Source organism: Ranitomeya imitator, chromosome 4, assembly GCF_032444005.1.
Source record: "Ranitomeya imitator isolate aRanImi1 chromosome 4, aRanImi1.pri, whole genome shotgun sequence".
NCBI lineage: Eukaryota > Metazoa > Chordata > Amphibia > Anura > Dendrobatidae > Ranitomeya > Ranitomeya imitator.
Window position 1 is genome coordinate 657,954,975 of NC_091285.1, and position 72,089 is coordinate 658,027,063.

The 72,089-nt window shown below is 45.1% G+C and overlaps 1 long non-coding RNA gene and 1 other non-coding gene across 2 annotated transcripts; one reads left to right on the forward strand and one right to left on the reverse strand.

Annotated features, from left to right (window-relative positions):
- Nucleotides 1–5,140: 5,140 nt before the first annotated feature.
- TRNAE-CUC (transfer RNA glutamic acid (anticodon CUC)) lies at nucleotides 5,141–5,212 on the reverse strand. Its single transcript has one exon. It is a non-coding gene; the product is annotated as a tRNA-Glu (tRNA).
- A 29,001-nt stretch (nucleotides 5,213–34,213) lies between these two features.
- LOC138674333 (uncharacterized) lies at nucleotides 34,214–34,619 on the forward strand. Its single transcript, XR_011320596.1, has 3 exons — nucleotides 34,214–34,344; nucleotides 34,416–34,474; nucleotides 34,557–34,619. It is a non-coding gene; the product is annotated as an uncharacterized lncRNA (long non-coding RNA).
- Nucleotides 34,620–72,089: the final 37,470 nt, after the last annotated feature.

The following is a 72,089-nucleotide window of genomic DNA, read 5'->3' on the forward strand; positions in this document are numbered from 1 at the left end:
CTTATATGCTCTGCACCTTTATGGCCCCATAGGTGCTCCTTATAATACTGTGCCCCATATATGCTCTGCACCTTTATGGCCCCATAGGTGCTCCTTATAATGCTGTGCCCCATATATGCTCTGCACCTTTATGGCCCCATAGGTGCTCCTTATAATGCTGTGCCCCATATATGCGCTGCACCTTTATGGCCCCATAGATGCTCCTTATAATGCTGTGCCCCATATATGCGCTGCACCTTTATGGCCCCATAGGTGCTCCTTATAATGCTGTGCCCCATATATGCTCTGCACCTTTATGGCCCCATATATGCTCCTTATAATGCTGTGCCCCATATATGCGCTGCACCTTTATGGCCCCATAGATGCTCCTTATAATGCTGTGCCCCATATATGCTCTGCACCTTTATGGCCCCATAGGTGCTCCTTATACTGCTGTGCCCCATATATGCTCTGCACCTTTATGGCCCCATAGATGCTCCTTATAATGCTGTGCCCCATATATGCGCTGCACCTTTATGGCCCCATAGATGCTCCTTATAATGCTGTGCCCCTTATATGCTCTGCACCTTTATGGCCCCATAGATGCTCCTTATAATGCTGTGCCCCATATATGCTCTGCACCTTTGATTATGGCCCCATAGGTGCTCCTTATAATGCTGTGCCCCATATATGCTCTGCACCTTTATGGCCCCATAGGTGCTCCTTATAATGCTGTGCCCCATATATGCTCTGCACCTTTATGGCCCCATAGGTGCTCCTTATAATGCTGTGCCCCATATATGCTCTGCACCTTTATGGCCCCATAGGTGCTCCTTATAATGCTGTGCCCCATATATGCTCTGCACCTTTATGGCCCCATAGGTGCTCCTTATAATGCTGTGCCCCATATATGCTCTGCACCTTTATGGCCCCATAGATGCTCCTTATAATGCTGTGCCCCATATATGCTCTGCACCTTTATGGCCCCATAGATGCTCCTTATAATGCTGTGCCCCATATATGCTCTGCACCTTTATGGCCCCATAGATGCTCCTTATAATGCTGTGCCCCTTATATGCTCTGCACCTTTATGGCCCCATAGGTGCTCCTTATCATGCTGTGCCCCATATATGCTCTGCACCTTTATGGCCCCATAGATGCTCCTTATAATGCTGTGCCCCATATATGCTCTGCACCTTTATGGCCCCATAGGTGCTCCTTATAATGCTGTGCCCCATATATGCTCTGCACCTTTATGGCCCCATAGATGCTCCTTATAATGCTGTGCCCCATATATGCGCTGCACCTTTATGGCCCCATAGATGCTCCTTATAATGCTGTGCCCCTTATATGCTCTGCACCTTTATGGCCCCATAGATGCTCCTTATAATGCTGTGCCCTATATATGCTCTGCACCTTTGATTATGGCCCCATAGGTGCTCCTTATAATGCTGTGCCCCATATATGCTCTGCACCTTTATGGCCCCATAGGTGCTCCTTATAATGCTGTGCCCCATATATGCTCTGCACCTTTATGGCCCCATAGGTGCTCCTTATAATGCTGTGCCCCATATATGCTCTGCACCTTTATGGCCCCATAGGTGCTCCTTATAATGCTGTGCCCCATATATGCTCTGCACCTTTATGGCCCCATAGGTGCTCCTTATAATGCTGTGCCCCATATATGCTCTGCACCTTTATGGCCCCATAGATGCTCCTTATAATGCTGTGCCCCATATATGCTCTGCACCTTTATGGCCCCATAGGTGCTCCTTATAATGCTGTGCCCCATATATGCTCTGCACCTTTATGGCCCCATAGGTGCTCCTTAGAATGCTGTGCCCCATATATGCTCTGCACCTTTATGGCCCCATAGGTGCTCCTTATAATGCTGTGCCCCTTATATGCTCTGCACCTTTATGGCCCCATAGATGCTCCTTATAATGCTGTGCCCCTTATATGCTCTGCACCTTTATGGCCCCATAGGTGCTCCTTATAATGCTGTGCCCCTTATATGCTCTGCACCTTTATGGCCCCATAGGTGCTCCTTATAATGCTGTGCCCCATATATGCTCTGCACCTTTAATTATGGCCCCATAGGTGCTCCTTATAATGCTGTGCCATATATGCTCTGCACCTTTATGACCCCATAGGTGCTCCTTATAATGCTGTGCCCCTTATATGCTCTGCACCTTTATGGCCCCATAGATGCTCCTTATAATGCTGTGCCCCATATATGCTCTGCACCTTTATGGCCCCATAGGTGCTCCTTATAATGCTGTGCCCCATATATGCTCTGCACCTTTATGGCCCCATAGGTGCTCCTTATAATGCTGTGCCCCTTATATGCTCTGCACCTTTATGGCCCCATAGATGCTCCTTATAATGCTGTGCCCCATATATGCTCTGCACCTTTATGGCCCCATAGGTGCTCCTTATAATGCTGTGCCCCATATATGCTCTGCACCTTTATGGCCCCATAGGTGCTCCTTATAATGCTGTGCCCCATATATGCTCTGCACCTTTATGGCCCCATAGGTGCTCCTTATAATGCTGTGCCCCTTATATGCTCTGCACCTTTATGGCCCCATAGGTGCTCCTTATAATGCTGTGCCCCATATATGCTCTGCACCTTTATGGCTCCATAAATGCTCCTTATAATGCTGTGCCCCTTATATGCTCTGCACCTTTATGGCCCCATAGGTGCTCCTTATAATGCTGTGCCCCATATATGCTCTGCACCTTTATGGCCCCATAGGTGCTCCTTATAATGCTGTGCCCCATATATGCTCTGCACCTTTATGGCCCCATAGGTGCTCCTTAGAATGCTGTGCCCCATATATGCTCTGCACCTTTATGGCCCCATAGGTGCTCCTTATAATGCTGTGCCCCTTATATGCTCTGCACCTTTATGGCCCCATAGGTGCTCCTTATAATGCTGTGCCCCATATATGCTCTGCACCTTTATGGCTCCATAAATGCTCCTTATAATGCTGTGCCCCTTATATGCTCTGCACCTTTATGGCCCCATAGGTGCTCCTTATAATGCTGTGCCCCATATATGCTCTGCACCTTTATGGCCCCATAGGTGCTCCTTATAATGCTGTGCCCCTTATATGCTCTGCACCTTTATGGCCCCATAGGTGCTCCTTATAATGCTGTGCCCCTTATATGCTCTGCACCTTTATGGCCCCATAGGTGCTCCTTATAATGCTGTGCCCCTTATATGCTCTGCACCTTTATGGCCCCATAGGTGCTCCTTATAATGCTGTGCCCCATATATGCTCTGCACCTTTATGGCCCCATAGGTGCTCCTTATAATGCTGTGCCCCATATATGCTCTGCACCTTTATGGCCCCATAGGTGCTCCTTATAATGCTGTGCCCCATATATGCTCTGCACCTTTATGGCCCCATAGGTGCTCCTTATAATGCTGTGCCCCTTATATGCTCTGCACCTTTATGGCCCCATAGATGCTCCTTATAATGCTGTGCCCCTTATATGCTCTGCACCTTTATGGCCCCATAGGTGCTCCTTATAATGCTGTGCCCCTTATATGCTCTGCACCTTTATGGCCCCATAGGTGCTCCTTATAATGCTGTGCCCCTTATATGCTCTGCACCTTTATGGCCCCATAGATGCTCCTTATAATGCTGTGCCCCTTATATGCTCTGCACCTTTATGGCCCCATAGGTGCTCCTTATAATGCTGTGCCCCTTATATGCTCTGCACCTTTATGGCCCCATAGATGCTCCTTATAATGCTGTGCCCCTTATATGCTCTGCACCTTTATGGCCCCATAGATGCTCCTTATAATGCTGTGCCCCTTATATGCTCTGCACCTTTATGGCCCCATAGATGCTCCTTATAATGCTGTGCCCCATTTATGCTCTGCACCTTTATGGCCCCATAGGTGCTCCTTATAATGCTGTGCCCCTTATATGCTCTGCACCTTTATGGCCCCATAGGTGCTCCTTATAATGCTGTGCCCCATATATGCTCTGCACCTTTATGGCCCCATAGGTGCTCCTTATAATGCTGTGCCCCATATATGCTCTGCACCTTTATGGCCCCATAGGTGCTCCTTATAATGCTGTGCCCCATATATGCTCTGCACCTTTATGGCCCCATAGGTGCTCCTTATAATGCTGTGCCCCATATATGCTCTGCACCTTTATGGCCCCATAGGTGCTCCTTATAATGCTGTGCCCCTTATATGCTCTGCACCTTTATGGCCCCATAGGTGCTCCTTAGAATGCTGCTGGTGCTGCCATAAAAAAAAAAATAAAATCACATACTCACCTCTCTTCTCAGGACGCCGGCGCTTTCAATAATTACCTGCTCCTCTGCGGCTCCGTCTCCAGCACTGACGCTCAGCAGAGGGAGCGCACTGACTACGTCACAGCGCCCTCTAACCTGAGCGTCACTGCTAGAGGACGCTGCAGACGGAGCCGGAGCGAGGAGCAGGTAAATATAGCGCTGCGCTCCCCTTACCTGCTCCCAGCGCGGTCCCTGCAGTCCCTGGCTTCTCCGGCGCTGCAGCTTCTTCCTGTAATTGAGCGGTCACAGTTACCGATCATTTACAGCAATGAATATGCGGCTCCTCCCCTATGGGGGTGGAGCCGCCTATTCATTTCTGTAATGAGCGGTGCCATGTGACCGCTCAGTACAGGAAGAATCTGCAGCGCCGGAGAAGCCAGGGACTGCAGGGACCGCGCTGGGAGCAGGTAAGTATGATTACACAGCCCCCGCTCCCCCTCCCCTGCTGACACCCGGGTATATGACTCGAGTATAAGCCGAGAGGGGGACTTTCAGCCCAAAAAAATGGGCTGAAAATCTCGGCTTATACTCGAGTATATACGGTAATAACATAAAATTATTCATTAGTGAACGTGCTCGGTTATTATTTGTGTGCCTGTGTATATATTTATATATATATATATATATATATATATATATATATAGCTATTTGTATGTATATATAATCCTGCATGATTAGCAATTGTTAGACACATGAGGGGATTGCGTAACAAACAGGCAAAACTCCCGCGTGTGTTGAGACTTTCTAACAACCGCAAATCATGCAGCCGCAGAGACTCGAACATAATATTCAGATTTAAACTTTGTTATAGATTATTACAGGGTGAAAAAAAAAACTAGTTTCCCTGACCGGGAATCGAACCCGGGCCGCGGCGGTGAGAGCGCCGAATCCTAACCACTAGACCACCAGGGAAGTTGAAATATTTGTCATGTATTTGTGTTATTACTCTGCTACTGACAGCACGAAAAAAAAAAAAAAGGTATAATTATCCATACAGATATGATGGTACACAAACTTTTTCATAATGTAGGCATCTGCTGCGATGTTCTACCGACTGAGCTGTCCGGGCTCTTTACTCCATTGTTTTCTGTTACATTGTTGCCATGTGTTATTGTCAATAGAAATGTTCTCTGGCTGCAGTTTGTTAAAAAAAAACAAATCATTCTTTGCTCACCTTCCCTGAGTCCGTGTACCAGTCTCGGACTGCCCACTTCAGAGACGCTGAGCTCACTGATTGGTTGCGGCGCTGTCAATGTCTGTGCTCTGAAAGCTGCAAATATAATTGTTCTGGTAAGCCAATACAGGTATCACTCCTAGGATACTTTTGGGTATAAAAGTATTTACATTTTTCCAACTAACACAATATCATTTTTTATTGCACATTATTGCTTTGTTCACTGCGACATTTGTGTTTTACTTCTCATTAGAGGTTAAATAGTCAATCAATAGGGTATAGTCTTCTGTTTCTCCCCCCTGCCCAGGAGCTGTGCTATGATCAGACCAAGTCCCTGTAGACACAGCCATTACACAGAACACAGCAGGAGCATATTTATAAGATTATCTCAGCACAGGGACATTTTATTTATCATATCCATCTGTGGAAATTATTATTATTCCAAGATCTATTGATTAAAATCAACTTTGTTCAGTGGAAAACTCATTTACCACCTTAAACATATATTTACATCTAAAGGTGGCGTCCTTCTGTTTGCTGCAGGCTTCGGCGCTGAGTCTGCAACCTTTCATCAGCTGACATGTTGCCCTGGAGAACATGATTCGTGTCAGTTTTACCATCCCCAGTCTTGGGGCAAAAAAGAAGAATAATAAAAAGTCCAGTGCCTCATTCATTTCTCTCTTCTCTGTTATGATCTAGCGTCCCCCAAGCCTCCCCCCCGGTACCTCCACAATCCCTGGACCCTCCAGCTCTCTCCCCGGCCCTCAGCATCTTCCTGGATAAAAATGGCGGGCACATGCTCAGTGCACTCGCCGAGATCTGCCGGCCGGGACCCGGCCACAATAGGAAATTTTTCCTATTGGTTCATTTTGATCACTGTGATAGGGTCTATCACAGTGAATAAAATAAAGCCAATAGTAAATTAAACCCCCCATTGTCACCCACTTAGTGTCACAACTCAGTTTTCGAATGCTACAGGGGCTCCTTTCCTGTTTCCTGGCCCTAACAATAGGTGGCGCCCTAGCTCACCCTGTTCCCCAGGATACTTCAGATGGTGACGCCAGGTCCTCCGCCCTTGCATTATCTCCTAAATTAGCCTTTTGTCTGTCCCTTTCCCCCACCCATGGAAGCAGGGGTGTTACTGTGCACCGCAGTATACTAACCTGACTAACAGGACAACACAGACAAGGGTAAACTGAAAACTCCACTCACAAAATATTCACTCACATATAACAGAGGAATCCACAAGGGTGTGCAGGAAGGAGAAGAAAGAAAAACAGGGAAGGATAAATAATTAACAAGCATACAAACCAAACAACTGTAAGTATTCGGACAGAGATCCGAGAGTGGACCCTCTGGGTCGTGACTCTAGAGCCCCCGGGGTCGAGCGGACCAGATGGAATCACCCCCTATACAGGGAGTGTTAGGAGCAGGACCTCGGGGGAATGGAGACACAACAGCTAGAGCCAAAGGGACGACCCAAAATAAAGAAGGAAACCACAGGCTATAAGGATGGCAGGGAATAATAGGAAAACAAGACTTAACTGAAAGAATGTCTGGAACACGGAACGGCAGGACTCAGCAGGAACACGGACCGGCAGGATACAACAGGAACACGGACTGGCGGGATACAGCAGGAACACGGACAGGCAGGATACAGCAGGAACACGGGCTGGCAGGATACAGCAGGAACACGGACTGGCAGAATACAGCAGGAACACGGACTGGGAGGATACAGCAGGAACACGGACTGGCAGGATACAGCAGGAACACGGACTGGCAGGATACAACAGGAACACGGACTGGCAGGATACAGAGACAAAGCAAGGACTGGGCTGAGAAAAGACACTGGTACAGGGGAGTCTAGGGCATAGGGACACTGACGGCAGACAGTGCACCTACAAAGCAAAGGCGTCTTACCTAGGAAGACGCCGGGAAGAAATACCCGATGGGCGCCGCCATGTTGGGGCGGAGCCACCGGGTCGCGACCTCCCAGAAGGCTCAGCGACGGGGGAGACGCGACCGCGCATGCGCGAAGAGACCAGACGCCGAGAGCCGGCGAAGGAGGAGGCAGAGCGGCGCGGGACAGGATCGTGAGCGCGCCGAGGGATGGGAGAAGCCAGGTAAGTATGTGCGGGCGTGACAGTACCCCCTTCCTTAGTCCCCCTCCTTTTAAGGCTAGAAAGGAAGGGGAGCGTTGATGTTCTCTCGGGGCTCCCAGGACCTCTCCTCAGGGCCAAATCCCTCCCAATCAATCAAAAAATAAGTTTTACCCCTAACTACTTTTTTTGGCAAGAATATCTTTAACATTAAAGATTCCATCAGAAGTACAGAGCTGAGGAGAGGAAGAGGTAGCGGAGTGAAAACAATTAAAGACTGCGGGTTTAAGAAGAGACACATGGAAGGCATTGGGGATGCGCAAAGAGGCAGGTAGCTTCAACTTATAAGAGACATCATTAATGCGACTCAAGATAGGAAAAGGACCAATGTAGCGAGGACCCAGTTTGTAAGAGGGAATTTTAAGCTTGATATAGCGAGAGGAGAGCCAAACTTTATCACCCGGAGAATATGGCGGAGCATCCAAACGCTTCTTGTCAGCAAACCTTTTCATATTAAGGCTAGCTTTCTCAAGAGCCACTTTGGTCTCATTCCAAATCGTAGAGAATTCCCGGGACAAGAAATCCGCTGCCGGTACCCCCGAGGAAAGAGAAACAGGAAGAGGAATGTTCGGATGTTGACCATAGACTACGAAAAAGGGAGATTTGGAGGAAGACTCGCTGGGAAGATTGTTGTAAGAGAATTCAGCCCAAGGGAGAAGAGAGACCCAGTCATCTTGGTGTGCATTGGTGAAGTGTCGCAGATATGTAGTCAGAACTTGATTAACTCGCTCCACTTGTCCGTTGGACTGAGGGTGATAGGCGGAAGAGAAGTCCAAGTTAACCTTTAATAGACTGCAGAGAGCTCTCCAAAAATGTGAGGTAAATTGTACTCCACGGTCTGAGACAATATGATGTGGAAAACCATGAAGACGGAAGACTTGGTGTAAAAAGATCTTTGCCAACTCAGGAGCGGAAGGCAGACCAGGCAAAGCGATGAAGTGAGCCATTTTAGAGAACCGATCTACAACAACCAAGATGACAGAGCAATTCAAGGAAGAAGGTAAGTCAGTGATGAAGTCCATAGCGATATGACTCCATGGAACGGAAGGCACAGGCAGAGGATGCAGGAGACCGGAGGGAAGCTGCCTAGGGACTTTATTTTTAGCACAAGAAGGACAAGAAGCGATGAATTTGGTGACGTCTTGACGGAGAGATGGCCACCAGTAGTGCCGAGAGATAAGAGACAGTGTCTTCTTGACTCCTACATGTCCTGCAATTTTGGAGGAGTGACCCCAACGTAAAACTCTCTCCTTGTCTTGATTAGCCACAAGAGTCTTGCCAGGAGGAGTAGGAATCACTCTTAGAGGAGCAAGAGTGACGATCCTCGCAGGATCAATGATGTGAGCCGGAGAATCCTCTATGTCCTGAGGTTGAAAGGATCTCGAAAGAGCATCTGCTTTGACATTCTTATTTCCAGGTCGGAAATGAAGTTCAAACTCAAATCGTCCGAAGAATAAAGACCATCTGGCTTGTCGTGGATTTAGTCTTTGGGCAGACAGAATATAGGCCAGATTCTTGTGGTCAGTGTAAATGATGAATGGATGAAGAGACCCTTCAAGAAGATAACGCCATTCTTCCAAGGCTAGCTTGATAGCCAATAGCTCCTTATCCCCTATAGAGTAGTTACGCTCAGGAGCGGAAAAAGTTTTAGAAAAGAAACCACAGGTCACCAAACGTCCGGACGAAAATCTTTGCAAAAGTACTGCTCCAGCTCCAATAGAAGATGCGTCGACCTCAAGGACAAACGGTCTATTAGCATCAGGACGATGAAGCACAGGGGCCGTAGCGAAACTTTGTTTAAGGGACAAAAAAGACTCTTCAGCCTCAGGGGTCCAAAGGCTGGAATTGACTCCCTTGCGAACTAGGGCAGAGATAGGCTTGGTCATGGAAGAAAAATGAGGAATAAATTGTCTATAGTAGTTGGCAAAGCCAAGAAAACGTTGGATTGCTTTTGTTCCAAGAGGACGAGGCCAATTCAGGACAGCAGAAACCTTCTCTGGATCCATCTCTAAGCCAGATCTTGAGACAATATACCCAAGGAAGGGAAGAGAGGACTGTTCAAAGACGCACTTTTCAATCTTAGCGAACAGATGATTCTCTCTTAGCCTTTGCAGGACTCGGCGGACATCTCGCCTGTGAGTGGAGAGATCCGGAGAGAAGATGAGGATGTCGTCAAGGTAAACCACGACTGAGGAGTAGAGAAGATCCCGAAATACATCGTTCACAAATTCCTGGAAAACCGCGGGGGCGTTGCAGAGACCAAACGGCATAACCAAGTATTCGTAGTGACCGTCACGAGTATTGAAGGCGGTCTTCCACTCATCGCCTGCACGAATACGAACCAGATTGTATGCGCCACGTAGATCTAATTTGGTAAAGATTTGCGCACCCCGAAGACGGTCGAAGAGTTCCGGAATGAGTGGCAGAGGATATTTGTTCTTCACCGTGATGTTGTTTAGGCCTTGATAATCAATGCAGGGACGGAGGGAACCGTCTTTCTTCTTCACGAAAAAAAACCCTGCTCCGGAGAAGAAGACTTGCGGATGAAACCTTTAGCAAGATTTTCTTGAATGTACTCAGACATAGCTTGAGTCTCAGCAGGAGAGAGAGGATAGATTCTGCCCCTGGGCGGGTTAGTTCCAGGCACGAGATCTATGGGACAATCATAGAGACGGTGAGGCGGAAGCTCCTCAGCCTCCTTCTTGTTGAAGACATCAGAAAAAGCGCTGTAGACAGAGGGTAGGGCGGGAAAGGAAGAAGAAGGAGAAGAATTAGAGGAATATCCCACAGGACGCACCGGCAGCAGACAACGTTCCCGACAAAGCTCACCCCAGCGCAAGATATTACCATTGCGCCAATCTAAAATGGGCTCGTGGCTCCGTAACCAAGGAAGACCTAAGAGCATAGGATGAGACAGACCCGCTAAAACATAAAATGCAATTCTCTCCTTGTGCAGAGCCCCAACCTGAAGTTCCACCTCAAGTGTCACTTGAGTAATGGTCTCCTGTAAAGGTTTACCATCCACAGATGCTAGAATCACAGGAGCCTCTAAGGTTCTGACTGGAACGGAGAATTTCAAAACCTCTTCCAACCTAATAAAATTCTCTGCAGCGCCCGAATCCACATACGCATCCAGAGAAACGCCCTTGCCCGCAATATGCAAAAGAACGGACAAAGTAAGGGGTTGAGAGGAATCACACACACCTAGGGAGGCCTCTCTTACCTGACCTAGGCGGAGGAGTTTTCCGGACGTTCAGGGCAAGAGCGCAATAAATGAGCAGCACTTCCGCAGTAAAAACATAACCCCTGAGTGCGCCTCTCTTTACGACGTTGTTCGGACATTTTAAGACGGTCCACTTGCATAGGTTCCGGTGCAGACGCCTAAGAGGAGGTTCTAGGCTGTGGACTGAGTGGCTTACGGGTGGCAGAAGAAGGACGAAGAGACCTCCGCTCGCGAGCGCGTTCTTGGAACCGAAGGTCAATACGGGTCGCTAAGGAAATTAATTCCTCCAAAACCGTAGGGGTGTCCCGACCAGCTAACTCATCCTTTATGCGCCCAGAGAGACCCCGCCAGAAAGCACCCACCAACGCCTCATTGTTCCAGCCCAAGTCAGAGGAGAGGGTGCTGAACTGAATAGCGTACTGGCCTACGGATAACGATCCCTGATGGAGAGAGAATAGGGCTTCAGTTGTAGAGGCCAGTCGTCCAGGTTCGTCAAAGACAAGACGGAAAGTCTCCAAAAATTCAGACAACCGGGAGACTAGGGGATCGTCTCGCTCCCAGAGTGGATTAACCCATGCCAAGGCGTCACCCTCTAGATGGGAAATCAAAAACGCAACTTTGGACCGATCCGTCAGGTAATGCTGGGGCAGAAGCTCAAAGTGAAGACGGCATTGGTTTAGAAATCCTCGGCAGGACTTAGGATCCCCATTGTACCGAGGCGGTTTAGCCAAGCGGGGTGGAGGGTGGGAAGCAGGAGCAGACGTAGAAGCGGCTGTCTGGATGGAAAGCAGCCGATCGTCAATAGAAGACATATAACTAAGTATATGGGTCTGGGTGTCACGCTGCTGAGCTAACTCTTGCTGTAAGCCAATGAGTAGAGCGGCGTTGCCAGGATCGGAGGACTGGAGCGTGGACAAACGAGAATCCATAGCCTTCATAAAGGACATCATACGGGACTGATTCTCCCGCAAAAAGAGTAGCTCTTTTTGCGTAGCAGAGGCCCCAGCGGGGTCCATGGCCTTTGCTTCCTATAAGTATTCGGACAGAGATCCGAGAGTGGACCCTCTGGGTCGTGACTCTAGAGCCCCCGGGGTCGAGCGGACCAGATGGAATCACCCCCTATACAGGGAGTGTTAGGAGCAGGACCTCGGGGGAATGGAGACACAACAGCTAGAGCCAAAGGGACGACCCAAAATAAAGAAGGAAACCACAGGCTATAAGGATGGCAGGGAATAATAGGAAAACAAGACTTAACTGAAAGAATGTCTGGAACACGGAACGGCAGGACTCAGCAGGAACACGGACCGGCAGGATACAACAGGAACACGGACTGGCGGGATACAGCAGGAACACGGACAGGCAGGATACAGCAGGAACACGGGCTGGCAGGATACAGCAGGAACACGGACTGGCAGAATACAGCAGGAACACGGACTGGGAGGATACAGCAGGAACACGGACTGGCAGGATACAGCAGGAACACGGACTGGCAGGATACAACAGGAACACGGACTGGCAGGATACAGAGACAAAGCAAGGACTGGGCTGAGAAAAGACACTGGTACAGGGGAGCCTAGGGCATAGGGACACTGACGGCAGACAGTGCACCTACAAAGCAAAGGCGTCTTACCTAGGAAGACGCCGGGAAGAAATACCCGATGGGCGCCGCCATGTTGGGGCGGAGCCACCGGGTCGTGACCTCCCAGAAGGCTCAGCGACGGGGGAGACGCGACCGCGCATGCGCGAAGAGACCAGACGCTGAGAGCCGGCGAAGGAGGAGGCAGAGCGGCGCGGGACAGGATCGTGAGCGCGCCGAGGGATGGGAGAAGCCGGGTAAGTATGTGCGGGCGTGACAACAACCGTCACTTATAACTCCTTCTGCACTCCTTCTCAAGCCAACTTCTCCCTTTTGTCATGCAGCAAGTGCTATCTCTGGCAAGGACTAGGTAATAGAACCCAGATTTTATAGAGAAAAGGAGTGGCTAACCAAGCACAGCTGAACATAGGAATCTCCAACATGGCTGAGTAACCCCTGTTCTGCTGGAAGAAATAAATGTTTAATAAACCGAAGAAGTGCTTCTCAGCGGCGGAGAAGGAGCAACAAAATGCTGCGGTTTTCTGGCTCCGCTCTGTTGCAATAACCCTGTGACACTTAGGTAAAAGTTGTAAAATAAAAAATATTTTTTTCCATTCTTTGCAGTTAGTGTTAGGTTTGGGGTTAGGGATAGGGTTGGGGCTAGGGTTGGGGTTAGAGCTAAAGTTAGGGTTGTGTTTGGGTTACGGTTGGGGTTACGGTTGTGTTGGGGTTATGGTTGGGGTTGGTGTTATGGTTGTGGTTAAGGTTGGGATTAGAGTTATGGCTAGGGCTCTGTTAGGGTTGGGTTAGAATTGGGGATTTCCACTGTTTAGGTACATCAGGGGGTCTTCAAACACGATCAAAAAGTCAAAGCGTGTTCAAAAAGTCAAACGGTGCTACAATCTGAGCCCTGCCATGCGCACAAACAGTGGCTTTCCCCCACATACGGGTTATCGGCGTACTCTGGTGAAATTGCACAACAAATGTTATTGTTTATTTTCTCTCATTACCCTTGTTAAAATTAAAAAGTTTGTGTCTAAAATACATTTTTTGTGAAAAAAATAAAATGTTCTTTTTTCCTTCCACATTGCTTTAGTTCTCGTGAAGCACCTGAAGGGTTACTAAACTTCTTGAATGTGGTTTTGAGCAGCTTAAGTGGTGCAGTTTTTAGAATAGTGTCACTTTGGGGAATTTTCTGTTATATTGACCTCGCAAACTCACATGTGAGGTGGTCCCTAAAAAAAATGGTTTTATCAATTTAATTGGACAAATTAGAAATCGCTGGTCAAATTTTAACCCTTATAAACATCTTAGCAAAATAAAACTATGTTTCCAAAATTGTGCTGATGTAAGGTTGAAATGTGGGAAATGTTATTTATTAACTATTTTGTGTGACCCGACGCTCTGATTTAAGGGCACAAAAATTACGTTTTAAAATAGCAAAATTTTCAAAAAATTTTGCCAAATTTGTTTTTTTTTTCATAAATAAAAGAAAGCCATATGTGAAGTACAATATGTCACGAAAATAGAGCCTCAGAATCAGTGGGATCCGTTGAAGCGTTCCAGAGAAATAACCTCTTAAAATGAAAGTGGTCAGAATTGTAAAAATTGGCCCGGTCATTAAGGTCAAAATTGGCTAGTCACTAAGGGGGTAAACCATGTTGGGCTTAAAAAGGCTGTTTTGTGTTGTCAAATTTATTTTAAAAAAATCATTAAAAAGCACTTCACAATATAATTCATTTAGAAAATTTCGTAAACTACAATTATATAAACAAAACTTCCGCCCGAACAGGGACTTGAACCCTGGACCCTCAGATTAAAAGTCTGATGCTCTACCGACTGAGCTATCCGGGCTTCTGTGATAAGGTGCATGTAACACCCTTGTGAGGCTGCAGGAAAACATCCGGGGATTATTTTCTGAGCACTCTTTGGGAAATCTTTCATCACTCAGCTTAGGTATTCTGACTTTTTTTTTTACACAAACCAAATAATCACATGAAAAAATTGCAGCATGCATTATTCTCCCAAATTTTGGATGTGGGGCATCACTCTCTATGTATTGGTGGTGTGAGATCAGTGGCCCAGATTAATTTAACGCTTTCAAAAACGTACTTTGGTGCCCATTTTTATAAATTGTATTAGCTGCTTTTCAGTGTATTTACATCAGGACCCCCAGGGCAGCTTCCTACGCCCTGCATGCCCATACAGTAGTGTAGCTGATGCTACAAGGGGTTACAATTATCTGCACAATATATTATGGTACAGTGTAGGAGCTAACGGTCACAAGCTCTTAGGGGGAGTTCACACACGTATAAAAATAACGGTCAGAGTTTCTTCCAGAAAAATGGGACAATTTTGTTTTCTCACTTGTCTGTGTGCTGTCCGTATAAGATCACATTTATTACAGCAGCAGCTATTAATAATTTACAGGACTATTTACACCGGCCCTATGTTACAGAAGTGCGATGTATCCATAAAAATCAAATTTCGTATTGCGTCTTTGGCATCCAATTTTTTTTTTTTTGCCCCCATAGACTTGGATTGTCCAGTCTTATTTGATTGATGGACACTAGACCATGCTGTAATTTCTTTCACACCCAGAGCCGGTCAATGAAAATAATCGCTCATCTGCACTGCCCCATTGAATACCATTGGTCTGAGTGCTGTCCGTTTCGTCCCAGTCTGAACAAGTCTTTGCCATCAGTAGATGTGAGCTTTGCTCTGCCGCTCCTTGGTTTTCTTTAAGAAGTTAATTCTGGTCTGCGCAGTAAACACTGGAGCGATTTGCCCGGTCACACAACTAGCAGAAGACGACTGGAGCGACACCGAGAACAGAAGTAGATGGAGACCGGTAAGTGTTTTACTACAGATAGGAAACGTACATTAGTGATACCACTCGGGGCAAGAAATACAAAAATGTTTTCTCAGAACTCACTTACCTAGCCAAATTAGTTCTCATGCTTCGCACTGACGAGGGCCAACAGCCCGAAACACCGTGTCTGCGAATTGAGATACTGATTTGGCTTTTATCCTAAGTCATATTGCACGACTCGTTAAAGTTGATTATGACTTGTAGGATCGCTACTTCCAACAGGTGGCGCTATAGAGTTTAAGTCCTCTTTTTCTCAGAAGAGGCAATTTGCATATTCTCAGAACTCAAAAACTTTTCCCTAGGAGATTGACGTGCTGTGTTGACTGTGCAGCCCGGCTAGCTCAGTCGGTAGAGCATGAGACTCTTAATCTCTTTGGGCGAGTTATTTTGACAATTTCTTGAAAACCTTTATCTCCTAAACCCTGGGTTCTGACATTGAATCACTCTCTTCACTTTTCTCATTCCAGAAACATCCACACTTGTGATACAGGAGATTGATCTAGTGACTTCCAGTTATAAAAAATATTTTTAATTTATCACGAATGTTGTCCATGATCATTTCCTATTGATGCTACAAATTACAATGTAAGTCTTTGTGTCCACGATGAGTTTTTGCTGCATCAAAAACTCAGTGTCTTACAGTTCCAGCAATGTGGATGGGATTTAGGGTATGTTCACACTTGGCGTTTTTGCTGGGTTTTTTAATGCCAATTTTTAGCTTCTTTTATAATAACAGCAAAGTCTATGAGATTCCAGAAATTACATGCACACGCATTGTTTTTTTGGCCTCGGTGTTTTGTGCTTTGCTTGGTTTTTGCAGAATACAGCATGTCACTTCTTTCAGTGTTTTTTAGGCTACGTTCACATTTGCGCTGTGCGCCGCTGCGTCGGCGACGCAACGCACAACGCAAATAAAAACGCACGTAAAAACGCTGCGTTTTGCGATGCATGCGTCGTTTCTTGCCGAAATTTGGACGCAAGAAAAATGCAACTTGTTGCGTTTTCTGCGCCCGACGCTTGCGGCAAAAAAAACGCATGCATCGCACAACGCAGCACAACGCATGTCCATGCGTCCCCCATGTTAAATATAGGGGCGCATGACGCATGCGTCGCCGCTGCGTCGCCCAACGCAAACACGCAAAACGCTAATGTGAACGTAGCTTAACTCATTGAAAATTGTCTCTTCAGAGAGGAAGAGGACTAGAACTCTAGTGCCACCTATTGGAAGTAGCGATCCTAACAGTCAATGTCGACCCTTTAACGAGCCTTTGTCACATGACTTAGGGTACCGTCACACAGTGGCATTTTGATCGTTACGACGGCACTATCCGTGACGCTCCAGCGTCGTAACAATATCGCTCCAGCGTCGTAGACTGCTGTCACACTTTGCAATGTACGACGCTGGAGCGATAATTTCATGACGTATGTGCGATGTAGAAGCCGTTGGTTACTATGCGCACATCGTATACGATATATGTTACACCATGCGATCATGCCGCCACAGCGGGACACTAGACGACGAAAGAAAGTTTCAAACGATCTGCTACGACGTACGATTCTCAGCGGGGTCCCTGATCGCAGGAGCGTGTCAGACACTGCGATCTCGTAACTATATCGCTCGAACGTCACAAATCGTGCCGTCGTAGCGATCAAAATTGCACTGTGTGACGGTACCCTTAGGATAAAAAGCCAAACCAGAATCTCAATTTTATCCTACGTCATGTGACAAGGCTCGTTAAAGGGTCGACATTGACTGTTAGGATTGCTATTTCCAATAGGTGGCGCTAAAGTTCTAATCCTCTTCCTCTTTGAAGAGACAATTAGCATATTTCCCAGAGGAGCATTGCGGCTTTAACTCTCCTCACCTCGACATGCTTAACCTGTCACTCTCCGCAAGGAGAAACGATATTTCTTGGATCCCTTACTCATTGAAAGTAATGGGTGATGAAAAAATGCAGCAAAAGGTTTTTCTGCTCAAAAAAGAGCCAAAACCTTGAATATGATTTTTTTTTCTTGTCATTAAACTTTATCAGAATGCACAAATGTAGCAAGACAAAATCGCAGCAAAAAAATGCAACAAAAACGCAAGAAAAACCAAGCAAAACCTGCAGTGAACACGACACGTGTGAACATAGTCTTACAGTTCCGGCACAGTGGATGGGATCTATAGATTTATCATCAGATAAAAAGACATTTTGGAAAATTTTCGCTTCAGGGTTTGTGGGAACAGTTTCTGGAAGGCCATTTTCTGTTCCCCATAACTTCGTCCAGTGCACAAGGTCTATAAAGGCATGGAGGAGGAGATTGGCGGGAAAGAACTTGAATGACAGGTTCCTAACCTCAACCCCACTGAATTATCAAAGCCCCAGCCATCCTGGGTGTGAATGAGGGTCTAATTCATAGGTGGAATCTTGCACCTTTTGCCTTTGTCTCCCCTCCCCCCATTACATTAACAATGACTGTTCCCTAAATTCCTTCACAGCTGGATCCTGTTGGGAGGAAAAGCAGATGAAAGTGATGTGAGGGGCAAGTAACACAAAGAAGTGTGAACACCTGGCTGTTAGGCTATGTGCACAAGTCAGGAGTTCTGGCAGAAATTTTCCTAACAAAAACCTGACATTTTTGCCAGAAATCCGCATGCGTTTTTTTTCCGCATTTTCTTGCGCATTTTTGATGCGTTTTTTTCTTGCGTTTTTTGCAAATGCATAGAATAGCGCGAAAAAAATGCAAAATTAATGAACATGCTGCTTTTTTTTTACCGTGATGCGTTTTTTTGCGGAAAAAAACGCATCATGTGCACAAAAATTGCAGAATGCATTCTAAATGATAGGATGCATATGTCTGCAGTTTCTAATGTGGTTTTATCGTGAAAAAAACGTGAAAAAACCTGAACGTGTGCACATACCCTTACTACATTAGGCCTGTTTCACGCGTCAGTGTCTCCGGTATGTGAGGTGACAGTTTCCTCACGTACCGGAGACACTGACACACGTAGACACATAAAAATCAATGCATCTGTGCAGATGTCATTGATTTTTTGCGGACCGTGTCTCCGTGTGCCAAACACGGAGACATGTCAGTGTTCGTGGGAGTGCACGGATTACACAGACCCATTAAAGTCAATGGGTCCGTGTAAAACACGTACCGCACACGGATGTTGTCTGTGTGCAGTCCGTGTGCCGTGCAGGAGTCAGCGCTACAGTAAGCGCTGTCCCCCCCACTGGTGCTGAAGCCGCCATTCATTTCTTCCCTGCAGCAGCGTTTGCTGCAGAGAAGATATGAATAATAGTGTTTAAAATAAAGATCTATGTGCCCCGCCGCCCTCCCACCCCCTGTGCGCCCCTCCCCCTGTGTGCCCCCACCCCTGTGCGCCGCCCCGCCCCCCACACACACTGTTCTGAAAATACTCAACCTGCTCGCTCCCTCGCCAGCGCTGCTTCCTGTTCTGGCCGCATCTTCTCCTGTATGCGGTCACGTGGGGCCGCTCATTTACAGTAATGAATATGCGGCTCCACCTCCCTGTTAAGCGTGCTCTGGATTGAGGATCCTGAAGTCTTCAGTAAAGAGGTAAAAAGACTGCAACCCTGTGTCCTCGTTATTGACTGCACCTCACACCATCACCATCCACCTTACTGGGAAGCCCTGGGGAAATACTTCACCTGTGGGAAGGTATACCATCCAGCTGCCATTACATCACCCCAGCGGACCCCACAGCAGCGTCGGTCACCCTGACCGAACACCACAGGTGGTGTCACAAAACCTTGACAGACTCCTATCACCTTTATTGGATGCCCCTTAGCAGGGTCGCGGACCGGGTCTAGCCACCGTGACAGCCTCCGAACCGAATCAGAGAGGCCCGGTACCGAGAACTCATGGCCCTGTGTCTGGGGGCGCTCCAATAATGCATAACACAGTGCGGGGCGGGGATTCAGTAACAGGGTGGCCGCACTGCCTGCACAGGCGCAGTCAGGAACCCGGCATCTGAGCTATGACTGCCAATTCTCAATGCACCTGCCCCAGGCAGGCACGCACAGCGCAGGCGCCGGATTTAAGAAGAACAGTGCGCAGGGGGTGGCGACCATCGCCCCAGAAGAGATGAGTGACGGCAGTTGGGCGCTTCACAGAGGAGGCTTCAGACCCGCCTCCGTGGACAAAGACAGGTATTTTTGAAAAGTTTCAAAGCGCTTTATTTTAGTAATACATGAACACAAAACTAAAAGAGCCACCTTGTTAGAATGCAGCATTACTGCTGCACAAGGTGGCTCTTTCAGTTCATAACAGCTGCAGGGGGGTGACAGTGGCCCTTTAAATAATTTATTTCACATATACACTTATTAATGCCTTCTGTTGAGGAAGCCAGTACGGCGAAATGGTGCTATTGGGGTATCTGAGGATACTGACACCGGGCAAATACTTATTTAAGTAAAGGATGATGTTGAGATATGGGCATTAGCATATGGTAATGCACCGCTTTGCATTGGGCACTTTACATCTAACAGTATATTATAATATTACAAATTGGTCATTACAACAATGATTTATTGCACTGGGCACCTTTATAAAATACTGTTTGTTAATTACCAAAATTGATGAGGTGTAGTGCGGCATGAATTATATATGTCCCATTTCTCATAGTCCCTGGTCTTTGTTTTACCCTAAGTAATTATGTAAAATTCCCTTGTTTTATTTTAATAAGTGTATATGTGAAATAAATTATTTAATTTTAATAGTGCGTTGATTTGCTTTTGCCTCTTTTTTCCTCTGTGATACACATGGTGGATATGGTTAATAATAAGTATTTGGAGGTTACAATTACATGGTTGGATTTTTGAGATGTATAAGTCTGGACTATAGGTCTAATGTCATTCATGAAGCACTGCAGCAATAGCAAGGGGTCACAGCAAAATGACTGAGACTTGATCATCCCATGTGGCTTGATGTCACAATGCTCTCTCATACTTCCCTTCCTTCGGCGTCCCGGCTTTCTTCTGGAACCAGAGCACGCAGCTCGGCATCCTCACTTCCGGTCTCACGGCCGGATCCGGGGTCTCGTCTCATGCGCACATCACAGCTTAGACCGCGGCCACGCGCACCTCTGCTTCCTTATGCCGCCGGAGGCTCCTGACCCAGAAGTCCTGCGGTACATCCCGCATATATCAGGCAGCCTTTTCCGATAGGAGGTGCATGATTATCACTTGCACTTCCTAGTGATTTGGGCCTTGGTATTTTCTTCTGTGTCTCAAGTCCCCACCTGGCGTTTCCTAAACTCCAAGTTACCTTCCTCCTTTCTTCGTTCCCTCAGTACCCATCTTCCCCAGTTCCCATACCTTTCCCTTGAGGTCTGTTTGGTACTTCCTGGCCATCTCGTCTTTGTCTTGCACCCTGCCTTACTTCTGCCTAGTCCTCTGTTTCCTTGACACCCTAATCTGTTGTTTCTTCTTATGTTTCCAACCGGCCGTTCCTTAGTACCAGCCGTTGCGGTGATAGTCTCCTCTGGGCCTGCCCCTGACGCTCTTTGTATAGAGGGTGGTCCTCACTAGGTTAGCTCACCCGGAGGAGGTTTGTCACCATGATCCAGTGGGTTCACTCTTGGAGTTCCACAGGTTGTCATACTTGATATGTCTCCTCAATACCTTGGAGACGCATTCTAAATGTTAGGGGTCTGGGAGCTGAGTAATGAGAGATGAACTCATTGGAGGAACCAGGGCCAATGTTATGCTGTCAGCTATACCTGTGGTGGATCATGTACCAGCAGGTTATTTTTTATACTAGGAGATAGAAAGTGTACATAACTCATGGTCCTCATGGGGAGCAGAGGCACCTTGGGCATTCATGGGCATGGAGACCCACAGGACACAGTGATTACCCCAAGGAATTATGTTGGCCACAGTATCTGCAGTCCCATTCTATCATTCCTGCATAAGGCAGGGATATCAAAAAGGATGCACGCTTTACATCCAGTACAGAGACTATTGGGGTCTCCGCATTTTCATACTATCATAGATTACATACAGAATTCTATGTCTATTTTTAACTGCATCCTAGCCAGCTCAAGTCTGCTCCTATCTATCTTCCAGTAATCCTTCCCAATTCCAAATACACGTCTCCCTTTCCTTTTTAGCGGTATCACTATGTCACAGTACCTCTGAGGTTACTTATTAACTTGCAGTTGCCAATTCTCTGACTGCAACTTTAATGCCTGCAGTTATGAGAAGGACTGAATGGGCTCACAGAGTCTTAACCGCAGAAGACATTATTCTTCTCCCAGCACGAATTTGCTTGCAAGAGAAGGCTTTGAACTCCAACTACCATTGTTCTCATAAAAGAAGAATTTCTAGGAAATATCAAAATCAGGTAACCAGCCCTTTGTACCCGTGCAACTTTAATAAACAACCAACAAATAACAAAGCAAAATCTATACCACCCTTAGCTATTGCAATTACTTCCACTAGTCAAAATACCATATTATGAGAGAATGTTATTTTTTTTATGCAAAACCTTTATTAGGGTATGTGCACACGTCAGGATTTTTTCCTGGCAAAATCCTGAGAATTCTGCCAGAAATCCGCGTGCTTTTTTCGCGCGGATTTCTTGCGGAATTTGTGCGTTTTTGCACGTTTTTTGCGAGGATTTTTTGCGGATTTTTAGCTTTTTTTTTTTTTTTCCTGAATGACCTTTTTTTTAGGAAATCCGCAAAAAATCCGGAAAAAGATAGAGCATGTCCGGATTTTTTGCGGGATGCATTTTTTTTGCGGAAAAAAACGCTAACATCTGCACAAAAAATGCGGAATGCATTCTAAATGATAGGATGCATAATGTTAGCTCTTTTTACCGGATTTATAGCGTTTTTATAGCGAAATTCCGCAAAAAAAACACCAAAAATCCTGACGTGTGCACATACCCTTATACACATCCTCTGAGTCGAGCAGATTATATCTAACACAAAAGAGGAGGGATTACCTAGATCAGAGCATAATGGCAGGTTTCAAGTACTTAATCCTAAACGTTCCCTTCAACATCCTGCAGGGTGCACAGCTTAACAATAAAATCTGAGTTATCTTTCCCCTCTCTGGCTATTGTTTCTTGGTCTGGATATATTGGTTGGACTACTACTCCTATCATGACATTTCCTCTCTTGAGTTCACACAGAACAAAGCACAGGCACTTAGGACAACGATTCTAATTCAACACAATTTTACAATACGTCAGTCACTCAATCCACACTCCACAATTGCTGATATAAAATCCTCCTCCTGCTAAGGCTGCGTTCAGCTCCTCTTTCAAGAGAGTGCTCTTATCAATTTACAGGGGACAATTAGTATCCTCAAAGTACTACCTTACCATGAAGGATTCCTCTGTTATGAACAGTTGCATTTCCCTCAACCTGTTAAGGACCAATTTTTCTATTCAATGCTCCTACTGCTGAAATATACAGGTAGAACTGCGAAGGCATCTGACCAGGGATGGACTGACCCACCGGAGAACTGGAGGATCCTCCAGCGGGCTCAGACACTGACACTTGCTGGCACACTGGGCCAGCAGTTGCCTTGGGCCCCCACTGCCCCAAGTGCCCCAGCGGCACACTAAGCAACCCCTGAGTGAGGGGAGAGGGAGCAGCTGGTCACAGGAGGCAGGAGCTGCTGAGGCTAACCCTGTGCCCGCTGCTAAAGAGAAATGAATATTCACTGCTTTCCATGCCCATGGGAGTGGAGAGCAGTGAATATTTATTTCTTTTTAGCAGCAGTGACACCTGATCACCCACAGCCATAGGAAGCCTGCCAGCCAACACTGCCTGCTATTAAAGAGGAAGAACACTCACTGTCACCCAGGCTGGTCTCTTAGAGGCAGTTTTAGGCTGCCTCATGCTTTAGACATGCTTTGTGGTATTTTTTTGATGAAGGGGTCAAATATACCTTGAAACGCGTTGAATAAACCACCAGAGTTTTTCATTACATTTGAATGTGTATTATTGTGGCAGTGCGGACTAAATCCACAAACTATCCTGCACAACGTCTCTGAGAAGGTCGCGTGGGCGGCCCGTGGATCAGCAGCAGCCGATACGCACATGCTTTTGCTCTACACCATCAGGTGAGTAGCTCCCTGTTTAAAAACCGCAATTAATCTGAGGATAAGACCCTATATGCACTTTTTGTCTCCCTAATTCACTAGCACCTTTAAATGTAAATTATCTGGCTTCATTGGTCTAGAGAAGACAGGACTCTCTCACACTGCCGGCATAAGAGGAGTGTGTGGGAGAAATCAAGATCACTATCATGCCAGCAGAGCAGTAAGGCCGGCCTCACACTATCGTGTTTTACGGACGTAAGAGAGGTGCTGAAAATATGGATTGCATACGGTACAATGCTTCTCTATGCCCCAGCTCCTATCAGCCGTATTTTACTGATCCGTATTATACGGTCTTCTACGGCCGTAGAAAATCGCATCATGTTTGTCACCGTATTGTGCAAAAAATCCGCCAATGAAAGTCTAGGGGGCCAGAAAAATACGGAAAACACACGGACCAGCAGTGTGACTTGCGAGAAATACGCAGCGGTGTTCTATAGAAAAGCCGGCAATTCCGTGCGGTGTACAGTAAAATCACACTGACAGCTTACAATAGAATAGGTAGAATAAATGTGTACACATAGAATAGGTATATATATATATATACTGTATATATATGTCATTGAGACACATATATAGATATATATTAATATTTCATACAGCGCTAGATAACTTTAAAGCCGATAATTCAATTGCTGGCTTTTGCTTTCTCCTTCCTAAACCCGACATGATATGAGACATGGTTTACATACAGTAAACCATCTCATATCCCCATTTTTTTTGCATACTCCACACTACTAATGTTTGTAGTGTGTATGTGCAAAATTTGGGCTGTCTAGCTATTAAATTAAAGGGTTAAATGGCGGAAAAAATTGGCGTAGGCTCCCGTGCAATTTTCTCCGCCAGAGTAGTAATGCCAGTGACTGAGGGCAGATATTAATAGCCTGGAGAGGGTCCATGGTTATTGGCCCCCCCCTGGCTAAAAACATCTGCCCCCAGCCACCCCAGAAAAGGCACATCTGGAAGATGCGCCTATTCTGGCACTTGGCCACTCTCTTCCCATTCCCGTGTAGTGGTGGGATATGGGGTAATGAAGGGTTAATGTCACCTTGCTATTGTAAGGTGACATTAAACCAGATTAATAATCGAGAGGCGTCAATTATGACACCTATCCATTATTAATCCAATTGTATGAAAGGGTTAAAAAAACACATACATTATTAAAAAGTATTTTAATGAAATAAACACACAGGTTGTTTTAATATTTTATTGCTCTCTCAATCCACCTGAAGACCCTCGCTCTGTAACAAATGAAAAATAATAAACCAACAATATACATACCTTCCGTTGATCTGTAACGTCCCACGCTGTAAATCCATCTGAAGGGGTTAAAATATTTTACTGGCAGGAGCTCTGCTATAATGCAGCTGTCCTCGTGCCTGTAAAACCCCAGGGAATGAAGGTAATGTAGGTCAATGACCTATAGTTACCTTCAGTTGCAGTGATGCGAGAGGAAACCGAAGAACCCGGAGGAAACCCACGCAAACATGGAGAGAACATACAAACTCTTTGCAGATGATGTCCTGGCTGGTGCTAACCACTGCGCCACCATGCTGCCTATGCCTGGCTGTGCAATATACTACGTGGCTCTGCTATATACTACGTGGCTGACCAATATACTACATACCTGTGCAATACACTACGTGGCTATGTTATATACTACGTAGCTCTGCTAAAAACTACGTACGCTGTGTTATATGCTGTCGGTTGTGTTATATACTACGTCAATGTGCAATATAGTACGTAGCCTGTGCTATATACTACCTACATATTCTAGAATACCCGATACGTTAGAATCGGGCCACCATCTAGTGTAGTATAATACACTCCTCAAAGTCCTCTATATATTAAAATACACTGCTCAGTTCTCCATATAGCATAATACACTCCTCATAGTGCTCCATATAGCATAATGCACCTCCATAGTCATCCATGTAGTACAATTCACTTCCCATAGTATAATGCACTCCATAGTTCTTCATATAGTATAATGTATTCCCCTTAGTCCTTGATACAGTATAATGCAGCCCACATATAGCATAATGCTGCCACCTCCCAGAGTATAATGCAGCCATCCCACAGAATATATTGTAGCCCCCTGAGTATAATGTAACCCCCTAGAGAATATGATGCAGTCCCCTCATATAGTGTAATGCAGCCCCTGCATATATAATATATGGTAGCCCCTCATAGAGTATAATGCAGCCCTTCTCATATAGTATAATGCAGCCCCCATAGAATATAATGTAGACCCCTCATAGAGTATGATGCAATCACCCCTCATAGAATATAATAAATTTAATACATAGAATACATTTAATACATAGAATATAATACAGCCTACCTCCCGATAGGATATAATGTAGCCCCATAAGAGTATGATGCAATCTTCCCTCACAGAATATAATGCATCTCCTATAGAATATAATGTAGCCCCCCCAGAGAATATAATACAGCCCCCCATAGAATGTAATACAGCCCCCCATAGAATGTAATGTAATACAGCCCTCCATAGAATATAATACAACCCCCCATAGAATATAATACAGCACAGCACCCCATAGAATATAATACAACCCCCCATAGAATATAATACAGCCCTCCCATAGAATATAATACAGCACCCAATAGAATATAATACAGCTCCCCATAGAATGTAATACAGCCCCCCATAGAATGTAATGTAATACAGCCCTCCATAGAATATAATACAACCCCCCATAGAATATAATACAGCACAGCACCCCATAGAATATAATACAACCCCCCATAGAATATAATACAGCCCTCCCATAGAATATAATACAGCACCCAATAGAATATAATACAGCCCTCCTATAGAATATAATACAGCTCCCCATAGAATGTAATACAGCCCCCCATAGAATGTAATGTAATACAGCCCCCCATAGAATATAATGCAGCAAAGCACCCCATAGAATATAATACAACCCCCCATAGAATATAATGTAAGCCCCCGAGAATGGCCCCACAATCCAGTTATCACTCATTGATAGATTAAAAACAACACACAATCCTCACCTCTCCACATGCTGCGGCAAATTTTAGGCCACGCCTCTGACCACACCCATTTCACAACTAGTCACACCCATATCCACATCCCAACCACACCCATTTAGCACTGCTGATCACACTGTTTCATAAACAATAATTATAAACAAAAAATATGGCCACACATGATGCTCAATACTGTATAATGGCCCCACATGATTCTCAATACTGTATAATGGCCCCACATGATGTTCAATACTGTATAATTGCCACATGTGATGATCCATACTGTGTAATGGCCACACATGATGTTCAATACTGTATAATGCCCACACATATTTCTCAATACTGTATAATAATAATAATCTTTATTTTTATATAGCGCTAACATATTCCGCAGCGCTTTACATTTTGCACACATTATCATCACTGTCCCTGATGGGGCTCACAATCTAAATTCCCTATCAGTATGTCTTTGGAATGTGGGAGGAAACCAGAGTGCCCGGAGGAAACCCAAGCAAACACGGAGAGAACATACAAACTCTTTGCAGATGTTGTCCTTGGTGGGGTTTGAACCCAGGACTCCAGCGCTGCAAGGCTGCAGTGCTAACCACTGTGCCACCATGCCGCCCGTATAATGGCCACACATTGCTCCATATTGTATAATGGCCACACATGATGCTTCATATAGTATTATGGCCACACATGATGCTCAATACTGTATAATGGCCCCACATGATGCTCAATACTGTATAATGGCCACACATGATGCTCAGTACTGTATAATGGCCACACATGTTGCTCAGTACTGTATAATGGCCACACAGTTCTCCATAATGTATAATGGTCACACATGATGCTCAATACTGCATAATGGCCACACATGATGCTAAATAGTGTATAATGGCCACACATGATGCTCAATACTGTATAATGGCCCCACATGATGCTCAATACTGTATAATTGCCACACATGATGCTCCATACAGTATAATGGCCCCACATGATACACCATACAGTATAATGGCCACACATGATGCTCAATACTGTATAATAGCCACACAGTGCTCCACACTGTGTAATGGCTCCACATGATGCTCCATACTGTATAATGGCCCCACATCATGCTCCATACAGTATAATGGACACACATGATGCTCAATACTGTATAATGGCCACACGTGTTGCTCAATACTGTATAATGGCCACACATGATGCTCAATATTGCATAATGGCCACACAGTGCTCCATACTGTATAATGGTCACACATGATGCTCGATGCTGTATAATGGCCACACAGTGATCCATACTGTATAATGGCAACACATGATGCTCCATACTTTATAATGGCCACACATGATGCTCAATACTGTATAATGGCCACACAGTGCTCCATACTGTATAATGGCCACACGTGATGCTCAATACCGTATAATGGCCACACAGTGCTCCATACTGTAAATGGCCACACATGATGTTCAACACTGTAAATTGGCCCACATGATGCTCAACACTGTAAATTGGCCCACATGATGTTCCATACTGTATAATGGCCACACATGATGCTCCATACTGTATAATGGCCACACGTGATGCTCAATACCGTATAATGGCCACACAGTGCTCCATACTGTATAATGGCCATACGTGATGCTCAACACTGTATAATGGCCGACATGATGCTCCATGCTGTATAATGGCCACACAGTGCTCCATACTGTATAATGGCCACACAGTGCTCCATACTGTAAAATGGCCACACATGATGCTCAATACTGTATAATGGGCCCATATAATTCTACATACTGTATAATGGCCACACATGATGCTCAATACTGTATAATGGTCACACATGATATTGCGTACAGTATAATGGCCACACCTAGTTACTCCTACACATGTGGCTGTGCTCCGTACACCTTGTACACACTGCTCTGCTCCGTACACCTTGCACACATGGCTCCACTCTGTACACCTCGTACACACACGGCTCCACTCCTTACACCTCGTACACACGCGGCTCCACTCTGTACACCTCGTACACATGCGGCTCCGCTCCTTACACACACGGCTCTGCTCTGTACACCTCATACACACAACAGCTCCGCTCAGTACACCTCGAACACACCAGGCTCCGGTCTGTACACCTCATACACATGCGGCTCTGCTCTGTACACCTTCCACACGGCTACACTCCGTACACCTCATACACACATGGCTCCATCCCGTACACCTCGTACAAACACCCGGCTCTGCTCCGTACACCTCATACACACAGCTCCACTCTATGCACATTGTACACACACAGCTCTACTATATTCACACGGCAGTCTTGCAGTACATGGAGGCCCTTGATCATGTGACTCCTGACTCCTCCCCTCATGTGACGTCATTACAGGTTCTGTGCGCACAGAGCAGCGGAAGCCATATATGTGGTGTGCGGCTCTCTGCGAGTGGAGGGATGCCCTTCATGCCCTTAAATCACACAGATATGTCACACAAAATACATAGGTAATATTTCCCACATGTCTTCTTAACACCAGCACAATTTTGTAACCAAATTCATTCTTGTTAGGGAGATATAAGGGTTAAAAGTTGACCAGTGATTTTTCATTTTTACAACACCATTTTTTTGGGGGGACCACATTACATTTGAAGACACTTTGAGGGGTCTATATGATAGAAAATACCCAAAGGTGACACAATTCTAAAAACTGCACCCCTCAAGGTGCTCAAAACCACATTCAATAAGTTTATTAACCCCTTGGGTGCTTCACAGTAATTTTTGGAATGTTTAAAAAAAATGAACATTTAACCTTTTTTCACAAAATTTTTTTACTTCAGATCTAATTTGTTTTATTTTACCAAGAGTAACAGGAGAAAATGGACCCCAAACATTGTTGTGCAATTTGTCCTGAGTATGTTGATTCCCCAAATGTGGGGGTAAACCACTTTTTGGGCTCATGGCAGAGCTTGGAAGGGAAGGAGCGCTGTTTGACTTTTCAGTGCAAAATTGGTTGGAAAATCAGATCAGACGCCATGTCGCGTTTGGAGAGCCCCTGATGTACCTAAACAGTGGAAAACCCTCACAAGTGACACCATTTTGGAAAGTAGACCCCATAAGGAACTTATCTAGATGTGTGGTGAGTACCTTGAACCCCCAAGTGCTTCACAGGAGTTTATAATGTAGAGGCGTAAAAATAACAAATCATATTTTTTTACAAAAAATTAACTTTTCGCCACAATTTTTTATTTGCCCAAGCATAACAGGAGAAGTTTGACCCCAAAAGTTGTTCATTTTATCCTGATTACGCTGATGCTCCATATGTGGTGGTTAACCACTGTTTGGGTGCATGGCAGAGCTCGGAAGGGAAGGAGTGCCATTTGACTTTTCAAATGCAAAATTGGCTGGAATAGAGATCGGACACCATGTTGCAATTGGAGAGCCCCTGATGTGCATAAACAGTGGAAACCCCCCACAAATGACACCATTTTGGAAAGTAGACTCCCTAAGGAACTTATCTAGATGTGTGGTGAGTACTTTGAACCCCCAAGTGCTTCACAGAAGTTTATAATGCAGAGCCGCGAAAATAAAAAATAATTTTTTTCCACAAAAATGATAATTTAGCCTCCGGTTTTGTATTTTTCCAAGGGTAACAGGAGAAATTGGACCCCAAACGTTGTTGTGCAATTTGTACTGAGTACGCTGATACTCAATATGTGGGAGAAAACTACTGTTTGGGCGCACGTAGGGGCTCATAAGGGAAGTAGTGGCGTTTTGGAATTCAGACTTTGATGGAATGGTCTGCGGGTGTCATGTTGCATTTGCAGAGCCACTGATGTGCCTAAACAGTAGAAACCCCCCACAAGTGACCCTATTTTGGAAACTAGACCCCCAAAGATCTTATCTAGATCTGTTGTGAGAACTTTAAACGCCAAGTGTTTGAAAAAAGTTTATAAAGCAGAGTAGTGAGAATAAAAATCTTTTTTTTCCCACAAAAATGATATTTTAGCCCCCACATATTTATTTTCCCAAGGGTAACAGGTGAAATTGGACCAGAAAAGTTGTTGTCCAATTTGTCCTGAGTGGGGATAAATCACTCTTTGGGCACACAGCAGAGCTCGGAAGGGAAGGAACACCATTTTACTTTCTCAACGCAGAATTGGCTGGAATTGAGATCGGAGGCGATGTCGTGTTTGGAGAGCCCCTGATGTGCCTAAACAGTGAAAACTCCCTAATTCTGAATCCAATCCTAACCCAAGCACACTCCTAACCATAATCCCAACCCTAACCATAACCCTAATCACACCCCTAACCCGAACACACCCCTAACTTTAATCCCAACCATAACCACACCCCTAACCCCAACACACCCCTAACCCTAATCCCTGCCTTAACCATAACCCTGACACATCCCTAGCTCTAATCCTAACCCCAACCATAAACATAATCCAAACCCTAACCCCAATTCTAGCTCCAACCCTAACCCTAACTATCCCCAACCCTAACCCTAACTTTATCCCCAACTCTAACCCTATCTTTAGCCCCAACCCTAACCATAACTTTAGCCCTAACCCTAACCGTAATGAGAAAATTATTTTATTTTTCCCTAACTAAAGGGGGTGATGAAGGGGGTTTGATTTACTAAATATAGCGGGTTTTTATAGCCAGTTTTTATGTTTGGCAGCTGTCACACACTAAAAGACACTTTTTATCACCACATTTTGAGAGCTATAATTTTTTCCATATTTTGGCCCACGGAGTCATGTGAGGTTTTTATTTTTTGTGGGGCGAGTTGACATTTTTTGATCTCTTTTTATTACGATTTTTGGGAGGCAGAATGAACAAAAATCAGCAATTCATGAATTTCGTTTAGAGGGGCATTTATACTGTTCCGTGTGCGGTAAAATTGATAAAGCAGTTTTATTCATCCGGTCAGTACGATAACAGCGATACCTCATTTATATCTTTTTTATGTTTTGGTGCTTTTATACAATAAAAACTGTTTTATATAAAAAGTAATTATTTTTGAATCGCTTTATTCTGAGGGCTATAACTTTTATTTTTTCATTGATGATGCACTATGGTGGCTCGTTTTTGCGGGACAAGATGACGTTTTCAGCGGTACCATGTTTATTTACAGTATATCTGTCTTTTTGATCACGTGTTATTCCACTTTTTGTTCGGCGGTATGATGATAAAGCATTGTTTTTAGCTTTGTTTTTTTTTTCGATGTTCACTGAAGGGGCTAACTAGTGGGACAGTTTTATAGGTCAGGTCGTTACGGACGCAGTGATACTAAGTATGTGTACTTTTGTTGTTTTTTTAACTTTACATAAAGAAATTTATTTATTGGAACAAAATATATTTCTTTTTCTTTATTTAGGAATTTAAAAAATATATATTTTTACACAGTATAATATTTGTTTTTACTTTTTTACATTGTCCCAGGGTGGGACATCACTGTATAAAGTCAGATCGCTGATCTGACACTTTGCACATCACTGTATCAGATCAGCAATCTGACAGGCAGTTAAGGAGGCTTAACAGATCCCAACATTCCAGGACTCATTTCGCAAGTAGAAAGCCTATTATATTTAGAGAGATTAAACACAGAAAAAAAGGAGAACAAATTGATAAAAACTTTGTGAAGTGGGAAGCATTTATTGAAAATATTGTGGCATAAAAGAACTATTTACGCCAATCCTGGCCAACTCGGCAAACTGTCTCAAAAGAGGATGGAGCTTAACCAGGAGAGGTGCAGCCGAGCACCACCAATTAATTTGTTATAATTAATTAAGGAATTGGGACAGAAATGTCTTCCGGTCTCTGATTGGTGTATGACTGAAAGATGCCCAAATTCACTAAGAGTTGTATCTTACCCATCATCAAAACTCCAGAATTGATATCTGCATCTAGTGCATCATATCATATAGATGCTCCTACAATTCTCTACTCCCTCTTAACAGGATCATATTTTTGTATTCAGCCATATTACCTAATGAAAGCTGAACAACATCACCTGGAAAAATAAAACTAAAAGCTATTTCCCTGACCAGGAATCGAACCCGGGCTGCGGCGGTGAGAGCGCCGAATCCTAACCACTAGACCACCAGGGAACTTGAAAGCTTCCTTATGTCATTGTGTTACGACTGCCTACTGGAATGCACCACAGGATCTGTGGACGTGATTTTATCTGACTAGGAGCCAGATGAGAACAGCTTAGGCCTCTTTCACACTTCCATCTTTTTGTTTCCTTCAAAATGCGTTGTTTTGTGAAAAAAACTGATCCTGCGAATTTGCCCGCTGGATCCGTCTTTTTCTCATAGACTTGTATTAGCGATGGATTACGACGCATGTCCTCACGTTTCATCCGTCGTGCACAGGATCCGTCGGAATTTATTGATCCGTCGTCTGGTAAAAACGTACAAAGAAACGTTTTTTGTCTGCGTTGGAAAAATGTACAACGACGGATCCAGCAGCATACGTCATTGGCTAGAATGGAAGCCTATGGATGCAGGATCCGTCGCTGTCCATCAAATGACAGATTCCGTTATTTTACACTGAGCATGCTCCAAATCTATATTTAGTAGCCAATTGGCCAGACAGCCTCAAATCTATATAAACCTGCCACGTGGCTTCATTCCTCAATGTGCCAGCAAGAAGGATAGACGCAAGAAGCCTGCCAGACAGCCGAATACCAGCCAGCCAGTGTCCTGCCAGCCAGCGGACTACCCGCCAGCCAGTGTCCTACCAGCCAGAGGACTACCAGCCAGCCAGAGTCCTGCCAGCCAGCCAGTCAGAGGCCTGCCAGCCAGTAAGAGTCCTGCCAGCCAGCAGACTACCCGCCAGTGTCCTGCCAGCCAGCGCGAGTCCTGCCAGTTTTTTTGTGTGTGTGTTTGTGTCCAGCCATGGTTGTTTAGTTTTTTTATTGCTGTCATGTATTTTCAAAGTAGTGTGGCGTGTGTGTGTGAGTGCGGCGTGTGTAAAATGCGGTGTGTGTGTGTGCGGCATGTGTGTCGTGTGTGTAATGGCAGTGTGTGTGTGTGTGCTGCGTGTCTGTGTGTCCAGGCTTTTTTTTTACAACTTTACATGTATTTTAAACAAAGTTCTGCGGTGTGTGTGTGTGTGTGTGTGTGTGTGGCATGTGTGTGAGTAGAGTACTTGTATTTAAAATAAAGAGCAGTTTTGCTCCTTCTTGTGATGTTAAAAGAAGGAAAATTTAAAACAAAAAGCAGCAAATAATAAAAATTTCTCCTAAAAGTGTACGTAGTATCATTTCACAAAGGTAAATTTTGCAGTGTGGTTTATGTAAAACTGTACACACAACATACAATGCAGAGTTGGTTGAGGGTATATTTGTTTAAATAAAAGGTGTATGAAAATGTGGCTAGCAGAAATTGAGTATTTTAATTTTTTTAATGGATTTTTAAAAATAGCATATGTGGTCAATAAAATTTCAACTGGGGTTTAAGCATATAAACTTTGAAGGAGGGTATGGTTTGCAAGGTTTAGTTTTTTTTTGGGGGGGGGGTAAGGGTTTGCCAGCTTGCGCATTGCGCATATTATGGAAGGAGGATATCAAGCTCAGACTTGTGTGCCTTTTGTATATTTTTGGAGGTTACAGAAGGGTAGGTTTTTTTGCCTGCTTGCACATTGCTCAGATATAAAATTTGAGCGGGGTGGTTTATAAACCTATTAAATTACTTAGCATTGTTTTTTGGTTGTGGGTCCTATGGGGATTATTTTAGAGGGAGGTTTTTAAATCCTACTAGCTGTGGAGCAACTTTTTATGTTCTAATTCAGCTGCCTACACATAATTTTATAATTGTGTTTATACTTGCAGTACCAGGCCATACCAAACATCAGGGGCCAACCAGGCCAGCAAGCAGATTTCCTGATGTAAGTATTAAAGAACACAAAGCCTTGCATATAATTTGTATAGTAGCTAACAAGTGTCTTTATACTTGCAGATCCAAAAAAAACCATCATGTCTTCTGGGAGCCCTCCTTCACAGCGTCGGCGTATTGAGGTAATTAAAAAAATTATTTTTTTCTTTTTGTTCTGGTTAAAATTTTGGATTGACACTAGATTGATTAATTATGTTTTCACAGGAAGCTGAAGAAGCAGAGGGCCTCCCAGGAGACCGGGTCGGTGGAGAAATGCCCGGAGCGGCTGCTGCGCAGAGTGTAAGTTGTGCAGAAATAGTTCATATAGACATCACAGTGCACCCAACACATAAAAAACATTTCATCGCACACACAAAACATATGCCTATATCCAACATAATTTTTCTTTTCTAGTCTGCTGCACGTTCTGGCCAATGCCGTCAAGGTCCTCCCAGCAGCTCCCAGGGTCGGCGTCGTGATCGCCGCTGCGGTCAGCCTCCAGTAAGTACCAGTAAGTACCTTTTTATATTTGATGTGTTTTTTTTGTTTTTTAACAGTCTGCACAGCATGCTCCCGACTCAGAGTGAGGGGGGAGGGGGGGGGGGGTATTGATGTAGACCGCCTCATCGTAGAGGTACGCAAGCGGGAGCCACTGTGGAACATGACTGACCGCGACCATGCTGATAAATTTATCACCCGCCGACTCTCGGAGCAAGTATACTTCATCGTTGTGGACAACTGTGAGGACCTTAAACCTAGGCAGCAGACTCAAGCACGTAATTATTCACATTTCAGTAATTTCGGTGGCAAGATGAAGTGTGTTGTAAATAAAAAAAAAAAATTTTCACTTTACAGGTGAAAGGGTAGTGAAGCAATGGCTGTCACTCAGAGATTTCTTCAAGAGGGAGTTCAACAAGGAGATGCAGGCCCCGAGTGGATCGGGAGAATGCAGGAGCCAATACAAGTACGGCAGGGCTCTGTACGTATTTTTTGTTTCAGCCAGGGCTATGTAATATCAATATATTAATATTTGTTTTTCTTTTCTTTCACAGCACCATCTGCAGCACTCGGGAGTCTGCTGCTTCGTTGGACCCCTCTGGAGCGATCCCACAGGAATCCGCCACTGGGGACCACATCACTAGACCCCACCCTCTGACCCTTCGTCTGACCCTTCCCTCACATCTGATTCCTCGGCCCCATCCACCTGCGCTGGAGCATCATCTCAGACTTCATTAAATGAAGCTGCTGGTGACAAGTTAGCTTTTCTTTACACCACCACTCTGATGCTGCCACCTCTAGAACACCTTTAGGTTCTTGGCGGCAGTGCCAGAGGAGTCAGGAAAGGAGCTATGCACCCCAGTTCTTCCTTCTGAATGCATCCTTCCAGAGTACGACCAAGCTTTTGGCCGAGCAAATGACTGCTTGAATGAAAGCATCCTTGAACTCAGCAGTCTTTCCAGTACCAAAATCCTTCTCAGTATACAAACCCTTGCCGCTTCCAAAATCCGTTCCAGTTCCAAAACCTTTCCCACAGTTTCCTTCCCATTACATAATCCTTCCCAGGTCCAGCTTCCTGTACCTTATAATTTCCTACCTACAACCCAACCCCCCGCCCAACCTGTCCTCCCTGCTCAACCTCATGTTTTCTCCCCCCTTCCACTTCTGATCAACCCTAACCCGATCTCCTTTCCCCCACTATCGACGTGGTCCACCCTGCCAGCTCCTCCGATACTATCTCCACCCAACAGTTTACCAATCTGTAAAATTGTAAATAAAACCATTTTTGGTTTCAAAAAGCATTTATTGTCAATTCTATGGTGTGGTGAAAGTTGGAAGGCTTCATCACCAACACACACAAATGGCATTGGTGGGCCAGGTGTTCCAGGGAGTGGTCTTGGAGTGCCCCATTGCAAACATTTTAAAAACCTGCAAATCATTGGAGCGGCCATAGGATCCAATATCCACCACTATGAATTTGCATTCAGCATCAGCTATGGCCATCAGCACAATAGTAAAATATTCTTTGTAATTAGAATATTCTGAGCCCGATCCTGCAGGTTTAACAATCCTTATGTGCTTGCCATCCACTGCACCCAGGCAATTTGGAAAATGGCAAATCTTTTTAAAATTTGCAGCAATCTCCAGACACCTCTCCATTGTTGGATTTGGGATGTACCCCTCCTGTAAACAATCCCACAATGCAGGTCTGTTTTACTATCCCTGATATTGTCAAAATCCCAAGCCAAAATTTATAATGGAGGGAGGAAAGGGATTCGCCAGTTACAAGGAATCTGTAAAAAAAAAGACACAGAAAATAATTATTACAAACTACCAGCAACAACATTACAGTTAGTCTGATGAATGAGAAACCATTAAAAAAAAATAAAGGCTTACCAAAGTGTTACCATCAGACTCTCCGCCGGTGATATTGAAAAGCGCAAATAGGTGTCCTTTCTCCGGCTTAGTTCTCCAACAAAACATCAAAGTTTTCAGCTCTCACGCGTACATAATTGAAGAACTTCTCCAGGTTTTGCCTTAATTCCATGTACAGCGTTGAATAGACACCAAGGTCAATCACTGTGCAGATGGATCCAAAAGCGTCGGCAACGTTGCTGACAAAGGATGCGCTGTCTTCCTTCCTCCTTTTCCCAAACAATCACTGCCAACCTATTGGCCTCAAAAAGCAAAATCCACATAGATGGTCACAATATTTGCTATAACTCCTTCCGTTTCTGCCACTTGCTCTACAACCTCTCACAGATAGGGAGTTAAAACACTCAATATATAGGTTTCCATTATTTTCCAGTAGCCAATCACATTTGGGAGCCTCCCATTTGGATGTATGAAATATGGATCCACCAAAAAAAGGATGAAATGGATGGAAAAAACTGATGCAACGGATCCGTTATCCACTATTTTTGATAGATCCATCGCTCAGTCGCGTCGACGGATTGTGACTGACGCAAGAAGATGGAAGTGTGCATCGACGGATTCAATTTTGTCACCATTATCGATCCTGTTAGAAAAAGTATTGACACCCTTAGTCAAGGATACACAGGCCTTTTTATTAGATACAGGGGCCTTTCTGAAAATCATGAAGGATATAGGTACACTCCCAGAAGGTACACTGTTGGTGACCCTGGATGTCAACAATTTATACACGTCCATTCAGCATGTGAAGGGAATTAGGGCAACTGAACGCATACTGAGAGATTCTCAAAAAGATCCGGATGTAGTTTCTTTTCTACTTAATTTGTTAGAACTGGTATTAACTGAGAATTGTTTCCTATTTGAGGACACATTTTACGTTCAGGTACAGGGTTCGGCAATGGGGTCCAATGTGGCCCCACCTTATGCTAATTGTTTTATGTCTATCTTTGAATCCGACTATATATACAATAACAAGTTATTTCAATCACATTGTTTATTGTGGCGTCGTTATATAGATGACGTGTTCTGTTTGTGGAGGGGGTCGCAGGATACTCTTTATTTTTATTTTTGTTTTTCGGCTCTTTTTTTCAGCACTCCTATTTGGAGTCTAGTACCGTGTATGTGGGTTTTCTCTGGTCACAGTCCGGATATTTGTTCATGGAATTTGTAGTGGTAAGATATAGTGATATGCAATAGGGAGCTTTTTGGTAGCGATTTTGGCTGTCTATATTACATCGTTATGTTTCTTTGTTTCAGTAATTCCTTGGAGCCCTCTATCTGATTATTGGGCCCACTCTAATCACAGTGTTTCTTATAATTTATATAATTATCTGGTAAGCGAACTTTTTTCCATCTCTTGTCGTTTTTTGTATATTCTCATGAAATGGGGGATTATTTTATTAATATTCAATACCTGTAATATTCTTAATTCTCGATATTAAAATGGGTATGGAGAAGCTCTCGTATGATATTGGACCCTTATGCAAATGGGTGATTTTCCTTGTAATAATGGTGATGTGTGTGTGATTTGTAGATATACATGTACTAATAGTTATATTGAGACAAGACAGGGGTATATATCTATGATTGTGTACATATTGGATTGTATATATTTTTTGTTATAATTTTTGTTATATTATTGAGTATTCTTTTCTGTTCATTTATTTTCCCTAGTCTGATGAAGGTCAAAATGACCGAAACGTTACATTAAAATATACTGGGATTTATGATTTAATAAAAATATTCAAAAGAGCTTTTTTCTTCGAGTGCCGGATTTTTTCATGATTATGGAAGTGTGAAAGAGGCCTTAGGCCCCTTTCACACATCAGGTTTTTGCCATTCGGCACAATCCAGTGATAGGGAAATCAGGGACCACCTGAACATATTCTTTAATTCATATATAATTTTTAGTTGTGACAGACTATGTCTGGACATGTCTGTCATATGCAATTCTGACCTTTAATCAGACTGCTGACATGACTACGCCTAAGAGTTAAGGTACTGTCACACTAGACGATATCGCTAGCGATCCGTGACGTTGCAGCGTCCTCGCTAGCGATATCGTCCAGTGTGACAGGCAGCAGCGATCAGGCCCCTGCTGGGAGATCGCTGGTCGGGGAAGAAAGGCCAGAACTTTATTTCGTCGCTGGACTCCCCGTAGACATCGCTGAATCGGCGTGTGTGACACCGATTCAGCGATGTCTTTGCTGGTAACCAGGGTAAACATCGGGTAACTAAGCGCAGGGCCGCGCTTAGTAACCCGATGTTTACCCTGGTTACCATCCTAAAAGTAAAAAAACAAACACTACATACTTACCTACAGCCGTCTGTCCTCCAGCGCTGTGCTCTGCACTCCTCCTGCTCTGGCTGTGAGCGTCGGTCAGCCGGAAAGCAGAGCGGTGACGTCACCGCTCTGCTTTCTGGCTGCCCGGCGCTCACAGCCAGACCAGAGAAGCAGAGCGCCGAGGACAGACAGCGGTAGGTAAGTATGTAGCGTTTGTTTTTTTACTTTTTAGGATGGTAACCAGGGTAAACATCGGGTTACTAAGCGCGGCCCTGCGCTTAGTTACCCGATGTTTACCCTGGTTACCGGGGACCTCGGGATCGTTAGTCGCTGGAGAGCTGTCTGTGTGACAGCTCTCCAGCGACCAAACAGCGACGCTGCAGCGATCCGGATCGTTGTCGGTATCGCTGCAGCGTCGCTATGTGTGACGGTACCTTTATACTGATATAGGGAAGCAAATGACGGGTGGTAATACCTATCAGCTAGATAACAGGTTATAAACTGTATGAGGCTAATTACATTGATTTTGCAACCTTATGCTATTGAATACCTGTTGACAGATCACGTCTAATGGAAAAGCACCTGATCAATCAATAATTATCTCATTTGTAATAAAGAGCTGATGTAAGCATGATCAGAATGTATACGCCTACTCGAAAGAGTATATAAGGCAAGGTGTAATTGATTTAAGGTTTATGGCTATGGAAACAGATCATCTCTGTCTCTGTCCCATCACTGCTCCAGCATCCTCATATCTGGCAACCATCCAATATCCCTGAGGGTCTGACTTGCAGATCACCCTAACATTTTGGCATTCCTGAGTGGGCTGGTCAAAACAGAAGGCTCCCCAGTGTCTGGAACCCGGCAGCCGACAGACCTGAGCAGAGGGAAACACAGACGACATCACCGCGGAAGGTAAGAACATTAGTTTCTTACAATCTCTGTGTCTCCAACTGTCTCACAGTCTGTAGACCGGATTCTGGGTACGTTATAGTCAAGTCTTCTTACATGACCAGCCCATATTGTTTGGCAAAGAGCCATAGAATATCCTAGTGATACTTAATAGACATATTGGATTGGTCAATTTTATGTGCTGCTATCTCTGTTATATGTTTTGTTACATGTCTAGCATATGACTGAAGAGTGAGTGAGTGAGTGATTCAACCTTGAGGAGACGTCCTCTTGGGCAGTGATAGAGATAAGGTCTAAAAAGCTAATCGAATCGGGATAGGTCCTCTGCAGCTCTCTCCAGTGACCCTGAGGGGCAGGAGTCAGGGGTCACGTCTGTCTGCCTTGTCCTATATGTACGCACAAGCTGCCCTCCAAGCTGCCAGTAGATTGTGAGAGAATTTTGATCACATTAATCTGCCTACTGCTAGTTAATTTTGTTTTCTGGCTGATATATAGGGTTTCTGTGTATGTCATATTAAATCTGAAGAACGTGCCATTTTCTTACTAGGAGGCCTGAGTGGGATTAGTGACGTGACGCTGAGGCGGTCAAAAGGGTCAAATCACTAATTATTGTCCCCGTAGTCTGCACACCTATAAGCTGAGAGTTCAGTATAGATTACTAAACGAGTGGAAAAGTGGAATTACGTTTCTGCACACCTGCATTGTGAAAGCAGTATAGGTCACGTAAAGTGTGGATAGTTAGGGCGCTATAGACAGTTAAATTTTAGGGGCCGGGAGAAGTGGGCATATATAAGGGCTACACATTAGGAGAACAGTAAGACATCAGCCAGAAAAGCAGAGAACACGAGAGAGAAAGAGTAGACAGAAATGGGAAATATAGATAGCAAAGAGCACAGGGAGGGGTGCAGCGCCCATGAGATAGTGAAGAAAAGGGAAGGAAAAGTTGCTGTAAAGGACTCGAGTAAGTTGTTAAAAGGTTCGGGGATGAAGAGTAGCCCGCTAGATTCCTCCCTCTGGGACTCAGCTCTAGCGACAAGTATGGGATGGATTACGGACAATAAGTTAGTAATACAGGCAAGGGCTGGGGCGGATGTAGCAAAGGAATTGAAAAGAGAAGGTAGTTGGGCTAAGGTAGAAACACCACAAGGGATAAGATACCAAATGAAAGCAAAAATGCCTCCACCATATCAACCTCATCTCATGGCTCCTGAAGGATGGGTGTGTGTGTGTGGACAGCAAAACCCCGACTGTCATGAACAATGTTCTGCCTGCGGGAGGCCAAGACCCCACGAGGTGACAGGACTTTATCCTGTTATCTACACTCAGACTAGGACACAAGAACCTGGATACAATGTGATAATAAAACAAGAAGAAAGTTTAGTCACACTAGATGATGGAGAGTATCAACCTCCCACTCTCCAGACTATGAACGCAACCGGCGCTGCAGGCGCAACAACATCTACCCCTAGACGCCCATCTGCACCCATGACTATTATGACGACTGTTTCCCATTACAAACCATGGAGCCCAAAAGACCATATGATGCTAATTAAGGACGCCCCAGACCCATTTGACTTACCAATGGTCTTCTATAGATGGATGGTAGGACTGAACAATACCTACACGTGTACATGGGCAGACTTAGAGTCCATCTTAAGGGGGAAAATTGAGGACGCAAGAATGGAGTCAGTACTGGAGGCAATAACTAGGGCAGGGAGATCATATCTTTTAGAACGGGAGTTGGGAGCACAGTATGTCAGGGCCATAGAATCAGGGGTGCACTTTCTAAAAGGACTACATACATGGTGCCAGGCGAGAGTAGGGGAATCCAAAATATCCTTTCTGGACACAGCACAAGGCCCCAATGACACAGTAGATCATTTGTGGGGTAACTCGAAACTGAGACACGCAGATTTGGGTTATGAAGAAATGGGAGATGTAGGTAGGAAGATTTTCCATGGGGCATTTATAGCAGGGCTTAAACCACAGCTCAGACAAAAGGTACAGGCAGCTAAACCCGACTGGAGAATATGCCCAATAGAAGAATTGGTGCGGGTGGCGAAAGGGGTTGAATTAGATCAGAAGACAAAGTTAATACAGATACATTATGCTTCCAATGACGTTCAGGACGGTTACAGGACTAATTCTACCAAGAAAGACCGACGACGGATTGAGTGCTATAACTGTGGGAAAAAGGGGCACATCAGCCGTCAGTGCAGGGCACCCAGAAAAGAGAGCCAGCCCAAGACGAACACTCCAACCCAAAACCCACAATAAAAAACAGGCAACCCTGTAGCCATCTACCCCCTTAGTGCACCCTCACACCCAAGCCCACAAGGATTAGTCCCAGTACATCTCCCATATGGTAGAAAAATCCCATTCCTGGTGGAAAAGGGGGCAGCCCAGACAGTTATCCACCAAGAACATGTCAAATCATCAGACATATCAGATGATACCCTCTACACTCAAGGTTTTGAGGGACTGCTCCAAGAATGTAAATTGACTAAACCATTGTCCCTCCGATTAGTTGACCACACATGTCTCACAAAGCTACTGATCAGTGACAATTCACCTGTTAATTTGCTAGGTTCGGACGTACTCTAAGTAATACAAGCACACATAATGTGCGAACCTGATGGTACAGTTAAGTTGACAGCTGGGATCCCAGAATCCACATTGTGTAAAATATTGGCATGCCTGCATATACCAGACTCCCCCTTCCCTCGTGAAGGCGATAAGTCACTGGCACAGGCCCCAGGCGCGCTATGGGCAAAGTCCAAAACTGATATCGAACATACGCCAGTTCCTCCGGTAATGATTCACTTGAAACCAGGAGCAAAACCACCTCAAATCAGACAGTACCCTTTAAGTGCTGCCCATGAAGAAACAATAGGAAAGAATATCACAGATCTAATTGCTTCTGGGGCCATAAAATCCACAAAGTCTGTAGCAAACACTCCCTTATTTTCAGTAAAAAAAAAAGGGCAGGAAAGGGGAGCCGGTCACTTACAGAAAGGTCCATGACCTTAGCGCCATAAATGCAGTCACTGAATTACTCACGCCAGTGGTACCCAGCCCACATAAAATTATGTGACAGATCCCGACAACAGCTGCTTGCTTCACCCTACAAAGACCTCGCAAATGCTTACTTCTCTGCGCCTCTACACCAGGACTGTCAATATCTTTTTGCTTTCACTTTTAGGGGCCAGCAGTATACGTGGATGGTGCTACCGCAGGGAGCCCACAACAGTCCCCAACCCTGTATACTGCTGCATTGCAACTTGTTTTCCAGGACTGGATTATTCCACATGCTGAGGTAGTCCTACTCCAGTATGTGGATGACCTACTCCTTTGTGCCCCAAATAGAGATGTATGCTGTGAAGCTACAAACTCACTGCTTCAACACCTGGCTTTGAAAGGGTGTAAAGCCTCAAGAGAAAAACTATAGTTCTGTCAACTGAAGGTTGTCTTTCTGGGACATTGCATATCACAGGGAGCACGTCACTTGACCGAGGATAGGAAAAGGGCAATTGAACTACTAAAGCCACCCACAGGGGTTCAACACCTACACACTTTCCTGGGGTTAGCATCATATTGTAGGCCTTGGATTCGCTCTGCTTCTATTCTCATGCAGCCATTCTATGATTGCCTACCCACGCAACTTTTTCACCTCAGTCAGGAGGCATTAGACAGTTTTTACTCACTCAAACTGGCAATCGTTTCTGCTCCAGCCCTGGGTACCCCAGACTATGTTAAACTATTTCTCCTTTATTGTAGAAATGCAGGGACATGCTACAGGGGTCCTAGCCCAGAAACATGGCCAACAGAACAGGCCTGTTGCATACTACTCAACCCGGTTAGATCCTGTTGCCAGAGAAGCCCCATCATGTGTTCGAGCAGTAGCAGCCATCTCACTTCTGCTAGATAAGGCATCAGAGATTGTATTGGACTGTCGAGTAACCATCTACACTCCACATGATCTACCCAGCATTCTCAGCCAGGTCCAACGCAAACACACTGCTGTAGCCAGACACCTCAGACTTCAATGTGCACTCTTAATGCCTCCCAATGTCACCTTAAAATGATGCATGACTTTGAACCCAGCTACTCTAATTCCAATTGATGTAGTGGATTCAAAGGGGGAAGGAGGAGGAGGAAGGACAAGGAAAACCAGTGTTTTTGCAGAATTTGACAGAAGAACTATTTGATGCATACCATGAACATGACTGTATAGCCCTTATGGCTCAAGAAACTGCAGGTTTCTCACATATTTCTTATGTACCTCTCACTAATCCAGATGTTGAGCTTTTTTTGTAGATGGTTCAAGGAGCATCGGTGAAGACGGACGGTTCTACACTGGGTATGCAGTGGTCACACAGCATGAGGTAGTAAAAGCAGAAGCACTCCCTCCTCATATGTCTGCACAAGAGGCGGAGCTGACGGCACTCATTGAAGCGCTTAAAGGGGCTGACTCGAGAGCATGGAACCATGAAGGTTTGTGGAAGGTGGGACAGCAGGTGTGTCTGCCAAGGTCTCTGTATCCTGCAATGGTCCAAGCTGCCCACGGTCCAACGCACCCATCTAAGAATGCCATGTGTGCTTTGGTAGACAAGCAATGAGTTGCGCCTGTATTCAGAATGGTTGCTACTAGATTTACACAGGCATGTCTCACATGTGCACAACAAATCCAGGTATTGTAGTGAAAGTACCACAAAAACACACACTTAAGCCCCTCTACCCATTTCAACAACTGCAGGATGACTTCATTCAACTTCCCAAGGTAGGAACTGTAGGGGTTGTACTCGCTCAGGTGCATAGGAGGAAACAGGAGGCACATTCTCTTCAGCGTTCATGTAGGTTTATTCACTCCATAAACCACATAGCAACAGGAACAACAGGTAAACAGTCTTACATCAGACAGTTGAATCCTCAATGTCCATAGTAGAGCTCCGCTCTCTCAGACCTGTAAGCATTCAGGCTGTGCCTTGTCCAGCACGTAGGCTCTCCAGCCTAAATATGGTCTCTGTGTGCTGTTCAGGACATCTGTCCTCACGTGGAACCGTCCAACACACAGGCCACTCTGCAGTGTCCTGCCAGGACACATGGAAGTCTGTCCACACTGACAGACTCCCAAACACTCTCACCATGTGCTACACACACACCTCTTTACATAGGTGTAACCACACCCAGGAACCCATCACATGATTAGACATGTGGTTGTGACATCACCACAGGTCCTGAACCAAACATAGATAGGCATGGTTATGCCCCTTACCCAGGGGTGAGGTATATGGGTAGCCAGACTCTCCCATCTCTCATAGCTACCCGTAACCCGGACCCAAATATACTAAACAATTCCTTATTGCTTTATGTGTACTAAAGAAAACACTCCGGGTTACATTACTTCGACAAGCCTTCTCTGTGATACATACCTCCCGTAGACTATACAACCTTTAGCCACGCTACAGAATGTATGAATAATGTCTTGTGTGTGTCGACCTCTTCTCAGTGTGGCCAGAAGCCTTTCCGATGTCAAAAGCTACTGCAAGAGCCACTGCAAAGAAATTGATGTCAGGAGTCTTCTGTAGATTTGGACTGCCTGAAACCATAGAATCTGACAGAGTTACCCACTTCACTGGGGAGGTAATGCAAAATGTTATGCAAATGCTAGGGGTCACACAGGCATTTCATACCCCCTACAGACCACAAGCCAGCGGCAAGGTAGAACGGCCAAATGGCAAGCTAAAAATCCAAAAAGCAAGTGAGGAATTGGGAAAACATTGGACAGAGTGTTTGCCTTTAGCTCTGTTCTCCATCAGGTACACGCCTAACAGAAAGACAAAAATGTCCCCTTTTGAGGTTTGTTTGGGTCAGCAGCACCAAGATTAGGCCTGTACTTCCCACAGACACTGCAACTGCAGTGTGACAGTCTCACCAGTTATGTCCAGGGCCTTCAAAAGGGGCTCTCACTCATGCATAAACAAGTGTTTGATTCTATTCCAGACCCAGAGAGCCGGGAAGGAACCCATTCTCTCCAGTTTGGAGACTGGGTGGTGGTTAAGAGACACACACGGAAACCACTGGAGCTGAGGTTTGACGGGCCCTTCCAAGTCTTCCTCACTACAGCCACGTCAGTAAAGCTTGAGGGAAACCCACATGGATCCATGCAAGCCACTGCAAGATCCTGGAACAGAAGAGTGATCATCCTGCTTCTGATGATGCTGATAACCTTAAGCCCAGTCAAGCCAAAGTGACACTTATGAGACTGCAGCGTCATTTGGACTTGATTTTATGAAAAATATGAACTGGATGAATTATCTTTACTATAATAAAGAGAGATTCATAATGTATGCTAGGGATACACTGACAGGACAAGCAGACTCCTCTACAGACTGATAGAGGCACCATCAGTTCAGTAAAATCATACACATAAAATTTAAAACCCCACAATGATGAATATGTTAGATGCCATATTTGAGAATAGGATATGACCTCCCCTCTTACGGGGGATTCGGCAGAAGAAAATGAGAAGAAAGTCCGACACTGGCTCTAGGCCTTAGGAGCACCTGTAGGTCAAGTGAAGAATCATATCTGTTCTCAAAAGGGGGGACTGATAGGGAAATCAGGGACCACCTGAACATATTCTTGAAATCATATATAATTTCTATTAGTGACAGGCTATGTGCAGACATGTCTGTCATATGTCATTCTGACCTTTCATCAGAACTGCTGACAAGACTATGCCTAAGGCCGGGGTCACACTAGCGTATTGCATCGGATGCGAGAGCATCGGATGTGATGTGCTAATGACACTCGGCTCCTGCTCGCAGCAGAGCAGGAGCCGAGTCTCATGCGTCTGTGCTCCGATTCTCTTGCACAGGGAGGATCGGAGCACAGCTGCGGAGGAGGCGGAGAAATGAATCTCTCCATCTCCTCCATTGCTGGTGACCGCTTATAACGCACATCACTCGGATGATATCCGAGTGGTGTGCGCTGTCTCACTCACACCCATAGGCTTATATGGGTGCGAGTGAGCCGAGAGTTTTCCTCGGTCCGAGACAATCGCAGCATTCTGCGATTGTCTCGGACCAAGGAAAACGGCCAACAAAAAGTCGGCTGGTGGGAGCGGCCCCATATGTTAACATTGGTCCGAGTGCAATGCGATTTTTTATCGCATTGCACTCGGCCGTATTACGGTCTAGTGTGACCCCGGCTTAAGAGTTAGGCTGGGGTCACACTAGAGAGGAATACAGACGTATGTGAGGCGCAAAAACAACGCATTGCAACGTTTCTCTATGGGGCAGCTCCTATCTAGCGTATATTTCTCGGCCGTATTTTATGGGCAGAGAAAATCGCAGCATGCTGCATTTGTCAGCGTATTGCACAAAAAATTTGCCAATAAAAGTCTATGGGGTGAGAAAAATATGGATTACACATGGTCCATGTTTGTGACTTACTCACTCACTTGTGACTTACTCACCAGTGTTTTAGAGAAAAGCCGGTAATTCAGTGTGCTGTACAGTAAAATCACACTGACAGGTTAGAATAGCATAGAGAAAATAAATGTCTACACATAGAATATATATATATATATATATATATATATATATATATATATATATATATACAGTATTTATGTCCAGGGCTGCCACTAGAAATTTCGGGGCCCCATACTGGCAAAATTTTCGGGGCCCCCTTGAGACTCCGCCCAGGCTCCACCCCAGCCCCGCCTCCAGGCTCCACCCCTCAAACTGTCCACAGTCCCACCGCTCTCTCTTGGAAAAACTCCACTTCTCACCAATCACACATTAACAGTTCCCATCACCAGATCACACATATAGCAGGCAGCTTTTGTTTTGGCCAAAAGATTTTTTAAGCCGCCACCATAACACGGTAGACACTTTTGGCCGGGCCCTACTCTGCTGTAACCTATTAAATATTTGTTAAAATATGCAATACAATTTAGGTATATTTTTATTTATTTTTCAATTTTTAAAATGCCCAATAATATCACATAGAAGGAACAAATACCACAACACCATGACCAGATGACATATTACCACCACAGTGATCGAATAATATCACATACAAGGAACAAATACCACAACACCATGACCAGACCACATATTACCACCACAGTGATCGAATAATATCACATACAAGGAGCAAATACCACAACACCATGTCCAGACCACATATTACCACCACATAGTGACTGAATACTACAATTCTGATCAGTAATTTTTAAAAAAGCACCATACTATCACCATAAGTGCCATTATACACAGGAGATCTGTACTTAGTATGCAGTGTCTGTGTACAGATAATATAGTGATCACTAGTGAAATTATACACAGGAGCTCTGTATACAGTGTATAGTGTCAGTGTATAGGTAACACACTGACTCACCAGTGACGTCTCTAGGTGAAATCCTTCATCTTTCATCCAGCACAGACCGCCATCATTTCATCCAGCCAGGACTTCTCTCTGCAGGAAATAACACAGTTATCTCGAGCTCCGCTTGCAGAACACATTACTTAATTTTTCACAACTTCTACATTACACCACATGAAGAAGGCGACATAGTATCACTCTATACAGTAACAGGACCGCCCCCCATTTAAAACAGTATACTCAAAAAATAAAATAAATACATCACTGCAGTAATAATATCCCTAAATTAGCCCCTATGGTATTAATAATATCACCCAGCCTGGCCCCGTGTGTCTCATTCCTGGCGTCAGCCAGATATTCTCCCATCCTGCCCTCATGAGTATCCATTCTGCCCCATATGATCTCCTTATCCTGCCCCATATGATCGCCCCATGTGATCTCTCCATCCTGCCCCATCTGTCTCCATCATATCCATCCTGCCCCATGATCCTGCACGATCTGTCTCCAATTCTGCCCCCAGTGTCTCCAATCATGCCCCATGTCTCCATTCTGCCCCCTATGTCTCCAACCATGCCCCCATGTCTGCAATCCTGACACTTGTCTCCAATCATGCCCCCTGTGTCTCCATTCTGCCCCATCTGTCTCCAATCCTGCCCCATCTGTCTCCAGTCATGCCCCCATGTCTTTCATCCTGCCCCGTGTCTCCAATCATGCCCCGTATCTCCATTCTGCCCCGTGTCTCGCATTCTGCCCCTGGGTCTCACAGTCTGCCCCTGTGTCCAGCATTCTGCACCTGTCACTGTGTCCAGCATTCTGCCCCTGTCACTGTGTCCAGCATTTCTGCCCCACTGTGTCCAGCATTCTGCCCCAATGTCCAGCATTCTGCCCCTGTCACTGTGTCCAGCATTTCTGCCCGTCTCCAGCATTCTGCCCCACTGTGTGTCCAGCATTCTGCCCCACTGTGTGTCCAGCATTCTGCCCCACTGTGTGTCCAGCATTCTGCCCCACTGTGTGTCCAGCATTCTGCCCCACTGTGTCCAGCATTTCTGCCCCTGTGTCCAGCATTTCTGCCCCTGTGTCCAGCATTTCTGCCCCTGTGTGTCCAGCATTCTGCCCCACTGTGTCCAGCATTCTGCCCCACTGTGTGTCCAGCATTTCTGCCCCTGTGTGTGTCCACCATTCTGTCCCACTGTGTCCAGCATTTCTGCCCCTGTGTCCAGCATTTCTGCCCCACTGTGTCCAGCATTTCTGCCCCACTGTGTCCAGCATCCTGCCCCCATTGTGTCCAGCATCCTGCCCCCACTGTGTCCAGCATTCTGCCCCACTGTGTCCAGCATTTCTGCCCCACTGTGTCCAGCATTTCTGCCCCACTGTGTCCAGCATTTCTGCCCCACTGTGTCCAGCATTCTGTCCCACTGTGTCCAGCATTTCTGCCCCACTGTGTCCAGCATTTCTGCCCCACTGTGTCCAGCATTTCTGCCCCACTGTGTCCAGCATTTCTGCCCCACTGTGTCCAGCATTTCTGCCCCACTGTGTCCAGCATTTCTGCCCCACTGTGTCCAGCATTTCTGCCCCACTGTGTCCAGCATTTCTGCCCCACTGTGTCCAGCATTTCTGCCCCACTGTGTCCAGCATTTCTGCCCCACTGTGTCCAGCATTTCTGCCCCACTGTGTCCAGCATTTCTGCCCCTGTGTGTCCACATTTCTGCCCCACTGTGTCCACCATTCTGCCCCACTGTGTCCACCATTCTGCCCCACTGTGTCCGGCATTTCTGCCCCTTTGTCAATGTGTCCAGCATTCTGCCCCACTGTGTCCACCATTCTGCCCCTGTGTGTCCACCATTCTGCCCCTGTGTGTCCACCATTCTGCCCCACTGTGTCCAGCATTCTGCCCCACTGTGTCCAGCATTCTGCCCCACTGTGTCCGGCATTTCTGCCCCTGTGTGTCCAGCATTCTGCCCCACTGTGTCCACCATTCTGCCCCTGTGTGTCCACCATTCTGCCCCTGTGTGTCCACCATTCTGCCCCACTGTGTCCAGCATTTCTGCCCCACTGTGTCCAGCATTTCTGCCCCTGTGTGTCCACCATTCTGCCCCACTGTGTCCACCATTCTGCCCCACTGTGTCCAGCATTTCTGCCCCACTGTGTCCAGCATTTCTGCCCCTGTGTGTCCAGCATTCTGCCCCACTGTGTCCACCATTCTGCCCCTGTGTGTCCAGCATTTCTGCCCCTGTGTGTCCATCATCCTGCCCCCCGGGCCCCCCTGGATCGCAGCAGCTCTCAAAGAAAAAAAAAAAAACACTACTTCTTACCTGGCCAAGCTCCAGCGCCGGGTGAAGCTCCCTCTCCAGGCTCCACACAGACGCACTCGCCGCCGGGCCCGGCGGCTGACAATGACGTCAGACGCCGGCGACGCCGGCGAGTGCGCACTGCGGCCCTATTCAGCCGCCAGCCTCAGACTGGCTGGCGGCTGTTAACTATTGACGTGCGGGCACGGGCCCGCACGTCAATAGTGTGCTGCTGCCGCAGCGCCTGCAGGGGGGGCCCGGTGACCAGATGAGACGGGGCCCGATGCGGGCCCCCTCTGCTCACCGGGCCCCATACGCCAGTCACGGCTGTCATGCCCTGATGGCGGCCCTGTTTATGTCATTGAGACACACACATATATTTAATACAGAGCTAGATAGCATAAAAGCCGGTAATTCAATTGTCGGCTTTTCCTATCTCCTTATCAAACCTGACAGGATATGAGACATGGTTTACACACAGTAAACCATTTCATATCCCTTTTTTTACATATTCCTCACTAATAATGATACAAGTGTATGTGTGCAAAATTTTAGAGCTCTAGGTGTTAAAATAAAGGGTTAAATCACGGAAATAACTGGCGTGGGCACCCGCACAATTTTCTCCGCCAGAGTGGGAAAACCAGTGACTGAGGGCAGATATTAATAGCCTAGAGAGGGACCAAGGATATTGCCCCCCCTCGGCTAAAAACATCTGCCCCCAGCCACCCCAGAAAAGGCACATCTGGAAGATGCGCCTATTCTGGCACTTAGCCCCTCTCTTTTCTCTCCCGAGTAGCAGTGCGACATGGGGTATTAAAGGGTTAATGTCACCTTGCTAATGTAAGGTGACATTAAGCCTGGTTAATAATAGAGAGGTGGCAATAAGACACCTATCCATTATTAATCCAATATTAACAAAGGGTTAAAAAACAAACACATTATGAAAAATGTATTTTAATGAAATAAATACACATGGTGTTGGAATAGCTTTATTATACGCTCAATCCAAATGATGACCATTGTCTTCTGCAAAAAAAGGTAAAAAAAACAAACAACAATATCCCATACCTGTCCGCCGTACAGTCATGTCCCATGATGTAAATCCATCTGAAGGGGTTAAATAATTTTACAACCAGGAGCTCTGCTAATGCAGCTGTTGCTCCTGGCTGTAAAAACTGGGGAATGAATGAAATGAAAAATTTTGCACACAGACACTTGTCACATTATTAGTGAGGAATATGTAAAAAAAAAAAAAAGGGATATAAAATGGTTTACTGTATGTAAACCATGTGTCATATCCTGTCGGGTTTGATAAGGAGATAGGAAAAGCCAGCAATTGAATTACCGGCTTTTCTGCTATCTAGCTCTGTATGAAATATATATATATATATATATATATATGTGTGTCTCACTGACATATATAGACTGTATATATGTTTTCACGGATATTTCAGCCCATGGATCCATTTTATGTCCATTTTGCAAGACAGCGAGAAAATCTCGCCATACGGATGCCATACAGAGGTTTACATGTGCAAAATGCGCAGCCACACCTTGCCTTCGGAAGACATATGGATCACTGTTCAGGGAGCATTTCTGCGTACTTGGTCGGTAAAAAATGGACCGTATTTTTATACGTTGTGTGTGACTCCAGCCTTATACTGATATGGGGAAGCAAATGACGGGTGGTAATACCTATCAGGTAGATAACGGGTTATAAACTGTATGAGGGGGAGGCTAATTACATTGATTTTGCAACCTTATGCTATTGAACACCTGTTCACAGATCACGTCTAATGGAAAAACACCTGATCAATCAATAATGATATCATTTGTAATAAACAGCTAATGTACACATAACCAGAATGTATACGCCTACTCGAAAGAGTATATAAGGCAAGGTGTAATTGATTAAAGGTTTATGGCAATGGAAACAGATCATCTCTGTCTCTGTCCCATCACTGCTCGAGCATCTTCATATCTGGCAACATCCAATATCCCTGAGGGTCTGACTTGCAGACCACCCTAATACCGGTGAATTTTGTAAAAAAACGGATTTTTTTTCCGACGAATCCGTTTTTCTCTCAAAGAGTTGTATTAGCGCCGGATTGTGCCTGATGGCCTAACTTTTCATCCATTGTTTTGCCGGATCCGTCAAAAATTACTTCTCCAGCAGATGGAGACAACGTCCAGAGGAACGTTTTTTCTGTCCGGTGGAAAATCGCACAGTGAATGATCTGGCGAAAAACGCATGAAACGCATGGTGAAATGACCGAATCCAGCGACCGGATCCAGTTTTTTACACAAATCATTTATTTTTCCATTCTGGAGTCTCTCTCTCTCTCTCCCCCCCCCCATTCCCGGGTTAAAAATAAAAAATGGATCCTGCAGAAAAACGAATCCATTGCATCAATTTTTCACTATTTACAATGGATCCGTTTTTAAAAAAATTTGCCGGATTGTGCCTGAATCAAAAAACCTGATGTGATGTGAAAGTAGCCTACTAGTGACGAACGCGTGTACTCGTTGCTCGGGTTTTCCTGAGCACCCTCGGGTGACCCCTGAGTATTTATGACTGCTCGGAGATTTAGTTTTCATTGCGGCAGCTGAATGATTTACAGCTATTAGCCAGCCTGAGTAAATGTGGGGGTTCCCTAGCAACCAGGCAACCCCCACATGTACTCAGGCTGGCTAGTAGGTGTAAATCATTCAGTTGCAGCAATGAAAACTAAATCTCCGAGCAGTCATAAATTCTCGGAGACCACCCGAGCGTGCTGGGGAAATCCCGAGCAATGAGTAGACTCGCTCATCACTATAGCCTACCATGTTTCTGACAACAAGGTGATCTGGTCTCTACATACCTGCTAACATTTCTGTTATGGCTGGCAATCAGGCAACACAGCGTGCAGTAATCAGCGCACATACAGAGATCTGGCAATAACCAAAAACAATAGGACGAGCTCTGAGACGTGGAATCTCTGTAGACTGCAGTACCTGATCTATCCTCACACAACTATAAGCAGCAGTGGATTGCGCCTATCACTACCTATGCAACTCGGCACTGCCTGAGGAGCTGACTAGCCTGAAGATAGAAATACAAGCCTGACTTACCTCAGAGAAATACCCCAAAGGAATAGGCAGCCCCCCACATATAATGACTGTTAGCAAGATGAAAAGACAAACGTAGGAATGAAATAGATTCAGCAAAGTGAGGCCCGATATTCTAGACAGAGCGAGGATAGCAAAGAGAACTATGCAGTCTACAAAAAACCCTAAAACGAAAACCACGCAAAGGGGCAAAAAGACCCACCGTGCCGAACTAACAGCATGGCGGTGCACCCCTTTGCTTCTCAGAGCTTCCAGCAAAAGTTAATAGCAAGCTGGACAGAAAAAACAGAAAACAAACTAGAAGCACTTATCTAGCAGAGCAGCAGGCCCAAGGAAAGATGCAGTAGCTCAGATCCAACACTGGAACATTGACAAGGAGCAAGGAAGACAGACTCAGGTGGAGCTAAATAGCAAGGCAGCCAACGAGCTCACCAAAACACCTGAGGGAGGAAGCCCAGAGACTGCAATACCACTTGTGACCACAGAAGTGAACTCAGCCACAGAATTCACAACACATTTCTCTAAATATGAAGTTCCATCCATAGGAAAATCTAATCATAAAAAAAGTTATTTTACAAGATCGATATTTTCCATTTATGGCTTATAAGGAAACAGTGAAGGTATAATTATCTACACAGATATGATGGTACACAAACTTTTTCATACTGTAGGCATCTGCTGTGATGTTCTACCGACTGAGCTGTCCGGGCTCTTTACTCCATTGTTATCTGTTACATTGTTACCATCTGTTAATGGGAACAGAAATGTTCTCTGGCTGCAGATTGTTAAAATAACAAACAAACCAGCCGTCCTCCTCACCTTCCCTGGTCCATGTACCAGTCTCGGACTGCCCATGTAGACGGACTGCCCCCTTCAGAGACGCTGACCTCACTGATTGGCTGCGGCGCTGTCAATGTGTCTGTGCTCTGAAAGCTGCAAATATGATTGTTGTTCTGAGCCAATAGAGGTATCACTCCTCGGATACTTTTGTCATTTTTGGGTATAAAAGTATTTACATTTTTCCGGCTAAGGCTACTTTCACACTAGCGTCGGTACGGGGCCGTTGCCATGCGTCGGCCCGATGTACCGATGCAAACTGCAAAAAAAATGAACAACGGGGGCAGCGGATGCAGTTTTACAACGTATCCGCTGCCCCATTGTAAGGTCCGGGAAGGAGGGGGCGCAGTTCCGGCTGCGCATGTGCGGTCTGAAATGGCGGACTCAACGCACAAAAAAACGTTACATGCAACGTTTTTTTGTGCCGACGGTGCGCCAAAACACGACGCAATGCAAAGTCTATGGAGAAAAAACACATCCTGCGGGCAACTTTGCAGGATGCGTTTTTACTCCAAAACGACGTATTGCGGCATACGTCAAAAAACGCTAGTGTGAAAGTAGCCTAAAACGGTACACAATATACATTTTTATTGCACATTATTCCCTTATTTACTTGCAGTTTAGCAGAAACATTTGTGTTTTACTTCTCACTAGAGGATAAATAGCTAAAGTCAATCAATAGGGTATAGTCTTCTGCTCCCCCCTGCCCAGGAGCTGTGGTATAATCAGACCATGTTCCAGTATGAAACCAGAACACATGAGCTGCGCGCACAGTGAACAAGCCCGTAGAGACATGTTCACACCACCAAGAGACTTGAAAACACAAAAAAAAGCACAGTAAAACCAAAAACACACTGTTGCAAAAAAATCACAGTGGACAGCAAGTGCTAGTAAAAAGATGGAAAAAACAGGGTATTTGGTTGATACGTTTTTTGCAAAAAATGTATGTTAAGCCGCTCTACCAAACGTCAAGGTATACCCATATCAGAGCAGTCCTAACTAATGTATGTAATCCCTATCTGATGTATTTAAAACCTGGTCATATGTACAATACCTGTATGAGCAGGATTCAGAAAAGGAATGTCCATGTGGACACGCTGGACAGAACGGCTCCTGTGCGCACAGCTCAAAAAAAGAGGGGTGGAGGCCTCCCCAGTCTTGTGGACACAAGAAAACAATTATATGAAACCAGAACACATGAGCTGCGCGCACAGTGAACAAGCCCGTAGAGACATGTTCACACCACCAAGAGACTTGAAAACACAAAAAAAAGCACAGTAAAACCAAAAACACACTGTTGCAAAAAAATCACAGTGGACAGCAAGTGCTAGTAAAAAGATGGAAAAAACAGGGTATTTGGTTGATACGTTTTTTGCAAAAAATGTATGTTAAGCCGCTCTACCAAACGTCAAGGTATACCCATATCAGAGCAGTCCTAACTAATGTATGTAATCCCTATCTGATGTATTTAAAACCTGGTCATATGTACAATACCTGTATGAGCAGGATTCAGAAAAGGAATGTCCATGTGGACACGCTGGACAGAACGGCTCCTGTGCGCACAGCTCAAAAAAAGAGGGGTGGAGGCCTCCCCAGTCTTGTGGACACAAGAAAACAATTATATGAAACCAGAACACATGAGCTGCGCGCACAGTGAACAAGCCCGTAGAGACATGTTCACACCACCAAGAGACTTGAAAACACAAAAAAAGCACAGTACAACCAAAAACACACTGTTGCAAAAATATCACAGTGGACAGCAAGTGCTAGTAAAAAGATGGAAAAAACAGGGTATTTGGTTGATACGTTTTTTGCAAAAAATGTATGTTAAGCCGCTCTACCAAACGTCAAGGTATACCCATATCAGAGCAGTCCTAACTAATGTATGTAATCCCTATCTGATGTATTTAAAACCTGGTCATATGTACAATACCTGTATGAGCAGGATTCAGAAAAGGAATGTCCATGTGGACACGCTGGACAGAACGGCTCCTGTGCGCACAGCTCAAAAAAAGAGGGGTGGAGGCCTCCCCAGTCTTGTGGACACAAGAAAACAATTATATGAAACCAGAACAGATGAGCTGCGCGCACAGTGAACAAGCCCGTAGAGACATGTTCACACCACCAAGAGACTTGAAAACACAAAAATCTTTTTACTAGCACTTGCTGTCCACTGTGATTTTTTTGCAACAGTGTGTTTTTGGTTTTACTGTGCTTTTTTTTGTGTTTTCAAGTCTCTTGGTGGTGTGAACATGTCTCTACGGGCTTGTTCACTGTGCGCGCAGCTCATGTGTTCTGGTTTCATATAATTGTTTTCTTGTGTCCACAAGACTGGGGAGGCCTCCACCCCTCTTTTTTTGAGCTGTGCGCACAGGAGCCGTTCTGTCCAGCGTGTCCACATGGACATTCCTTTTCTGAATCCTGCTCATACAGGTATTGTACATATGACCAGGTTTTAAATACATCAGATAGGGATTACATACATTAGTTAGGACTGCTCTGATATGGGTATACCTTGACGTTTGGTAGAGCGGCTTAACATACATTTTTTGCAAAAAACGTATCAACCAAATACCCTGTTTTTTCCATCTTTTTACTAGCACTTGCTGTCCACTGTGATTTTTTTGCAACAGTGTGTTTTTGGTTTTACTGTGCTTTTTTTGTGTTTTCAAGTCTCTTGGTGGTGTGAACATGTCTCTACGGGCTTGTTCACTGTGCGCGCAGCTTATGTGTTCTGGTTTCATATAATTGTTTTCTTGTGTCCACAAGACTGGGGAGGCCTCCACCCCTCTTTTTTTGAGCTGTGCGCAGAGGAGCCGTTCTGTCCAGCGTTTCCACTTGGACATTCCTTTTCTGAATCCTGCTCATACAGGTATTGTACATATGACCAGGTTTTAAATACATCAGATAGGGATTACATACATTAGTTAGGACTGCTCTGATATGGGTATACCTTGACGTTTGGTAGAGCGGCTTAACATACATTTTTTGCAAAAAACGTATCAACCAAATACCCTGTTTTTTCCATCTTTTTACTAGCACTTGCTGTCCACTGTGATTTTTTTGCAACAGTGTGTTTTTGGTTTTACTGTGCTTTTTTTGTGTTTTCAAGTCTCTTGGTGGTGTGAACATGTCTCTACGGGCTTGTTCACTGTGCGCGCAGCTCATGTGTTCTGGTTTCATATAATTGTTTTCTTGTGTCCACAAGACTGGGGAGGCCTCCACCCCTCTTTTTTTGAGCTGTGCACACAGGAGCCGTTCTGTCCAGCGTGTCCACATGGACATTCCTTTTCTGAATCCTGCTCATACAGGTATTGTACATATGACCAGGTTTTAAATACATCAGATAGGGATTACATACATTAGTTAGGACTGCTCTGATATGGGTATACCTTGACGTTTGGTAGAGCGGCTTAACATACATTTTTTGCAAAAAACGTATCAACCAAATACCCTGTTTTTTCCATCTTTTTACTAGCACTTGCTGTCCACTGTGATTTTTTTGCAACAGTGTGTTTTTGGTTTTACTGTGCTTTTTTTTGTGTTTTCATGTTCCAGTATGGTCACACACAGCCATTACACAGTACACAGCAGGGGCACATTTATAAGATTATATCAGCATAGTAATGGAGCGCCCCCAGACACAGGGCCACGCGTTTCGGTACCGGGCCTCTCTGGTTCGGTTCTGAGGCTGTCACGGTGGCAAGACCCGGTCCGCGACCCTGCTAAGGGGCGTCCAATGAAAGTAGTGAAACAGTCTGTCAGGGGTTCGTGACGCCACCTGTGGTGTTCGGTCAGGGTGACCGACGCTGCTATGGGGTCCTCTGGGGTGATGGAATGGCAGCCGGATGGTATACCTTCCCACAGGTGAAGTATGTCCCCAGGGCTTCCCAGTGGTGTAGGTGGCGATGGTGTGAGGTGCAGTCCATAATGAGGACACAAGGTTGCAGTCTCTTTACCTCTTTACTGAAGGCTTCAGGATCCTCAATCCAGAGTACGTTTAACAAGGCTCTCAGAGACTGGCCGGTCCGATGGGCACATCCAGAGTTTCCCTCGCAGATGGAAATCATTGCCTACCACTAGCGCCTGTGTGTTGTAGTCCTACCCTGCTGAGCATTCGGAATAGTCCTCACAACTGCTGTTCTCGTTCGTTCGTTCGTTCTCTACAGCTCTCTTTCGTTCTCTTTAGTTCCAGATATTACTAGTTTCTCGTCCCCCAGATACATTTTGGCTGGGACGCACCCGTATGACGGGAAGGCTTGGAGGTCTTCGGAGACCCTAGAGACGCCCCTCTCCCAATGTTGCCCCCTATGTCTTCTTAGGAAATTTAAGGTAGACAGCCAACCTATAATTAACTGTCCAGCGGAGTTTGAAGTAAGGCCGGAAGTCAGTTACTCCTACGGTATTCCGGCCACCGACTACGCGCCTCAGTAAGATGTTGCCTCTCTCTCTCTCTGCACGACTCTTACTGGCTCTCCTTTGTGCTTGATCTCGTTTACACTGTTCCACAATATCCTTCCCTTCGTGTCTCTTTCTTAGGATACCGCCGCATGGTATGCAGGCGCGTTTCCGTTACGTCCTGTTCTGTTCGCTAGGCACCTGCCAGGTTCCCACGCCTGACAGGGGCCCCCCTGTGCCTTATCCCTGCAACACCCCCTGCCACGGGATGTTGCCTGAATCCAACCCAGTCAGCTTCTGACTAACTTCCTCCCAAGCCCCTAGTTTTACCAGTGTGAGGAGTGGCCCAATAAATAAAGCCTTTTTCTCCCCATAGTGGCCGGAGTGTGAAGTGTAATGTGTTCTGGTGATACCTGGTCAGGAGAACTCCTTAGTGCCATCAGACGTACCACCACTCCCCTTAGCGGCAGAGTGCCAAACTGCAACGACCAGGTCTCTGGGGCGCTGCAGTAACATTTTATTTAAACACACCCAAATGTGGACATTATTGTTATTCTAAGATCTATTGATTAAAACCAGTTTTTGTGATTTTAAAAACCTTTTAATCCCTTTACCACCTTAGATGTACTTATGTCTAAGGTGGGCTCCTGTTATGATGCGGTGGTCTAGGAGCAACATGGAACGAGCTCTGAAGGAAGTGGTAACTGTACTGACCGCAGTCCCTAAGCTCAACATAACACTAGAAGTAGCCGTGGAATGCTCCTAACTCTCCCTAGGCATCTCGTCACAGCCTGAGAGCTAACTACCCCTAAAGACAGAAGCAAGAAAACTATCTTGCCTCAGAGAAAATCCCCAAAGGATAGATTAGCCCCCCACAAATAATGACTGTGAGTGGAGAGGGAAAAGACATACACAGAATGAAACCAGGATGAGCACAGGAGGCCAGTCTAGCTTGATAGATAGGACAGGATGGAATACTGTGCGGTCAGTATAAAACACTACAAAAATCCACGCAGAGTTTACAAAAAAATCTCCACACCTGACTAAAGGTGTGGAGGGTAAATCTGCTTCCCAGAGTTTCCAGCAAGACAGAATTAATTCATACTGATAACGCTGGACAAACATAGAAAGCACTGAACGGATAAGTCCACAATCTGTGAACAGAAAAGCGCAAGCAAAAACTTAGCTTTGCAGAACTGGTCAGGATAACAGGGAAATCCAAAGAGATGTGAATCCAACCAGGAACTATTTACAAGTGGCACTGGCTGAAGAAAGAGCCAGGCTTAAATAGCCGAGCAGAAGAGACGATAAGTGGAGGCAGCTGATGACAGCTAACTCCAAGGAGCAGCCATACCACTTGAAACCACAAGAGGGAGCCCAAGAGCAGAACTCACAAAAGTGCCACTTACAACCACCGGAGGGAGCCCAAGAGCGGAATTCACAACAGTACCCCCCCTTGAGGAGGGGTCACCGAACCCTCACCAGAGCCCCCAGGCCGATCAGGATGAGCCAAATGAAAAGCACGAACCAAATCGGTGGCATGGACATCGGAGGCAACAACCCAAGAATTATCCTCCTGGCCATAACCCTTCCACTTGACAAGATACTGAAGCCTCCGCCTCGAAAAACGAGAATCCAAAAGCTTCTCAACCTCATATTCCAACTCTCCCTCAACCAACACCGGGGCAGGAGGGTCAACCGAGGGAACAACGGGCACCACATATCTCCGCAACAAAGATCTATGGAAAACATTATGAATGGCAAAAGAGGCTGGAAGAGCCAAACGAAAAGACACCGGATTAATAATTTCAGAAAATTTATAAGGACCAATAAACCGAGGCTTAAACTTAGGGGAAGAAACCTTCATAGGAACATGACGAGAAGACAACCAAACCAAATCCCCCACACGAAGCCGGGGACCAACACACCGACGGCGGTTAGCAAAACGTTGAGCCCTTTCCTGAGACAACGTCAAATTGTCCACCACATGAGTCCAAATCTGCTGCAGCCTGTCCACCACAGAATCAACACCAGGACAATCAGAAGGCTCAACCTGCCCAGAAGAAAAACGAGGATGAAAACCAAAATTACAAACGAAAGGTGAAACCAAAGTAGCCGAACTAGCCCAATTATTAAGGGCAAACTCGGCCAACGGCAAGAAAGACACCCAATCATCCTGATCAGCAGACACAAAGCATCTCAAATAGGTCTCCAATGTCTGATTAGTTCGCCCAGTTTGGCCATTAGTCTGAGGATGAAACACCGAAGAAAAAGACAAATCAATGCCCATCCTAGCACAAAAAGCCCGCCAAAATCTAGAGACAAACTGAGAACCTCTGTCAGACACAATATTCTCCGGAATGCCATGCAAACGAACCACATGCTGAAAAAATAATGGAACCAGATCTGAGGAGGAAGGCAACTTAGGCAAAGGTACTAGATGGACCATTTTATAGAACCGGTCACAAACAACCCAGATAACAGACATCTTCTGGGAAACAGGAAGATTTGAAATAAAATCCATGGAAATATGCGTCCAGGGCCCCTCAGGGACCGGCAAAGGCAAAAGCAACCCACTAGCACGGGAACAGCAAGGCTTGGCCCGGGCGCAAGTCCCACAGGACTGCACAAAAGCACGCACATCGCGCGACAAGGAAGGCCACCAAAAGGACCTAGCAACCAAGTCTCTGGTACCAAAAATCCCAGGATGACCAGCCAACACTGAACAATGAACCTCAGAAATTACCTTACTTGTCCATCTATCAGGAACAAACAGCTTCCCCACTGGACAGCGGTCAGGCCTATCAGCCTGAAATTCCTGAAGCACCCGCCGCAAATCAGGGGAGATAGCAGAAAGAATCACCCCCTCCTTAAGAATGCCAACCGGCTCAAGGACTCCAGGAGAATTAGGCGAAAAACTCCTAGAGAGGGCATCAGCCTTAACATTCTTAGATCCCGGAGGATACGAGACCACAAAATCAAAACGGGAGAAAAACAGGGACCATCGAGCCTGTCTAGGATTCAGCTGCTTGGCCGACTCGAGGTAAATCAGATTCTTATGATCGGTCAGGACCACAACGCAGTGTTTAGCTCCCTCAAGCCAATGTCGCCACTCCTCAAATGCCCACTTCATAGCCAACAACTCCCAATTGCCGACATCATAATTGCGTTCCGCAGGCGAAAACTTTCTGGAAAAAAAAGCACACGGTTTCATCAAAGAACCATCAGACTCCCTCTGAGACAAAACGGCCCCTGCCCCAATCTCAGAAGCATCGACCTCAACCTGAAAAGGAAGAGAAACATCCGGCTGACGCAACACAGGGGCAGAAGTAAATCGGCGTTTAACCCCTTAATCCCATATGACGTACTATCCCGTCCAGGTGACCTGGGACTTAATTCCCATGGACGGGATAGTACGTCATATGCGATCGGCCGCGCTCACGGGGGGAGCGCGGCCGATCGCGGCCGGGTGTCAGCTGCCTATCGCAGCTGACATCCGGCACTATGTGCCAGGAGCGGTCACGGACCGCTCCCGGCACATTAACCCCCGGCACACCGCGATCAAAGATGATCGCGGTGTGCCGGCGGTGCAGGGAAGCATCGCGCAGGGAGGGGGCTCCCTGCGGGCTTCCCTGAGACGATCGGTACACGGTGATGTGCTCACCGTGTACCGAGCGTCTTCTCCCTGCAGTCCCCGGATCCAAAATGGCCGCCGGGCTGCATTCGGGTCCTGCAGGGAGCACTTCCGGGTCAGGATCAGGCTGCAGCTGCAGCTCTAATCCTGCCCGGCTGTATGTCAGATCACCGATCTAACAGAGTGCTGTGCACACTGTCAGATCGGTGATCTGTGATGTCCCCCCCTGGGACAAAGTGAAAAAGTAAAAAAAAAAATTTCCACACTTGTAAAAAAAAATAAAAAAAAAATTCCTAAATAAAGCAGAAAAAAAAAAATATTATTCCCATAAATACATTTCTTTACATAAAAAAAAAACAAAAAAAACAATAAAAGTACACATATTTAGTATCGCCGCGTCCGTAACGACCCGACCTATAAAACTGGCCCACTAGTTAACCCCATCAGTGAACACCGTAAGAAAAAAAAAAAAAAAACGAGCCAAAAAACAACGCTTTATTATCATAACGCTGAACAAAAAGTGGAATAACACGCGATCAAAAAGACGGATATAAATAACCATGGTACCTCTGAAAACGTCATCTTGTCCCGCAAAAAACGAGCCGCCATATAGCATCATAACCAAAAAAATAAAAAAGTTATAGTCCTGAGAATAAAGCGATGCCAAAATAATTATTTTTTCTATAAAATAGCTTTTATCGTATAAAAGCGCCAAAACATAAAAAAAATGATATAAATGAGGTATCGCTGTAATCGTACTGACCCGAAGAATAAAACTGCTTCATCAATTTTACCAAACGCGGAACGGTATAAACGCCTCCCCCAAAAGAAATTCATGAATAGCTGGTTTTTGGTCATTCTGCCTCACAAAAAATCGGAATAAAAAGCGATCAAAAACTGTCACATGTCCGAAAATGTAACCAATAAAAACGTCAACTCGTCCCGCAAAAAACAAGACCTCACATGACTCTGTGGACCAAAATATGGAAAAATTATAGGTCTCAAAATGTGGAGACGCAAAAACTTTTTTGCTATAAAAAGCGTCTTTTAGTGTGTGACGGCTGCCAATCATAAAAATCTGATATAAAAAACTCGCTATAAAAGTAAATCAAACCCCCCTTCATCACCCCCTTAGTTAGGCTAGGTTCACATTGCGTTAATGGGTTAACGCTAACGGACAGCGTTGCACGGCGAAAATGTCACAATTAACGCCGTGCAACGGGTCCGTTAGCACAACCATTGACAGCAATGTGATTTTCGGGTGTAGCGCATCGCTAGAGCGTGCCATTTTCGGCTCGCGCTAGCAAGGTGCCGTTCTTTTGTGGCGCGCCTCAGACGCTGCTTGCAGCGTCCGCGGCGCGCCCGAGGTCCGATCCCCGATCTTCCAGAGCGGGGACGTTAACGCGACCACTAAACACGACACCTAAAAAGACATTGCGTTAGCGCAATCCGCTAGTGCTAAACGGATTTCCCTAATGCAATGTGAACCTAGCCTTAGGGAAAAATAATAAAATTAAAAAAAATGTATTTATTTCCATTTTCCCATTAGGGTTAGGGTTAGGGCTAGGGTTAGGGCTAGGGTTAGGGTTAGGGTTTGTATTACATTTACGGTTGGGATTAGGGTTGGGATTAGAATTAGGGGTGTGTCAGGGTTAGGTGTGTGGTTAGGGTTACAGTTGGGATTAGGGTTAGGGGTGCGTTTGGATTAGGGTTTCAGTTATAATTGGGGGTTTCCACTGTTTAGACACATCAGGGGCTCTCCAAACGCGACATGGCGTCCGATCTCAATTCCAGCCAATTCTGCATTGAAAAAGTAAAACAGTGCTCCTTCACTTCCGAGCTCTCCCGTGCGCCCAAACAGGGGTTTACCCCAACATATGGGGTATCATCGTACTCGAGACAAATTGGACAACAACTTTTTGGGTCCAAGTTCTCTTGTTATCCTTGGGAAAATAAAAATTTGGGGGGCTAAAAATCATTTTTGTGGGAAAAAAAAGGATTTTTTATTTTCACGGCTCTGCGTTGTAAACTGTAGTGAAACACTTGGGGGTTCAAAGTTTTCACAACACATCTAGATAAGTTCCATGGGAGGTCTAGTTTCAATATGGGGTCACTTGTGGGTGGTTTCTACTGTTTGGGTACATCAGGGGCTCTGCAAATGCAACGTGACGCCTGCAGACCAATCCATCTAAGTCTGCATTCCAAATGGCGCTCCTTCCCTTCCGAGCTCTGCCATGCGCCCAAACAGTGGTTCCCCCCCACATACGGGGTATCAGCGTACTCAGGACAAATTGAACAACAACTTTTGGGGTCCAATTTATTCTGTTACCCTTGTAAAAATACAAAGCTGGGGGCTAAAAAATCATTTTTGTGAAAAAAAAAAGAATTTTTATTTTCACGGCTCTGCGTTATAAACTGTAGTGAAACACTTAGGGGTTCAAAGTTCTCACAACACATCTAGATAAGTTCCTTGGGAGGTCTAGTTTCTAATATGGGGTCACTTGTGGGGGGTTTGTACTGTTTGGGTACATCAGGGGCTCTGCAAATGCAACGTGACTCCTGCAGACCAATCCATCTAAGTCTGCATTCCAAATGGCGCTCCTTCCCTTCCGAGCTCTGCCATGCGCCCAAACAGTGGTTCCCCCCCACATATGGGGTATCAGCGTACTCAGGACAAATTGGACAACAACTTTTGGGGTCCAATTTATTATGTTACCCTTGTGAAAATACAAAACTGGGGGCTAAAAAACAATTTTTGCGAAAAAAAAAAAAAAATTATTTTAACGGCTCTGCGTTATAAACTGTAGTGAAACATTTGGGGGTTCAAAGCTCTCAAAACACATCTAGATAAGTTCCTTATGGGGTCTAGTTTCCAAAATGGTGTCACTTGTGGGGGGTTTTAATGTTTAGGCACATCAGGGGCTCTCCAAACCAACATGGCGTCCCAACTTAATTCCAGTCAATTTTGCATTGAAAAGTCAAATGGCGCTCCTTCCCTTCCGAGCTCTGCTATGCACCCAAAAAGTGGTTTACCCCCACATATGGGGTATCGTCGCACTCAGGACAAATTGCACAACAACTTTTGTGGTCTAATTTCTTCTCTTACCCTTGGGAAAATAAAAAATTGGGGGCGAAAAGATCATTTTTGTGAAAAAATAAGATTTTTTATTTTTACGGCTCTGCATTATAAACTTCTGTGAAGCACTTGTTGGGTCAAAGTGCTCACCACACATCTAGATAAGTTCCTTAAGGGGTCTACTTTTCAAAATGGTGTCACTTGTGAGGGGTTCCAATGTTTAGGCACATCAGGGGCTCTCCAAACGCAACATGGCGTCCCATCTCAATTCCAGTCAATTTTGCATTGAAAAGTCAAATGGCGCTCCTTCCCTTCCGAGCTCTGCCATACGCCCAAACAATGGTTTACACCCATATATGGGGTATCAGCGTACTCAGGACAAATTGGCCAACAATTTTTGAGGTCCAATTTCTTCTCTTACTCTTGGGAAACAAAAAATTGGGGGCGAAAAGATCATTTTTGTGAAAAAATATGATTTTTTATTTTTACGGCTCTGCATTATAAACTTCTGTGAAGCAATTGGTGGGTCAAAGTGGTCACCACACATCTAGATAAGTTCCTTAGGGTGTCTACTTTCCAAAATGGTGTCACTTGTGGGGGGGTTTCAATGTTTAGGCACATCAGTGGCTCTCCAAACGCAACATGGTGTCCCATCTCAATTCCTGTCAATTTTACATTTAAAAGTCAAATGGCGCTCCTTCCCTTCCGAGCTCTGCCATGCGCCCAAACAGTGGTTTACTTCCACATATGGGCTATCAGCGTACTCAGTACAGATTGTACAACAATGTTTGGCATCCATTTTATCCTGTTACCCTTGGTAAAATAAAACAAATTGGAGCTGAAATAAATTTTGTGTGAAAAAAAGTTAAATATTCATTCTTATTTAAACATTCCAAAAATTCCTGTGAAACCCCTGAAGGGTTAATAAACTTCTTGAATGTGGTTTTGAGCACCTTGAGGGGTGCAGTTTTTAGAATGGTCTCACACTTGGGTATTTTCTATCATATAGACCCCTCAAAATGACATCAAATGAGATGTGGTCCCTAAAAAAAAATGGTGTTGTAAAAATGAGAAATTGCTGGTCAACTTTTAACCCTTATAACTCCCTAACAAAAAAAAATTTTGGTTCCAAAATTGTGCTGATGTAAAGTAGACATGTGGGAAATGTTACTTATTAAGTATTTTGCGTGAGATATCTCTGTGATTTAAGGGCATAAAAATTTAAAGTTGGAAAATTGCAAAACTTTCTAAATTTTCGCCAAATTTCCGTTTTTTTCACAAATAAACGCAAGTTATATCGAATAAATGTTACTACTAAAATGAAGTACAATATGTCACGAGAAAACAATGTCAGAATCGCCAAGATCCGTTGAAGCGTTCCAGAGTTATAACCTCATAAAGGGACAGTGGTCAGAATTGTAAAAATTGGCCCGGTCATTAACGTGCAAACCACCCTCGGGGCTTAAGGGGTTAAGCTCCTGAAAGGCCTCAACAGCCTCAGAGGACCAATTCGTCACATCAGCGCCTTTCTTCGTCAAATCAGTAAGGGGCTTAACCACACTGGAAAAGTTGGCAATGAACGGCGATAGAAATTAGCAAAGCCCAAAAATTTTTGAAGGCCCTTCACAGATGTGGGTTGGATCCAGTCATGAATAGCTTGGACCTTAACAGGATCCATTTCTATACACGAGGGAGAAAAAATAAAACCCAAAAAAGAGACCTTCTGAACTCCGAATAGGCACTTAGACCCCTTCACAAACAAAGCATTATCACGAAGGATCTGGAACACCATCCTGACCTGCTTCACATGAGACTCCCAATCATCGGAAAAAATCAAAATGTCATCCAAATATACGACCATGAATTTATCAAGATAATTGCGGAAAATATCATGCATGAAAGACTGGAACACAAATGGAGCATTAGAGAGCCCAAATGGCATCACAAGGTATTCAAAATGGCCTTCGGGCGTATTAAATGCAGTTTTCCATTCGTCACCCTGTTTAATACGAACAAGATTATATGCCCCTCTGAGGTCAATCTTAGTAAACCAACTAGCCCCCTTAATCTGAGCAAACAAATCAGTAAGCAAAGGCAAGGGGTATTGGAATTTGACCGTGATCTTATTAAGAAGACGATAATCAATACAGGGTCTCAAGGAGCCATCCTTCTTAGCAACAAAAAAGAAACCCGCTCCCAATGGTGACGAAGAGGGCCGAATATGCCCCTTCTCCAAAGACTCCTTGACATAACTCCGCATGGCGGCATGCTCTGGCACAGACAGATTGAAAAGTCGGCCATTAGGGAACTTGCAACCAGGAATCAAGTTAATTGCACAATCACAGTCCCTGTGCGGAGGAAGGGAACTGGACTTGGGCTAATCAAATACATCCTGGAAATCCGACAAAAACTCAGGGACCTCAGAAGAGGGGGAAGAGGAAATTGAAATCACAGGAACGTCACTATGTACCCCTTGACAACCCCAACTAGTCACCGACATAGTTTTCCAATCCAGCACCGGATTATGTTCCTGTAACCATGGAAAACCCAGTACAACAACATCATGCAGGTTATGCAACACCAGAAAACGGCAATCTTCCTGATGTGCTGGAGCCATGTACATAGTCATCTGTGTCCAGTACTGAGGTTTATCCTTGGCCAAGGGTGTAGCATCAATACCCCTCAAAGGAATAGGGCTCTGCAAAGGCTGCAAGGAAAAACCACAGCGCCTGTCGAATTCTAAGACCATTAAGTTCAGGGCAGCGCCTGAATCCACAAATGCCATGACAGAAAAGGACGACAATGAGCAAATCAGGGTCACAGATAAGAGAAATTTAGGCTGTATAGTACTAATGGTAACAGACCTAGCGACTCTCTTAGTACGCTTAGGGCAATCAGAGATAACATGAGCAGAATCACCACAGTAAAAACACAGCCTATTCTGACATCTGAATTCCTGCCGTTCTGTTCTAGTCAAAATCCTATCACATTGCATAGGTTCAGGACTTTGCTCAGAGGACACTACCATATGGTGCACAGCTTTGCGCTCGCGCAGACGCCGATCAATCTGAATGGCTAGAGACATAGATTCCCTCAAACCGGCAGGCGTAGGAAAGCCCACCATAACATCTTTAAGGGCTTCAGAAAGACCTTTTCTGAAAATAGCAGCCAGAGCCTCTTCATTCCATTTAGTGAGCACAGACCATGTTCTAAATTTCTGGCAGTATAACTCTGCCGCTTCCTGACCTTGACACAAAGCCAACAGGGTTTTTTCTGCATGATCCACAGAATTAGGTTCGTCATACAATAATGGAATGGAACCCGGGCCGCGGCGGTGAGAGGACCGAATCCTAACCACTAGACCACCAGGGAAGTTGGACACATTGATCACAGTACTCTTCACGTGTGATGTGTCAGTCCTGCAACACTCGCACACTCCAGGGTGTTGTGATGCAAAAAAGTGGGGATTTATTACATACAGTAAATCACAATCGTTTCGGTCGATACTGGACCTTCATCAGTGTGCTAGGTATAATTGTATACTTGTATGGCCCCAAAAACAATAGAATACTCGGATTTGCATCAATTAGACATGCTGGAAAAAAAGGCAACAAGGCGGGAAGAAACAGAACCAGGCTGGTCAACTGACGGTGAGTTCTGGGCTAAAAAATTATTTTTGAGGAAAGAAAACGTATTTATTATTTTCACGGCTCTGCGTTATAAACTTCTGTAAAGCACTTGGGGGTTGAAAGTGCTCACCACATATCTAGATAAGTTCCTTTGGGGGTCTAGTTTCCAAAATGGGGTCACTTGTGGGGGGTTTCTACTGTTTAAAAACACCAGGGGCTCTGCAAACGCAACGTGACGCCCGCAGACCATTCCATCAAAGTCTGCATTTCAAAAGTCACTACTTCCCTTCTGAGCCCCGACGTGTGCCCAAACAGTGGTTTACCCCCACACATGGGGTATCAGCGTACTCAGGAGAAACTGGACAACAACTTTTGGGGTCCAATTTCTCCTGTAACCCTTGGGAAAATAAAAAATTCTGGGCTAAAAAATTATTTTTGAGGAAAGAAAACATTTATTATTTTCACGGCTCTGCGTTATAAACTTCTGTAAAGCACTTGGGGGTTGAAAGTGCTCACCACATATCTAGATAAGTTCCTTTGGGGGTCTAGTTTCCAAAATGGGGTCACTTGTGGGGGTTTCTACTGTTTAGGCACACCAGGGGCTCTGCAAACGCAACGTGACGCCCGCAGAGCATTCCATCAAAGTCTGCATTTCAAAACGTCACTACTTCACTTCCGAGCCCCACCATGTGCCTAAACAGTGGTTTACCCCCACATATGGAGTATCAGAGTACTCAGGAGAAACTGGAAAACAACTTTTGGGGTCAAATTTCTCCTGTTACCCTTGGGAAAATAAAAAATTGCGGGCTAAAAAATCATTTTTGAGAAAAGAATTTTTTTTTTTTTTTTCATGGCTCTGCGTTATAAACTTCTGTGAAGCACTTGAGGGTTCAAAGTGCTCACCACACATCTAGATTAGTTTCTTTGGGGGTCTAGTTTCCAAAATGGGGTCATTTGTGGGGGATCTCCAATGTTTAAGCACACAGGGGCTCTCCAAACGCGACATGGTGTCCGCTAATGATTGGAGCTAATTTTCCATTTAAAAAGCCAAATGGCGTGCCTTCCCTTCTGAGCCCTGCCGTGCGCCCAAACAGTGGTTTACCCCCACATATGGGGTACCTGCGTACTCAGGACAAACTGGACAACAACATTTGTGGTCCAATTTCTCCTATTACCATTGGCAAAATAGGAAATTCCAGGCTAAAAAATCATTTTTGAGAAAAGAAAAATTATTTTTTATTTTCATGGCTCTGCATTATAAACTTCTGTGAAGCATCTGGGGGTTTAAAGTGCTCAGTATGCATCTAGATAAGTTCCTTGGGGGGTCTAGTTTCCAAAATGGGGTCACTTGTGGGGGAGCTCCAATGTTTAGGCACACAGGGTCTCTCCAAACGCGACATGGTGTCCGCTAACGATGGAGATAATTTTTCATTCAAAAAGTCAAATGGCGCTCCTTCCCTTCCGAGCCTTACCATGTGCCCAAACAGTGGTTTACCCCAACATGTGAGGTATCGGTGTACTCAGGAGAAATTGCCCAACAAATTTTAGGATCCATTTTATCCTGTTGTCCATGTGAAAATGAAAAAATTGAGGCTAAAAGAATTTTTTTGTGAAAAAAAAGTACTTTTTCATTTTTACGGATCAATTTGTGAAGCTCCTGGGGGTTTAAAGGGCTCACTATGCATCTAGATAAGTTCCTTGGGGCGTCTAGTTTCCAAAATGGGGTCACTTGTGGGGGAGCTCCAATTTTTAGGCACACGGGGCTCTCCAAACGTGACATGGTGTCCGCTAAAGAGTGCAGCCAATTTTTCATTCAAAAAGTCAAATGGCGCTCCTTCCCTTCCAAGCCCTGCCGTGCGCCCAAACAGTGGTTTACCCCCACATATGAGGTATCAGCGTACTCAGGACAAATTGGACAACAACGTTCGTTGTTCAGTTTCTCCTTTTACTATTGGGAAAATAAAAAAATTGTTGCTGAAAAATCATTTTTGTGACTAAAAAGTTAAATGTTCATTTTCTCCTTCCATGTTGCTTCTGCTGCTGTGAAGCACCTGAAGGGTTAATAAACTTCTTGAATGTGGTTTTGAGCACCTTGAGGGGTGCAGTTTTTAGAATGGTGTCACTTTTGGGTATTTTTAGCCATATAGACCCCTCAAACTGACTTCAAATGTGAGGTGGTCCCTAAAAAAAGTGGTTTTGTAAATTTCGTTGTAAAAATGAGAAATCGCTGGTCAAATTTTAACCCTTATAACTTCCTAGCAAAAAAAAATTTTGTTTCCAAAATTGTGCTGATGTAAAGTATACATGTGGGAAATGTTATTTATTAACTATTTTGTGTCACATAACTCTCTGGTTTAACAGAATAAAAATTCAAAATGTGAAAATTGCAAAATATTCAAAATTTTCGCCAAATTTCCGTTTTTATCACAAATAAACACAGAATTTATTGACCTAAATTTACCACTAACATGAAGCCCAATATGTCACGAAAAAACAATCTCAGAACCGCTAGGATCCGTTGAAGCGTTCCTGAGTTATTACCTCATAAAGGGACACTGGTCAGAATTGCAAAAAACGGCAAGGTCTTTAAGGTCAAAATAGGCTGGGTCATGAAGGGGTTAAAAACATTTTTTTTTACTTGTGCCATGCTTCAATAGCCTCCATGGGAGGCTAGAAGCTGGCATAGCCTGATCGGCTCTGCTACATAGCAGCGATCATCAGATCGCTGCTATGTAGCAGAAATGCAGGTGTGCTGTGAGCGCCGACCA